The 72089-nt window shown below is 47.0% G+C and overlaps 1 protein-coding gene across 1 annotated transcript; it reads left to right on the plus strand.

Annotated features, from left to right (window-relative positions):
* Nucleotides 1-23166: 23166 nt before the first annotated feature.
* HTR5A (5-hydroxytryptamine receptor 5A) lies at nucleotides 23167-39394 on the plus strand. Its single transcript, XM_043872431.1, has 2 exons — nucleotides 23167-24589; nucleotides 37789-39394. The coding sequence occupies exons 1-2, from the start codon at nucleotides 23846-23848 to the stop codon at nucleotides 38119-38121; spliced, it is 1077 nt and encodes a 358-aa protein (XP_043728366.1). The 5' UTR covers nucleotides 23167-23845; the 3' UTR covers nucleotides 38122-39394.
* Nucleotides 39395-72089: the final 32695 nt, after the last annotated feature.

Below are 72089 nucleotides of genomic sequence, written 5' to 3' on the forward strand. Positions count from 1 at the left end.
CGTGGATGGACGTGACAGTTTCCCACCATGGAGAGAGTCGGGCTTCTTTGAAAATGTACCCTTAGTTTCACCTCGGATTGTTCACCAACTAATTAATGAAGATCCTAGACTAGGACCTGGTTCTGTATTATAAAACACTGACCAAGATCTTGACAGTCTTCTCTGGCTTGAGCTTCTGAATCCATTCCTCCTATTTAGATGTATTTTCATCTCAGATGTGCTTCCATCTGCAAGATCTTGTGAGTCAGTCTCACTTTTTAATAGAATATACTAAGGATGAGAAAACAGGCCCAGGGAGTTTAAGCGACTTGTTGATGATGAGAATTGCTAGCAGATTTGGGGCTAAATCCATCTTTTAATATTATATTTACTCGAATTCATTCTTTTAAAAAACAGAAGATCTAATTTCACATAAAATAGAAGTAGAAAAAAACTAAGTGGTATGGAAGATATAACTTGATAGAAGTTGAAAAGAGCCCACTGATTTATATTTTTGCAGCTAATACATATTCAATCCTCTCTTGGAATTGATTGAAGATGAAGAGATGATTGTTAGCTCTAAGTTCAGAATTTCCCTCTTTTAATGTCTTGTGTCAGTTTTAATTTTCTGATTTAATTAGTTTCCTAATTAGAAGGGGTTAAATTAATTAACCTCATTATTTACTATATATTTAATGATTTCTCCTCTATAGGGAGTTACTTCATTTTCAATAATTGGAAAGCTATGGCAAGAGGGAATACTGCCAAGTTCTACACTTATTGCTTTATGATCAGCGGCAGGACAGGCCAGATTGGAGGGAATTTTAGGTGAGATACCAGATACTTGCAAAGGCTACTACTTCCCACTTGTTCTGAAACAGGTGAAAACATGAGCTGGGATTCAATAATTTCTGCCAAATTAGAACTCAACGGATATATCCTTTATGTAAGGTTAAAATATCCTAGAACATAGGATGTTATGAGATAGAGCCCAACCACATGATTTTAGTTCTAAGACAGCCATGAATCACCAACTAGTGCTGAGTATGCGAATGAAAAGGAGAGTCTCTGAAATTACCACCCGGTCTAACGGCATGTTAAAAGATCATCTTCCTCAGGCTTGTCAGTGGGCTGAATGGAAAATGTCTTAGGAAGTCACAGCAGAACCCTAAGCCTAATATCTGCATGACTGATGAAAATCAAATAGGCCGCATTCTTTCATGTTTACCGATGTATAAATATAAACAATTTGTGGATAACTGTTTTAATGTAGCAATACCCCAAAAAGATGAAATAACTGCTTTTTAGAGAAAATGAGGCTGTATCCACAATACTTCCATGTTGTTCTTTTTCCCACCAAGAAGCACCTCCCAGGACGGGTCTGAGCCACTGGGCACACAGGCTCTGCACCACGCCGCGTCCCCCTGCTGGTCCGCAACACCACTGTTCCCCAGCTCGACTGAGAACCCCATGAGAAGGCTTGGGCGGGGGCACAGTTTTGAACCCAGACCTATCGTAGTAGTAAAGTGATGCGGTCTGGTTCTCAAAAGTTCACTTCCACTGAGCAAGCACGGGCATTTAGGTGCCTTGCAGATGGGCCTGGCTTCCGAAGCAAGCCCCAGCAACATGCAGCCATGGGAGGCCCAAGCTCCGGTCTAGAAGCAGCGTGTTCCGTGCCAACACGAGTAGTAAAGAGTGATGGAGTTCAAAGCAGGGAGCTACCATGGGGACTGGGATGAACACGGAGGGCTTCTCCGAGGAGGTGAGTCTTGAGAGGGCTCTGAAGGATGACAGGAGGAGGGAACGGAAGGAGGGGATCATCGGCCACTTGGAGAAGCAGCCTGAGCAGAGGCCTGGGCCTGGAGGGAACGTGGGGCGGCAGGACCAGGCCAGACCCTAGAGCAGGGGACGTCGCCAGGGAGCCACAACAAAGTAGGCTGAAGACCTTCAGGGAGAAACCATGCAGGAAGACACGATACCACCTGCGTGGCTCACAGCATAGAATCTACTATACATCCTCATCCAAAGATGTGGAGGCTGAAATGGAGGCAGAGGACGCTGTCTCGTTCGTTCCCGTTTGGGAAATAGCTGCTCATGTTCAGTGTGGAGCAGGGCAGCGCTCAGAACCGCACCAGCCAGACAGCGCTTCCTGCCCTTGCCCCAGCTCGCCAGGAGCCTCCACCAGCCTGCCGTCTGTGCCCCCACGACCTCCTGTGACCTCCCCCCAAGGCCCGCTACACACTCCAGAGCCCAGCACCCCAGCCTGCCTCCTCCACCCCGCTGGATACGTGCCTCTTCCCACCAACCGGCTGCTCGAACCCCCTCAAACACATCCACCACTCACCCCCAACCCCGGCTTCGAACAGACTGCACCTCCCAACCTGAAACGGCTCTCCACGTGCACACCTGAGCCAACCACACCTTTCCTGTGTCCGTACACAAATGTCCCCTTTCGTGAAACGTCTCTGAGGCCTTGAGACAGAACTGCTTTGGTCCCTTCTATTGCTGATGGGACAGCAAAAGAAGTCATAAACTGGGGGTTCTCTGGACGGATCAAGGGTGACTAAAGCCAACCAAGTTAGAGAGTTCATCTCCGCTCCACGGCATGGCTGCCCAATACATCTGTTTTCACAGCAGGGAACCTAAAATGTGGGCGCTTGCCTTCCTTCCAATGCTTCTATTTAAAATTCCAAAAGACTTGATTTTAAAATACTTGCCCATCTCACACAGTACCCCCACCCGACTCCCACATAATCCCGCCACTGCCAACTGAAATAGGTCTTACTGCTCTGAAGAAGAATATCCCCAGCTGCTCAGGATGGTGCCCGATGCCAAGTGGATGATGGATAGATACTGAGAGAGTAGATGGGTGTGTTTCAAATAAGCTAACATCACCACTAGGGATTTTCCACCTTGGTTTTAAGGCACCACCAAACACAATCACAGTTGTGCAAAATTGAAACTTCCCTCTTCGACTGGAAGTTGCTCCTCTGTTACTGACGACCTCTGCGCTTGGCTTTACAGATGGGGAGGCAAGTCCAGAGAGGTTAGGTCAGGGTTAGCCAGCTTGTCCTGTGATGGACGAGACAGAAGACGCTGCAGGCACTGTGGTCCAGGACACCCTTCCCGACTCCTTAACCCCGCCACTGCGGCGTGACGGCGGCTGTAGAGAAACACGTGTGCCGGTGAACGGCGCTGGCTCAGCAGCATCCCTTCCACATGGAGCCCGTGCGCGGGTCTCAGCTTGCCGACCGTGGGCTGGGGCATCCAAGGTCACAAGCTCACAGACTCCATCCCGAAGACCAACACCCAACAGGTGTGAACTAACTCACAGGTCCCTGGAGCCCCAGCCGGCACTTCCTCCACTTGGCTGTGCCAACTCTGCGGTCTCCGGAGGGCTGCCTGAGTGCTTGACCATCAGGAAGACAGGGGAATTAGGGCTAATTAATTAGTCCAGACTTTGAAGTCCAGAGAGGAAAGGGCCTCATATTAACTGCAAACGATCATCCTAAGTAATATACGTGTGGCACTTTCATTAAATTTTCTCTCAAATCTTGAAAAATATGTATCTCCTGGCTGCCAACATTTTCATCTTAGGATAATTATGAAGCCTCCCCAAAAAGTCCTTTCTCAGTCTGATCCGCAGCGGGGCACAGTGCCAGCTGCTGAGACTTGATGGAGCTGTTTAATTTGAGACTTATTAGCACAGCACAGGTGAAAATGAATAAGACAGTGAAATATATTCAGAACGTACCCAGTGTAGATGCCTGTTGTGTAGTGACGTTCATGAGGAAAAGAAATTGTGCGAATCTAAGATGAAGATAATTCAGTGTCTATCAGGATAAATTCAGGGATTTTAGGAACACCGTCCAAAGATAATAAAAATCATTTTACTGTGGTAAAGGCAGACATTTCAACATGAGACAACCATTCTTATGAACATTTATTTACAAAAAGAAAATAATCACGGAATAACATGACCAAGAATCTTAAACTTTAAGCTTGTAACACATTTTTGTTGTTGCTCAGTCACTAAGTCGTGTCCGATCCCATGGACTGCAGAAAGCCAGGCTTCCCTGTCCTTCACTATCTCCTGAAGTTTGCTCAAATTTATGTCCACTGAATTAGTGATGCTACCTAACCATCTCATCCTCTGTCATCCCCTTCTCCTCCCGCCTTCAATCTTTCCCAGCATCAGGGTCTTTTCCAATGAGTCAGCTCTTCTCATCAGGTGGCCAAAGTATTGGAGCTTCAGCTTCACCATCAGCCCTCTCAGTGAATATTCAGTGTTGGTTTCCTTTAAGGTTGACTGGTTTGATCTCCTTGCAGTCCAAGGGACTCTCAAAAGTCTTCTCCAACACAATTCAAAAGCATCAATTCTTCGGTGCTCGGCCTTCTTTATGGTCCAATTCTCACATCTCTACTTAACTACTGGAAAAACCATAGCTTTGACGATATGGACCTTTCTTGGCAAAGTAATGTCTTCACTTTTTAATATACTGTCTAGGTTAGTCACAGCTTTCCTTCCAAGGAGCAAGCGTCTTTGAATTTCATGGCTACAGTCACCATCAGCGATGATTTTGGAGCCCAAGAGAATAAAATCTGTCAATGCTTCCACTTTTTCCCCTTCTATTTGCCATCAAGTGATGGGACCAGATGCCATGATCTTAGTTTTTTTGAATGTTGAGTTTCAAACCAGCTTTTCCACTCTCCTCTTTCACTTTCATCAAGCAGCACTTTAGTTCCTCTTCACTTTCTGCCATTGGAGTGTGGTATCATCTGCATATCTGAGGTTGTTGATATAATTTCAGGGCTGTGAATTAAAAGTGTCATTCTTTGTTTACCAATGTTCAATTCCAAGCCAAGTCTGAAGATAATTTTTTAAGATATTAAAACCCAGCTACATAGCAGTTCTAATATTGCACTCTATTTCCTGACTCGGGCTCAAAGTAATTCCTTCCTGTTGTAAACCAGTCATTTTCCTCACTTAAAACACACTATTCCTTAGAAAGACGAAGACAAGGCTTGGGGTGTTAGTGGTCAGGGACGGAAGGCCATAAGATGAATTGAACAGAAAACCAGAGGAGAGAAAACTCCAGAGTGCTCTCACTGGTGTCAGAGTCTCTGCTATTTCAGGTGTCATGGAAGAAAATTCCAAGGGGTGAACATTAGGGATATTGGTGATCCTTCTGCTTCTGTTACTCACCTGCTCATGTAGAACAAAGAATCTGCTGCAAGCCTGTGCAGAGGAAGAAAAATCAGACTATGGAGAGGGAAGAACCACCTCACTGAGCACAGAAGACATTTATATCTACAACCCTTTGCCCAGCCAGCCATTTCAAGGATTAACTGATTTAATAAGAGTCCTGGATAATTCTAATATGTTTCTAAGTGGGAGGATTTATTCAATCTATTTGCCTATGTCTGGCAGCTCTGAGAACTTTCATAAAAGTATATTTTTTTAAAAAAAGCAGAGGGCTTGCAGATAAAAGTTGAGTCCCATGTTCTACTCCTATAGAAAAATTTCAATGTACTGAAGAATATGTGTAAAGTATGATCATAAATGGAAACTTTCCATTTTATCTTGGGCTTTGTGATCGATGCATTTTATCCCACTTATCTACAACATGTTCATTAGAATCCGAGAAAGAGGCTTCATGGATCCTTTCTCTGTGTGTTAGTCACTCAATCGCATCTGACTCTTTGCGACCCCATGGACTGTAGCCCACCAGGCTCCTCTGTCCATAGGATTCTCCAGGCAAGAATACTAGAGTGGGTTGCCATACCTTCCTCCAGGGGGATCTTCCCAACCCAGGGATCAAACCCGGGTCCCCCACATTGCAGGCAGATTCATTACCGTCTGAGCCCCCAGGGAAGCCAGTGAAGGTTCTCCTTCTCTCCCTTCCTCCATCCTTCTGTCCTTGGCTCTGTCTAATCCTCCAATGACACTCTTGGTTCTTTACAGTGGCTTTAAAAAATGACTGCAAAACAATATAAAGCAGCAGGTGGTTGTGGTAGGCGCACATCAATATGACTTTAAAATTTGGTTATCATGACTAGTGAAGTAGGATAAAACTTAATATTGCTATGAGGAGGGCAATGTGTAACATTCTTAATATTTTTAAGTAAATCGGTTCATAACAGTCATGCAGGCTCCATCCTGCGGCAGGTAGTAGTGCTGGGGGCAGGTAACTCACCTGAAACAGACTGCTTTAAACTGGAAGATATGAGCCGCTCCTACTGTTGAAGTTTTTTATTAAAGCACAATATAAAGCATTATACACATATATTACTTTATATATATATAACATTACATTATACATATTACATTACTGCATATACGGTAACGTGCACAAGCCCTGCTCGGAGAACTCAAAGACCCTGACAAGGTGGATACACCTGTGTAACCAGCTGGAGACACAGGACTGCCTGTATTACACTCCACCACAAACCACAGCTCCCTGTCCTGACTTCTGATACCTTAGAGCCACTTTCCTGTTATTAAGTTTGTATAAATGGACTCGCATATCTTGTGTCTTGCCTTTGGCTTAACATTGTAGTCTGTGAGAGCCATTCGGATTCCCGCACGTCACTGCGGGCTCTCCATCCATATTGCGGCACCGCGGTCCCCGGCAAGGGCTCCGCAGTGGTGTATCCACACAACGGTCCTTGGGCATTCGGGCAGTTTCCAGCTTCTCATTACTGTGAACGTGCCACGACGAGCATTTCCATACATGCCATTTGGTGGATAGATGCAGGCGTTATGTTGGATACATATAGCCTGGCCCTGGAATCGCTGGGTTGGAGGAAGGGCGAATGTTCAGTTTAACTGCTGCTGCCAAATTGTTTTCCCAAGTGGGTGCACCGTCTCCTTCCTGCCAGAGGTGGCGCTGTCTTTCATTCTGGCCGTCCTGCAGGGTGAGTGGTAGTGTTGCAATATGATTTTCATTTCTTTGATTAACGAGGTTGAGGACTTTGTTTAATACTTACTGGCCATTTGGCCATTTTCACATAGGAAGTATCTATTTGTTTGTTTTAACGTTTTGCCTTCACCACAAGGCATGTAGGATCTTAGTTTCCGGACCTCCTGCATTCGTAACGTGTTTTAACCACCACTGGACCACCAGGGAAGTCCCAATGTCTGCTGAATTTTTACTCATGTTTTAAAACTCCCCCCTCCTATAGCTTCTGAGCACAGGGACGAGGCCCGTCCTCCCTTGTTCCTAACCTGCTATGGTCCTGGGAGTCCCGTCCATGGTCGCTGCAGTCCCAGGCTCTCCAGCTTCTGCAGAATCCTTACTACGACCAACAGATTCTCTCCCAACGCCCCCATCTACCCTGGGACTCTGGGGTTCTCAGCCTAAATTACCTAAAAGGCAAATATACCAGTAGTTGTTTCAGAACTATTATCCCCAATATCATTTTGGTTAAAGTTTTAAAAGTTAGTTTCAGATTTCTCTTTACTGATTTCTGATCAAATATAAGTGTTTTGTTGGGAATTTATACTTCTTATGCAAAGTATTTTCCCCTTTTACAATTAAGTGAAATATAAAACTGGTAAGGAAAGCATAAAGTGTTTGGAATTGAAAATGTTGAGACATCATGTTCTAAATGGTTAGAACCATCTCTTTGATTTACACAGATTTCTTTTTCCAAGTGAAGTACTGAATACATTAAATTCTGAACTATGGAAACCTCAAATGTTTTCTCTGCAAAAAGTGACTTTTAGAATACTAATGTCAGTGGTTTTGTTGGCTTTGGGGAATCTGAACTCAAACACTTCAAAGTCTAATTTCTTAAATATTTTATGCATATTTACACACACTATGTATATATGTGGATATATTCAACACATACACATCATTTACTTAGCTGTACCAATAGATCCTTTCTTGGAATGGCTGAGCTTAACCTTGGGGGAATTCTAGTAAGGCTCATGCATGTAAGATCTTGACCCATTTTCAGTTTCAATTCATTTTCTACTCAGCTGAGCATTAGCCCCTCTAAGAATGTACTCACAGCTCTCTTCCTCCCACAAGAGCTGGAAGGAAAGGGGACCTTTCGGGGTGGAAAACAAGGGGGCATTAGGAGTGCGTGCAGTTCTTGCTCTGAATCAGACGGTGGGAGCCTCCATGGGGCAGGGAGAAAATGGCGCTAGATTAAAAGAGACAAAATTAACATCCGATCACTCAACACAGACCCAGCGGGAGCCAGAAACTCCCGCACCGTCCGTTTACTGAGGAAGGCGGCAGGCATTCGCGCCCAGATGAGGATAAGAGTCACGGACACGAGGCGTCTCGGCAGACAAGGGTGCGAGTCACCTGTCGAGAAACGCTCCACTGGACGAGGCCCAGTGACCCTCCCGCCCACGTGTGGGCCAAGTCCTGGCCGGGCGAACATTTCAGACACCGCCTGGGCCGGCCGTGACACTGACTGTGTGTCTTTTCTTTCTGGTTTTAATCAGATTTTCCAGCCAATTCAAAAGAGCAGGTACTAGTAGCACCTGTATTTGGCCTGTGCAGCAAATGCTTGTTTCTGCTAAAGAAACTGTGCCCATGGTTTTGCCTCAGTTTTCGGTTTTGCAGAACCATCTTCCCGAGCTTGTCAGCATGCAACCAACTGTGGTCCCTGCCAGCAAGCATGGTGTGGAATGGTTGGCGCTAACGAGGTGAACTTAAAGGAACTGGAGGGCTTTGAGTCAGGGAGGGAGGGACCCAAGAGATTATCAAAGAAAATGGTGTTCAATTCTTTTTATAGTTGCTTTTTTTAATACTTTTTTTTTGCCACACCATATGGCATGAGGGATCTTAGTTCCCAGACCAGGGATCAAACCCAAGCCCCTTCAGTAGAAGCTCAGAGTCTTAACCACTGAATTGCCAGGGAAGTCCCCTGAGGTTCAGTTATTTTTAAAACAAGGTCTTACATAGAACTCCAATTTGGCTCTTGGAGAAAACACTCTTATGGCGAAGAATTTCAAGATATAAATAATTTGAATTGGTGGAAACCAAGACAAGATTTGGGATTCCCTGGTAGCTCAGCTGGTAAAGAATCCACCTGCAATGCAGGAGACCCTAATTCTATTCCTGGGTTGGGAAGATCCCCTGGAGAAGGGATAGACTACCCACTCCAGTATTCTTGGGCTTTCCCGGTGGCTCAAACAGTAAAGAATCCACTTGCAATGCAGGAAAACTGGGTTCGATCCCTGGGTTGGGAAGATCCCCTAGAAAAGAGAAAGGCTACCCACTCCAGTACTATGGCCTGGAGAATTCCATGAACAGAGGAGCCTGACAGGCTACAGTACATGGGATCGCAAAAAGCTGGACATGACTAAATAACTTTCACTTTTCAAGACAAGACTTGTGGAAATGTACTCCAGGCGCCAGACTAAGAAAGATAAAATACATGATTGGGTTGGGGTGACTTTGTTGATGCAGACGTCCTCTCCCAGGACTCAGGACTCACAGAGCCACAGTGAATGGCTCCTGGTCCTGGATCCCTCAGCCAGCGTCAGTGAGGTGGAGATACTGGACATTCCCTGTCTTACCCTGACACTGAGATGTTCAACTGAAATAGTATGTGAGCACCAGTGTAAGCCACTATGGAATTAAAATTTTTTTCTAGTAGCTACATTTTTTAGAAAAGTACAAAGAAAGAGGTAAAATTAAATTAATATATCCAAAATACTATTTAACTTCTAGTCAGCATAAAAAATAATTAATGGGATATTTTGCATTCACTTTTCACTGTAAGTCTGTGGTGTGAATTTTACACTTGGTAGCACATCCTAATTAGGGCTAGCCACACTTCAAGTGTTCAACAGCCAGAAATAAAGAGGAAGAATACATCACTTATTCTACCTATGTCAACTGTACTTCAAGGCATTCAATAAATAAATCGTTTATAAAAATTTTTTGTACAAAAATTCCAGCTACCAATTGAAGAAGAAATTACAGAATATCACCACATTGCAACCTACGGTCAGATAAATGGAAAAAAATGATAAGTGAAAAGGTGAAGCGGACCCTTAAAATGGATTAATCTGCTTGATGTCACCTGAACCCTGATTAATCTTATCACAATTTATTATGTGTCTCTTATAACACAATCCAGAAAGTACTCTCACCAAAAACCCCACAAATACATGTAGGCTAAACAATATGCTACTAAACAACCAATGAATCACTGATGATATCAATGAATAAATTAGAAAAATATTTTGGAGATAAATGAAGATAAAAACACAACGATCCAAAATCTATGAGACGCAGCAAAAACAGTCCCAAGAGGGAAGTTTATAGCAATACAAGCCTACCTCTGGAAATGAGAAGAATCTCACACAAACAACCTAACCTTACACCTAAAGGAAGTAGAAAAAGAACAAGCAAAACCCCAAATTATTAATAGTAAAAGGAAACAAATAATAAAGATCAGAGCAGAAATAAATAGAGGCTTAAAAAAAAAACAGAAGAGATCAATAAAACTAAGAGCTGCTTTTTCAAAAGGATATAAAAAAATTGATAAACTCTGAGCCAGCCTCATCAAGAAAAAAGAGAATGATCAAATAGGATTTATCCCAGGAATGCAAGGATGGTTCAATATCAACAAATCAATGGATGTGATACACCACATTAACAAATCTAAGGGTAAAGAGCCTACAATCATCTCAGTAGATGCAGAGAAGGGTTGTGACAAAATTTAACATCCATTTATGAAAAATTCTCAACAAAGTGGGTACAGAGGGAATATACCTCAACATAATAAAGGTGATATACAACCAGTCCACAGCTAACATCACTCTCAACAGTGAAAAGATGAAAGCTTAGATGTTAGATGTTAGAAAGCTTAGATGTTCCTCTAAGATTAGGAACAAGTGAATGCCCACTCTTTCCACTTTTATCCAACATAGTATTGGTAGTCTTAGTTACAGCAATCAGACAGGAAAAAGAAGTAAAAGGAGCTCAAACTGGAAAGAAAGAAGTAAAATTGTCACTATTTGTAGATGACATGATGCATTAAAAACCCTCAGTATGCCACCAAAAAACTATCGGAGCTCATCAATGAATTCAGTAAAGTTCAGAATACAAAATCAATATTCAGAAATCTGTTGCACTTTTATACACAACAATGAACTATCAGAAAGAGAAATTAAGAAAACAACTCCATTTATGATTGCATCAAAAAGAACAAAATACCTAGGAGTAAAATCTAACTAAGAATGTAAAAGGCCTGCACTCAGTAAAATAGCAGACACTGATGAAAGAAACTGAAGATGACACAGAGGAAAAGATACAGCTAGTTCATGGATGGGAAGAATTAATATTGTTAAAATGAGCATACCACCTAAGACAATCTACAGACTCTATACAATCTCTATCAAAAGATCAGTGAGAGTTTTCAAAGAACTAGAACAAATAATTTTAAAGTTTGTAAGGAAGCACAAAAGATGCTGAATAGCCAAAACAACCTTAAGAAAGAAGAAAAATGCTGGAGGTATCACGCTCTCTGATTTCAAATCTAGAGTAATTGAAACAGTATGGTACTGACTCAAAAACAGAATCATAGGCCAATGAAACAGAATAGAGGGCCCAAAATGAACCTACATTTATGTGGGCAATTAACCTGTGACCAAAGAAGCAAGAATATAGGAGGAAAAGACAGTCTCTTCAATAAATGGTGGTGGGAAAACCGGGCAGCAACGTGCAAAAGAACCAAACCGGACTACTTCTCACACCATGAACAAGAACAAATTCAAAATGGATTAAAGACTGAAACGTAAGACTCGTAAAACTTCTAGAAGAAAACATAGGCCACATGTTCTTTTTTTAATTTATTTGGCTGTGTGGGGTCTTAGTTGCGGCACACAAGATTTTTGGTCTTCACTATGGCATGCACATTGTTTAGTTGCAGCATGTGGGATCTAGTTCCCTGGCCAGGAACTGAACCCGGGCTGCCTGCATTGGGAGTGCAGAGTCTTAGTCACTGGACCACAAAGGAAGTCCCAGGCAGTATGCCCTTTGACATTGATCTTAGTAAATTTTTTCGGATATGTCTCTTCAGGCAAGGGAAACAAGAGCAAAAATAACAAATAGTTCTACATCAAACTGAAAGGCTTCTGTACACTGAAGGAAACTATGGGCAAAACAAAAAGGCTGCTTGCTGAATGGGAGAAGCTATTTGTAAATAACATGCCCAATTCAGGTTAATACACAAAGAATATACTTGTATATATCATACTCATACAACTCAGCATCAAAAAATAAACAACACGGTTTAAAAAAATGGGCAGAGGGCCTGAATACACAGTTTTCAAAGAAGACAAACGGACTGCCAAACAAGCACATGAAAAGGTAAACATCACGCACCATCAGAGAAAGGCAATTCAAAACCACAGCACGACAGTGCTTCACACAAGCCAGAATAGGTGTCATCGGAAAGCCAACAGATAACAAGTGTTACTGAGGATGTGGAGAAAAGCGACCCCTCATGCTGATGGGAAGGTGAATTAGTGCAGCCACTGTGGGAAACAGTGTGGAGGAGCCTTAAAAAGGTAACAGTGGAACTACCATATGGTCCAGCAACTCCACTCCTGGGTATTTATTTGAAGAAAATGAAAATACTAATTCAAAAAGATATATGCACTCCAACATTCATTGCAGCTTTCTTTATAATAGCCAGGATGTGGACATACCCATTGATAGACAAATGGATAAAGAAGATGTGCTGTATAAATATACATATTTACATGGTGATAGATGGTAACTTGACTTATTATGGTAGTCACTCTGAAATGTATGAAAACCCTGAGTCTCTATGTTGTACACCAGGAACTAACGTAGTGTTGTAGGTCAATAATACTTCAATAACAAACTCATAGAAAAAGAGATTAGGGAATTCCCTAGCAGTCCAATGGATAGAACTAGACACCTTCACTTCTGTGGGCCTGGGATTCAATCCCTGGTTGGGGAACTAAGATCTCACACACCTCATGGTGCAGCAAAGAGAAAAAAAGAAAGAAGGAAAGAAAAAGAGATCATATTTGCAGTTATGAGAGGTGGGTGTAGGGGAAAGGGAACTGGACGAAAGAGGTCAAAAGGTATAAACTTTCATTACAAAGTATGTACATACTAGGAATGTAATGTACAATGTGATAAATGCAACTAGCACTGCTGTGTGTTACGTATCAAAGTCCTTAAGGGTGTAAAGCCTAAGAGTTCTCATCACCAGGAAAGAAGTTTTTTCTTTTTCTTCTCTTTGGTACCCATATGAGATGATGGATGCTCACTAAACTTATTGAGGACACCATTCCATGACATATGTTAAGTCAAATCATTATGCTATACATTTTTTTTCATTTATTTTTATTAGTTGGAGGCTAATTACTTTACAATATTGAAGTGGGTTTTGTCATACATTGACATGAATCAGCCATGGAGTTACATGTATTCCCCATCCCGATCTCCCCTCCCACCTCCCTCTCCACCCGATTCCTCTGGGTCTTCCCAGTGCACCAGGCCCGAGCACTTGTCTCATGCATCCAACCTGGGCTGGTGATCTGTTTCACTATAGATAATATACATGTTTCGATGCTGTTCTCTCGAAACATCCCACCCTCGCCTTCTCCCACAGAGTCCAAAAGTCTGTTCTGTACATCTGTGTCTCTTTTTCTGTTTTGCATATAGGGTTATCATTACCATCTTTCTAAATTCCATATATATGTGTTAGTATGCTGTAATGTTCTTTATCTTTCTGGCTTACTTCACTCTGTATAATGGGCTCCAGTTTCAGCCATCTCATTAGAACTGACTCAAATGAATTCTTTTTAATGGCTGAGTAATATTCCATGGTGTATATGTACCACAGCTTCCTTATCCATTCATCTGCTGATGGGCATCTAGGTTGCTTCCATGTCCTGGCTATTATAAACAGTGCTGCGATGAACATTGGGGTGCACATGTCTCTTTCAGATCTGGTTTCCTCAGTGTGTATGCCCAGAAGTGGTATTGCTGGGTCATATGGCATTTCTATTTCCAGTTTTTTAAGGAATCTCCACACTGTTCTCCATAGTGGCTGTACTAGTTTGCATTCCCACCAACAGTGTAAGAGGGTTCCCTTTTCTCCACACCCTCTCCAGCATTTATTGCTTGTAGACTTTTGGATAGCAGCCATCCTGACTGGTGTGTAATGGTACCTCATTGTGGTTTTGATTTGCATTTCTCTGCTAATGAGTGATGTTGAGCATCTTTTCATGTGTTTGTTAGCCATCTGTATGTCTTCTTTGGAGAAATGTCTGTTTAGTTCTTTGGCCCATTTTTTGATTGGGTCATTTATTTTTCTGGAATTGAGCTTCAGGAGTTGCTTGTATATTTTTGAGATTAATCCTTTGTCTGTTGCTTCGTTTGCTATTATTTTCTCCCAATCTGAGGGCTGTCTTTTTACCTTGCTTACAGTTTCCTTTGTAGTGCAAAAGCTTTTAAGTTTCATTAGGTCCCATGTGTTTATTTTTGCTTTTATTTCCAATATTCTGGGAGGTGGGTCATAGAGGAGCCTGCTGTGATTCATGTCAGAGAGTGTTTTGCCTGTATTCTCCTCTAGGAGTTTTATAGTTTCTGGTCTTACATTTAGATCTTTAATCCATTTTGAGTTTGTTTTTGTGTATGGTGTTAGAAAGTGTTCTAGTTTCATTCTTTTACAAGTGGTTGACCAGTTTTCCCAGCACCACTTGTTAAAGAGGTTGTCTTTTTTCCATTGTATATCCTTGCCTCCTTTGTCGAAGATAAGGTGTCCATAGGTTCATGGATTTATCTCTGGGCTTTCTATTCTGTTCCATTGATCTATATTTCTGTCTTTGTGCCAATACCACACTGTCTTGAGGACTGTGGCTTTGTAGTAGAGTCTGAAGTCAGGCAGGTTGATTCCTCCAGTTCCATTCTTCTTTCTCAAGATTACTTTGGCTATTTGAGGTTTTTTGTATTTCCATACAAATTGTGAAATTATTTGTTCTAGTTCTGTGAAAAATACCATTGGTAGCTTGATGGGGATTGCATTGAATCTATAGATTGCTTTGGGTAGTATAGCCATTTTGACAATATTGATTCTTCCAATCCATGAACACGGTATGTTTCTCCATCTGTTTGTGTCCTCTTTGATTTCTGTCATCAGTGTTTTATAGTTTTCTATGTATAGGTCTTTTGTTTCTTTAGGTAGATATACTCCTAAGTATTTTATTCTTTTTGTTTATGCTATACATTTTAAACCTGTTAACTACATGTCAGTGAAACTGGAGGGAAAAAGAGTAGTTAAGTTTGATCAGTGGACTAGTAGCCAGGACATCCCAAGGGAGCTTGCTAGAAATGCTAATGTTTAGGTCTACCCCCAGACCTACTCCATCAGAAACTGCATTTTTTAAACTGCTCATTTACTTTTGGCTGTGCTGGGTCTCCGTTGCTGCATGGGCCTTTCTCTAGTTGTGGTGTGTGGGCTTCTGCTTGTGGAGGCTTTTCCTGTTGGCGAGCTCAGGCTCTAGGGTGTGTGGGCTTCGGTAGGTGCAGCTTGAGGGCTCATTAGCTGTGGCTCCCAGGCTCTAGAGCACAGGCTCAATAGTTCCGGCACAGCACACGTGCTTAGCTGCTCTGTGGCACGTGGGATCTTCTGAATCAGCCACTGAACCCGCATCTCCTGTGTTGGCAGGCGGATTCTTTACCACCGAGCCACCAAGGAAGGCCAGAAATTGTGTTTTCGAAAGATCCCTAGGTGATTTGCCTAAACTTTAAATTTTGAGATGCACCGATGTATAGAACAAATGATAAAGCCTTTTCAATAAATGTGTCGTAAGAATTTTAAAAAGGTGACAGGTTTAAAGAGATATAGGTTTAAAAGATTTCAGACATATACACCAAATATAAAGTATGGACCCTGTTTGGATTCTGATTCCAACAACTTTAAAAAGTTTCCAAATTTGAACACACCTGGAGATTTGATACTAAGGAACTGGTGTTAATCTTTTTATGTGTGATAATGCACGTGATTATATTGTTTAACATGGTCTTTGTCATAGAGATAGATGCTCATGTAATTACGGATGTAATAATATGATGAGGTTTGCTTCAAAACAACTCGGGAGAGAACGCACCCCGGGTAGAGCAGGACGGGCCGTGAGCTGTGCGCTGAAGTAGATGAGGGTAAGTGGGAGGTTGTCATTCTAAATACTTCAGTCCGTTTTATGTATGCTTGAAATTTTCCATAATAGAATACGTTTTCAGAAGTACACTGTTAAAAGAAGCACAGACATCCTTGAGAAGTTCTGTGAGAGAGAAGATGAAAGGAAAATGGCATATTGAAATAAACTCCCCTGCTTCGAACTGAAAAATCAGGATCCCAGAATGGAAACACTTGTCAGGGACATGGTTGACAACATTTGTCTAACAGACCTTGAGGACAGAAAGCTCATCAAAGTTTCCTGACCCATGGGATCCCACGTGGTAGCTACCCAAGCATGGGGTCCCTAGAAATAACCACAAGGGCAACCCACTAAGGGGCTACTTTCTTCAGACAAAAGTCCAGGTCTGGTAGGCAGAGATCTGGCTCCAGCTGCCGTGGTGATGCTGCAGACTCCCTGACCCAGTTCCCAGACCTAGGTATGATCACAGACCAGCTCCTGCTGACCGAGGAGCAGGCTGGGCCCCTTTGGGGAATCTCTGCAGCGTGGCCATGCATGCATTCTATAAACTATCTTCAGGCTTTTTCAGAGGGACCTGTGACTTTACAGGAAGTGCTGGTCCTGGCTGGGTCCAGCTCTGATCTCAGCTGTGGACAGGTGGACAAAGCCTGCACACAAGGACGCTGACGGCACGGTCCTTTGGGCTCCCACTCTCCTGTCCGGGGGGGCTTTTTCTCTTTTTTTTTCAAACTTTAAACTTTTTATTTTGTATTGGGGTATAACTGATGAACAGTGTTGTTCTGGTAGCTTTTAGGCAAAACATCGAATGGACTCAGCCACACACACACAGGTCTCCATGCTTCCTCAAACCCCCTCCCATCCAGGCTGCCACTCTTGGATGGAGCTCCGAGTGCTGGACAATACTGTCCTGGGGCTTTTTTACTACTGGGGGACTGAGCTGTCCTGCACACAAAAGCCGGCCCAGAAGGAGTGAGGTGGTGAAGCGGACGGCCCCGGGACAATTCCAAAAACTCACTGAGAAGTCCTGAGAAGTCCGTGGAGGAATGTTTGACTCCTCCTAAGGTGAGCCCAGCTTTAAGGGCACGCCTCTTCTCCAGGCGAGTGGAAGCTGGATGTCTGGGGTGTCAGCTCTGTAAGGAGCTCTGCACCGCTCTCCCTCCCTCCTGTCCCCCTCCCTGCCCCTCCACTCCTGCCCTCTGAGGTTGACTCCCCCCAGATCACGTGTACCCAGGTCTCCATCTCAGCTTTGATGGGGAGCAACTCGGATAAGAAACCATATCCTCGTTGATGTGAATCTCTCAGGCATCTGCGTTCCATTGTGGTCCCCCAGCCAGAGGGTTACAGAGGCCAGATGAGAGAATCTCAGCCCCAGTGAATGGGGTGGTGGGGTGTCTAATGAGTATGCAGACAGTTCCTGAGTGCTCAGTCAGAACAGAGAAACCTACAGGCTGCAGAATATGCACATCGACTCCCTGACCCAGGAAGTAAAACCAGGATGAGAAGCAAGGGAGAAGCCAAGGTCTGTGCAACTGCCCCCCGCCCATGTCAGGGAGGGAGGTGAGGGCAATTCAGAGACAGGCTTGAGAAGGGCCAGTCTGTGAGCTCTGGGCTTCAGGGATTCTCAAGAAGCCATGTCCTTTTCTTCTCTCCTTTTTTGGCCGCGTTCTTCATCACCTGTGATCTTAGTTCCCTGCCCAGGGATCGAAGCCACACCCCTTGCATTGGGAGTGCAGAGTCTTAACCACTGGACCACCAGGGAAGTCCCCCAACATCCTTTTACGTGCAAAGGAGGCATAGATTTCCCCCAGCAGTGCACTCAGCCATTCTTCAAAAAGCCAGACGGCTCCAGTAACTGAAAACAGACTTGACCTCACCAAATGCCATGGTCACTGCTGCTTGCCCTACTGCCAAGCAGAGAAAATGCCAGCTTCCTGAAATATGCCTGGTCAACCAGGGAAGCAGGAAACCGCCTGTTACAGGCCCGGAGACAGGATGCCACCTGTTCCTCCCTCTTCCCGAGTGGCACTGTTTTCTTTCACTTTCATTCAGACACTTGAGGGAAAAAACAGGGGGCTGGGGGTGGCAAACTAGGAATATCTGTGGTCTCTGCACCTGTTCCAGGAGTAAAATATACTTGCTCATTTACAGGAGATGAAGTTGCTCACCCGATTAGAGACCTCCCAAGGTGGCAATTTAACTTTACCAACGTAACGGTAATTTGAGCATTCATGCTCAGTCCCCCCAGAACATAAGAAATTTCAAGGCTGAAGCACGTAAGAATTGTCCCCTTCTTCTAGCATACACTAGTTCAAAAGCCTCATCACCGTCACTAGTTCATTAGTTTCAGGCTAGTGAGTAACTTCAGCTGGCAGAATAAACAATAGTAAGTACCAAGGTTTTTCTTCTCCAGAAAACTGGCTCTCCAGGGCGTCTGTTTGCACTGGCCAAGCCCTGTGATACTGGTTAACAGCGTTGTTGCTGTTCACTCGCTCAGTCGTGTCCGACTCTCTGCGACCCCATGGACGGCAGCACGCCAGGCCTCCCTGTCCATCGCCAACTCCTGGAGCTTGCTCAAACTCATGTCCATCGAGTCAGTGATGCCATCCAACCATCTCATCCTCTGTCGTCCCCTTCTCCTCCTGCCCTCAGTCTTTCCCAGCATCAGGGTCTTTTCCAACGAGTCAGCTCTTCGCATCAGGTGGCCAAAGTATTGGAACTTCAGCTTCAGCATCAGTCCTTCCAATGAACACCCAGGAATGATCTCCTTTAGGATGGACTGGTTGGATCTCCTTGCAGTCCAAGGGACTCTCAAGAGTCTTCTCCAACACCACAGGTCAAATTGTCAATTCTTCGGTGCTCAGCTTTCTTTATGGTCCAACTCTCACATCCATACATGACTACTGGAAAAACCATAGCTTTGACTAGACGGGCCTTTGTTAGTAATGTCTCTGCTTCCCTAGGACACCTGCCAGTGAGCCCTGTAGAGTTCCCCTCTATTTGTGAGAGTATAGCAGTGAGGAAGGCCCGTGAGGAATGCTGTGGTTTCACACGGTCGCTCTGCACATGCGCTGGGCAGGTCTCTCCCCCCCCCACACACCACCCTCCACCATCCATCCAACCCTCGATGAGATGCCAACACCATGAGAAAAGCCAGCGATATCTTTCTGTTATTGTGAAAACAGTTTGGACCTTCCAGACCCACTGAAAGGGATTAGGAGCCACACTTTGAAAACCACCGATCTAGATGACCCAGAACCCTTTGGGCCATTTGAAGGCAGTGAGAAGGAAAGCTAACCTCGTTCTGGTGCAGGAATCTCATCCTGGTTGCCGTTGGCTGTTCCAAGGGAGTCGGAGCCACTCTGATTCTCCAGAGTGATAGGGATGGAGCTGGATCAGTGGCTGCCCGCCAGGTACTGAAGGCTGTGCTCACCCTCGCTAGCCGAGAAGCGATCCAGCAGTCCTGCACAACCAGCTCGGGTCTGATCCCTGTCCCCCGCCAGGACCCCACTAGGGCTGCCGGGACTCCCCTCAGCTGTGTGCCGCTGTTTCTGCTGTCTGCTGTCTTGGCTGCAAGGTCGGAGGAGAAGTTTTGGAGACTTTCTCTTGGCCTTCCTTATTACAACAGCTTCTACCCGCCCAGGTCAAGGAAGCAGTGTGGGGGTCTGCCCACTGCCATTAAGTATATTCCAATCATGCACTTGGGAACTGGAGAAATAACCATTGAGGGAATTCCTAATAGAAATTTCTGAGGTATGAACACAGGGGGGTATCATTTAATGTCTGGTATATAATACAGATTTTCTGTAAGAAGGATTATCTGTTAATGAATTGTTGATTTCACAAAATTGTGGTGGTTAGGGTGAGTAGGTAAAAATCTTACCAACCAGATCCTTGCAAGTGGAGCAGAATTAGGTTCTATTCTGCATTTCCAATTTTTTCTTACTCTCAAACTTTCAGTTGAGAATCAGCTCCTACTTGAATGAAACAGATGCATACTTTCCCACTAAGAAAATAGGAAAATGTAAAATGAGCAGTCTTCTATATGCTTCTTTGGCTTAATCACAAACTATAAGTAACTTCAATAGACAACTGAGCCTGCAATCTAATTATTGCTAGAATGGCCACAAATTACGTTTTATAAAGACATGTTTTGGTAGCTGTCCTACAATCGGTTAATGTGTCTATAAAACCACCACGCAGCCTATCACTCTAGTTACCTGGTTGCATCTTTTCAGCAAGTGGCTTTTGTTGATGGTGTATTCATTTGCCAGAGGGCCGTATCATAACAGCACACAGCAACTTAAGAAACAGAAGTTTACTTTATGTCTTACAGTTCTGCAGGCTGGAAGCCTGAAAGCAAGGCGTCATCGGGTGTGGCTTCTCCTGAGGCCTCTCCCTGGGCTTTAGATGGCCACCTCTTTGCTGGGTCTTTGCTCTCTTTCCTTGGTGCACCAACATCCCTGGTGTTGGTGGGTGTCCAGTTTCCTCTTCCTATAAGAATACAGGTCAGATTCAATGAGGGCCCACTCTAATAGCCTCACTCTAACTTAATCTTATCTCTCAAGACCCTATTTCCAAATACAGTCACATTCTGAGGTACTAGAGATCAGAACTTCAAAACGAGGGTTTAGGAGAGAGGGGATATAGACTACAGGTGGTAAACAGAAAATCCTATTCCTCAAAACTGGCATTTCTGAAGTGCTTTATGGCAGATGAGAACTTTACACCTGTTTGCATTTTTTCAAGCTAAACCTGTGGCCATGCTTTAAGATTAAAAAGTGGAAATGTTCTGATCTTTCCTTTGTGTCTGTGTAAGAAAATAAAACAGGACTTCTCAACAGAAATTGGCTCTTCTGGAAATATTCCATTGGATCTCCTCTTTCTTAGAGCATTCTCATCAATTCTCAGGTTTATGATGCTCCCATTTGCACAAAATATCCTCAGTTATTCCTGGCTTGGCCCCTTATTGGACAGCTGCTCAATTAACAATCAGTATAGACAGGTGTGCCAGACAGTGCTTGGGGTGGGATATCATTTCAAGCCCATGATGTCTTCCAAGGGCTTCCCAGGTAGCACTAACGCTAAAGAACCTGCCTGTAAACACAGGGGATATGGGTCAGGAAGATCCCCTGGAGGAGGGCATGGCAACCCACTCCAGCATTTCTTACCTCGAGACTCACACGGGCAGAGGAGACTGCTGGGCTACAGTCCACAGGTCACAAAGAGTCAGACAGGACTACAGTGACTGAGCACATACATTGTCTTCCATGTCTGTTCTGGCAGATGTCATTATCCAGGCCTTCCTTAACCATCAGTACGGCTCAGCCATTCCACCCTGAAACTCCACCCTCAGCCATGGGCCGCTGAAACAGAAGACAGAACTGTTCAGAGCACTTTTTTTTTTTCCCCAAAGAAGGAGACTGTCCACATTTCATTCTAATTAGCTCTGTGACTCCAAAAACGTGACATTCTCTGAACAACCACGTCTGCCCTTTGACTAGAGCCACATGGATTAGCATGCACAAGGCAGCCACCATCAGCTGTTTTTAGGAGATATTTGGGAAAGCAGCTCTGCAAGTAACCTTTATTTAATGAACAATGTTCTCATCAACATTCCCTAGCTGCGTCCTCTCCTCTGAGCTCAGGGGGAGGGGGGGTTCTCCCTTCTCAGAGCAGTCTCCTGGGTCTTGTTTCACTCCCTTAGAAGTAGAATCTGGTATGTGTGTGGTCAGTCACTTCAGTCGTGTCTGACTCTCTGAGACCTTCTGTCCATGGAATTCTCCAGGTGAGAATCCTGGAGTGGGTTTCCATTTCCTCCTCCAGGGCATCTTCCCCACCCAGGGATCAAACCTGCATCTCTTATGTCTCCTGCATTAGCAGGCATGTTCCTTACCAGTAGTGCCACTTGGGAAGCCCATGTTTTTCTCATTTTCATATAGCTAAAAAGTTTCCAACCAAATTTGTGGACAACCACTTGTGAATGAATAGGATTCAATGACACCCATTGTATGCACTTTAAAAAAAAAAAAAGCTTAATACCATCTTACTTTTCTGTCATCTCACTTTCCTTATTTTAAGTTATTTTATCTTGCTATATCATGTGTCTATCTGTGAGTGCTTTAAATCATGACTTCCAGGTAGGAACTTCGATATTTTCTCAGTTACTGTGGGTTTGTGTGAGTGGCTATGTGAGTGTGTCGGGGGAAAGAGTTAAATATGCCCTCCTCCTTTTTGTGAGTGAGATGGGGCTTTTATAACAACTTTTATCCTTTTTTTTCTTCCCTTCACAAGAAGCAAATGTGGTAGAGCTCACTGGAGACCGTGCAACTTCTCTATGACTTGGAGAAAATGGTCTAAACATTCTAGCTGCAATACCTCAGCACCTCGAGGACAGCAGGCAACTGCTATCCTGCCCTTCTTCCTTAAAGGAGGACAGCCCTCCTCCTTCTTCCTTAAAGGAGGACACACCTCCTAAGGTGTGTAAGAAGCCTGCAATCAGGTACTGAAATCTTTCAGAGCAGAAAAGCCAGTGAAATCACACTAGACCCTTAACTTGGAAAGTGAAGTCGCTCAGTTGTGTCCGACTTTGCGAGGCCATGGACTGCAGCCCGCCAGGCTCCCCCGTCCATGGGATTTTCCAGGCAAGAGTACTGGAGCGGGTTGCCATTTCCTTCTCCAGGGGATCTTCCCCACCCAGGGATTGAACCCGGGTCTCCCGCATTGCAGGCAGGCGCTTTACCATCTGAACCACCAGGGAAGCTTTTTACTCGGAAGCTTAACTTGGAAGACAGGTTATTAAACTTAAGACCCGTGGAAAGCGAAGAACCCTCTCAAGGTATCGAGACCACCCCTAGAAAGGCCATGGGTGTGGAGTGCTTAGGGGAATGTTTCAAGGAAAGTTCTTTGGTAAATTCGTTCCACGAGGGGCGCTCATTTCGGGAAGAAGCGGCAGCACCATGGACAGCAGCAAGCTCCGCGCGCGCGGGCCGGGGCGGGGACAGCCGGCAGCACCCGGGACAGCGCCAGCGCGGCGCGCTCGGGGCCGAGAGGCGGCCTCATCAGCTGATGCTTTACGTAGGCTGGCTCCCCAGTTTGATAAGGCGGGTCCGGGTGGGCACGCCAGCACTCGCTCTGCGGGGCCGCGGCCCCACACGGGGCGGGAAGGGGCCGGCGCCGAGCAGAAGGCAGGTCCCTGCCGGGCTTCGCTCAGCGCGGAGTTGGCGCTGCAGCCCGCGGCCGCTGCGGGGAGAGAGGGGCGGGCGAGGAGGCCACGCGGCGAGAACTACTGCGCTGACGCACCCAGCCCTCTCGGCGGCCACACGCCCCGGGGCCGCGCAGCTTGTCTCCGACACTTGGGGGACGCTCGACTCTAGGCAAACAGACTGCTGTGTCTCCGCCGAGGCGAAGCGCCTGACCGTGCGACCCTTAGGCGGGCCCTGGCTGAGAGACGCAGCCCCCAGCCTCTGAAGACTTCAGATCTGCCGCCGGCTTGCAGCCCAGCGCCCGCCCCTCCACCACACCGTCTCCCACGGATGCAGGAGATCGGCCCGCTTCGTAGGCGCTCCCCAGAAACCCTGCGGCTGGCCAGAGGGGACAAGCCTCCGGACTGGCTTCCGGCACGGTGGCCACCGTGCGCCCTCCTGGGCGCCCCTTTCCTACACACCACGGAGCCGGCCTCCTGACCCAGAGATGGACCCGCCCGCGAACCTCACCTCCTTCACCCTCTCCACCCCCGCCCCTGGGGAGACCAACCGCAGCAGCTTCGACGCAGCAGACCCGCGCCCCAGCCTGCCCTTGCTCTCCGTCTTCGGTGTGCTTGTCCTGACCTTGCTGGGCTTCCTGGTGGCGGCCACGTTCGCCTGGAACCTGCTGGTGCTGGCGACCATCCTCCGCGTCCGCACGTTCCACCGCGTTCCGCACAACCTGGTGGCGTCCATGGCCATCTCGGACGTGCTGGTAGCTGCTCTGGTCATGCCGCTCAGCCTGGTGCACGAGCTGTCCGGGCGCCGCTGGCAGCTGGGCCGGCGGCTGTGCCAGCTGTGGATCGCGTGCGACGTGCTCTGCTGCACGGCCAGCATCTGGAACGTGACGGCCATCGCGCTGGACCGCTACTGGTCCATCACCCGTCACCTGGAATACACGCTCCGCGCCCGCAGGCGCGTCTCCAACGTCATGATCGCGCTCACCTGGGCGCTCTCCGCCGTCATCTCCTTGGCCCCGCTGCTCTTCGGCTGGGGGGAGACCTACTCGGAGGGCAGCGAGGAGTGCCAGGTGAGCCGCGAGCCCTCCTACGCCGTGTTTTCCACCGTGGGCGCCTTCTACCTGCCGCTGTGCGTGGTGCTCTTCGTGTACTGGAAGGTCTACAAGGCCGCCAAGTTCCGCGTGGGCCCCCGGAAGGCCAACAGCGTCTCACCCGTATCGGAAGCCGTGCAGGTGGGTGTTGAAGGGAGCCTTAAAAAACCATTTGGCTTGCATTTGCACAGGCCTCTTCTCTGGCACGCCTTCCCCCACGTTTGTGGGAAGTGGACATTTTTAGTATTTTGGGGCGAGGGAGGGGAGGAAGGGAAGAGGGTCAAGTGGGAGAGAGAAAGCATCAGCCCCTCTGCTCTGACTTGCTCTGCTCACAGAGCATGCCATGGCTCATGCATTATTAATTTCCTCATATGTATGAGGGTCTGAACTATAGAATTCTACAGGGTTCCACTAGGTTTGAAAATTCTGTGGATCTATAACCGCCTTTAGAACGTCTGACAAAGCTGGTGTCCAGGGCCGCACCAGATAAATGTGCAGACTCCTGGACTTAAGAGGGGGTGTTTGAGGGGTGGGAAGGGGGGCAGTGATCTGACTTGGCAGGAAGACTTGGCAGGAATATACCAGGCAAAGCACATTAGTATTTCAACCCCATCTATTTTTTCCTTTGCAAATTACAGCAATTAATTTTGCAAAAATGTGGTATCTCGTGGATTACTGTCATTCTCGGCGTCCTCCTCTCCTGATGCAAGATCAGAGATGGTGCTCACACGCCCGTCTCAGAGCCTGCATCTGTGATCTGCTCCCGCGGGCCCTGGTGCTGCTTTCTGGGGCTACCCCCGCCCCAGCCCCACCCCCAGTCAGACCGCACGTGCAGCTGAGGACCACTGGCTTGCCTCCTGGCACAGGGGGAAAGCTGCGGGAGGAAATTAAATCCTAAGGCAGACAACTCCCCAGCTCCGTGCAAGGAGCATTTAAGGTGCAGCACCCGCTCCAGCACCCGGGAGGGCTCAGTCCCCATCTTCTCTCCACCCGCACTCTCTTGCTTTTTGTTTACTCTTCGTAATCTGACCCTATGATGCAAGATTTGGGAACTGCGAGAGTTCAGCCCCTCCCACTCATTGCCAAGGGCGACCCCTTGAACCCAATTCACATGTGTGAGTTAGATCAGAAATCCACGCAGCACCCATGTCCGTTACCGGCTCTGGGACAAGAAAGTCAATCCAGTGAGCACACTGCGTGAGTACTATGGGCTGGCCGCTGGGGTGAGAGGATGATAAAGACATCACCTTTGCCTGTGAAGAGTCCGACGCAGGGAGAGGTATGTGATGTGAGCACTGCGATATGATTGTGTTTTTCGAGAGTCAGCAGCTAATTCCAAGCATAACCAGTCAATCAAGCTTAGAGGAACCAGAGGTGAAGGCAGGGGAGAAGGGGAAGGGCATCGTTCTAGAAGAAAGAAGGAAAAGGGGGTGAGAGGCCCTCTGCCCTTTTATCTACAACAACAGTCTCACCCAAATGACCCTCCCCTGCCCCAGGAAACGTTCAGAATGCCTGGCTATCTGATAACGTTTCTGATTAGCCACACGTGGGACAGGGCGCTATTGCACCTAGCGTGTAGAGACCGGGATGCTGCTGAGTGCCGTATGACACACAGGACAGTCTGAACGACAGAGAATTCCTGACAAATTCATGTCAACAGTGACGACTTTGGGAAACCCTGACCCATGAGATTTCTAAACTGGACAAGGAGTATGGACAAGTAGGAATGCCTCCAAACTGCCTGGAGTGTCCATGTGTGTGCAACCCCGCAGTTCCAGGTCAGCAACAAGGGGGCTGGCAGATGGCCCACCACAGCCCTCCTTACACGGATCCTCTTTTGCCAGGGTGCTCACCCAGGTAAACACAACTTGTGATCAACACCAAGCAACTTTCAAAGGGAAAGGCAACTGTCCTTGTGTCCTAGAGGGCTTGGTACAGAAGGAAAAGGGGCTTTCACTGCTCAGGTCTGGAGACAGCAGAAGCAAAGCAGTGCTTCATGTTCTTTCTCTGCCAGGTAACTTTCAAAAACGGGTCCTGTGGCTTTGCAAGGCCTCTAAGCGATCCAGGGCTCCACCTAAAACATGGAGCTGGCCTTGTTCTCACGTTACTGGAGGGGGTGGATTAAAAGCCGGGCTTCCCGATTTCTTGGTGGTAGCAGGTGCCAAAGTTTCTAAATACAGTTCTACCGCCAACAAGCCCTGTTGCCTAGGGAAACACAACACTTCTTCCCTGCTTCTTTACCTTCTGAGTTTTACTCAGATATGCACTGAAAACCTAACCTCTGTCAGGCACGGAGATGAAAGCAGGAAACACACGAGAGAGAGGCCTTGCCCTTGACACAGTCTGATGAAACCACGACTGAAGACCTGACGTGAAGACAAAGCTGGGTTTACCACCTGTAAGGGCCTGGGGGACTTTCCAGGTTCTGAGCAGCTTGACATCAGCCAGATGAGCAGCCCTGCTGGTCGGGTGTTACTGGAGTGAATCCAGGCCTGGCTGCCTAACTTCCAGAAGTGAGGGGCTGACACGGCAGGGGGGCTTGTAAAACCGAGCCCACTGAGACGAAATGTCCTTGACTGACAGTGCATTGAAGGCTGGTTCTGGGCTGCAGGACACATGGACTCGCCCTCAGTTTGAGGAACATGTGGTTCTCATCCCCCGGCTCTTGGTCCTCACTCTGGAGAGACCATCAGGACTGCCCAGATTCTCAGCTCTGATGCTGGTTCTCGAAGTTTCATCCATGGAGAGCTGATGTTCAGAGTGCATCGATCAACGTGCTCGGTCACTTGTCAGGACAGCACTGGGCAGAAGCAGTCAAAGCTCTGGATAACGGACACTAAACCACGATGAACCAACTAGCTGAAAAACGCTGGGTGGTTTCAGTTAGCAATGGGGATTTACTGCGTGTGGTAACATGAGGTTTAAAGGCTTAATGTAAAAAGAAGCTCCTGAAGATGTGTTGACTAGTTTAATTGATGTGAGTAATGTCTCTGAGGCATGGAGGCAAAGCCTTGATCACTGAATTGGGGGGTGGGCTTCAACAGGCAATAGTTCTTAGACAGGTGCCATGTGGTTGGACTAACCCACCTGGAGCAAGGCCCAGCACGTTCACATTGGGACAAAATGCAAATTCATGACAAACTAGGGAGAATCCATCTGAACTCTCATGCATTCTGCTCCAATCAATCTGTCTGTGGTGTCTTTTGTCCACAAGAACTCTAGGATCACTGCTATTTCTCTAGTGATGTCTTGAATCACACACAGTGTAGATACTCTCACAAACAGACCGGTTACAATCTGATAATGTTGAAGGACAGCAGTACGTTTTACCTGGAAGCAGATTCTACTTACTAAACGTGTAGTTGTGTTACCGAAATGAAAGCATTCTCATAATGATCCTGAAATACCAGCTACAAGTTGGCACACGGGATCATTCAGGATTCTCACTGAATCCTCCCATTAACTTAGGTTTTTTCCCTCGAGCCTTTTCAATAGCCACACCATAAACAAGAAAGCTGTACTGCCGTACACCCACAATTAGAGGCAACTCCCCCTACAAGTGTGGAAGGACAGGAAGCTGCTGGGTGGTAATATCTCCCTTGGGGTGACTTCACTGGGCAGATTTTAGACGGTTGTCATGTTGGTTTTTAGCCAAACGGGATATTGCTGCTTTCAAGGTTACTTCTGCTGTCTACATTTACTGCGGGCCTTATCTAGGCACCCAAATCTTTGAAAACAGAGGTGCTTCTTAATGTTTTATCTAGAGAGCCATATCTTGCATTGATTATCTGCTTCCTTTTTTAGATTGATTTTTAACTGAGGATAATTGCTTTACAGTCTAGGGTTTGTTTCTACCATGCATCAACATGAATCAGCCATAGGTTTACACACATCCCCTCCCTCCTGAACCTCTCTCCTACCTCCCACTCCCTCCAACCCCTTATTATCTACTTTCTAAGGGTATCGGGAAATGTCTAGCCCCATACTGGGTATTTTCTAGATTGGAAATTTCACATTTAAATTTATTTTTTTCTTATTAAGTTCTCTAATTCAGGTTTGAGCCCATTTAGAACAAGACTATACGTCAGCTGTTGGGTTTATATCAGAATGCTACTTTAAAATTTTCTATACAGTTTACAATTTTGAAAGCTCATTCAATCTTCTCTTTAAAAATGGCTTCTGAAATTGCTTTAGTTTACATTTAAAATTTTCACAGCCAGGCTATCTAGCTCTTCTCTCTTCTATCCTTCTAGTTTTAAATATTTTTCCTCATCTAAGGGAAAGTTTAATTAATTTCACTAGGTGCTGCTGATCTGCAGTCTAGGACAATAAGGATTTTGTTTGGTACTCTTTAAAAATTCTAAATTCTGTAACAGTTTTTTGCCCTTCTCCCCGAAGTCTAGGGGCTTCCCTGGTGGCTCAGCTGGTAAACAATCCACCAGTGATGTGCAAGACCTGGGTTCGATCCCTGGGTTGGGAAGATCCCTTGGAAAAGAGAACGGCTACTCACTCCAGTACTCTTGCCTGGAGAAGTCCATGGACAGAGGGGCCTGGCAGGCTACAGTCCATGGGATCACAAAGAGTCACACACGACTGAGTGGCTTTCACTTTAGAAAAATTCTCACTTATAGCCTGTATCTCAGCTCTCTATCAAGGTTTTAACTGACATTCCGTAAGTTTGACTTCTTGCCTGGCAATTTTACAATGTGATTTTGTTTTACCGAGGAAACCCCCGAGGAAAAGATAGTTCATTTAGGAGGTTAGGTAAAGCTGAGTAGAAATATGGGGGGTGTAGATGTGTAAGGTGGGGAGGTTTTCAGTTCAGTTCAGTTCAGTCGCTCAGTTGTGTCCAACTCTTTGTGACCCCATGGACTGCAGCACACCAGGCTTTCATTCCATCAGCAACTTCTGGAGCTTGCTCAAACTCATGTCCATTGAGTCAGTGATGCCACCCAACCATCTCATCCTCTGATGTCCCCTTCTCCTCCTACCTTCAATCTTTCCCAGCATCAGGGTCTTTCCCAGTGACTCACTTCTTCACATCAGGTGGCCAAAGTATTGGAGTTTCAGCTTCAGCATCAGTCCTTACAATAGATATTCAGGGTTGATTTCCTTTAGGATAGACTGGTTTGATCTCTTTGCAGTCCAAGGGACTCTCAAGAGTTTTCTCTAACACCACGGTTCAAAAGCATCTATAATTTGGCGCTCAGCTTTCTTTATAGTCCAGCTCTCACATCCATACATGACTACTGGAAAAACCATAGCTTTGACTAGATGGACTTTTGTCAACAAAGTAATGTCTCTCCTTTTTAATATGCTGTCTGGGTTGGTCATAGCTTTTATTCCAAGGAGCAAGTGTCTTTTAATTTCATGGCTGCAATCACCATCTGCAGTTGATTTTGGAGCCCAAAAAAATAAAGTCTGCCACTGTTTCCATTGTTTCCTCATCTATTCACCATGAAATGATGGGACCAGATGCTATGGTCTTTGTGTTTTGAATGCTGAGTTTTAAGACAGCTTTTTCCCTTTCCTCTTTCACCTTCGTCAAGAGGCTCTTTAGTTCCTCTTCGTTTTCTGTCATAAGGGTGGTGTCATTTGCATATCTGAGGTTGTGATATTTCTCCTAGCAATCTTGATTCCAGCTTGTGCTTCATCCAGCCTGGCATTTCACATGATGTACTCTGCATGCAAGTTAAATAAGCAAGGCGACAATATACAACCTTAACATACTCCTTTCTCAATTTGAAATCAGTCCGTTGTTCCATGTCCGGTTCTAACTTTTGCTTCTTGACCTTCATATAGATTTCTCAGGAGGCAGGTAAAGTGGTCTGGTATTTCCATCTCTTGAAGAATTTTCCATGGTTTATTTTGGTGATGGACAGGGAGGCCTAGCATGCTGCAGTCCATGGGGTTGCAGAGAGTCAGATATGACTGAGCGACTGAACTGAACTGAACTGAATTTTGATCCACACAGTCAAAGGCTTTGGCATAGTCAATTAAGCAGAAGTAGATGTTTTCCTGGAATTCTCTTGCTTTTTCTATGATCCAATGGATGTTGGCAACTTGATCTCTGGTTCCTCTGCCTTTTCTAAAACCAGCTTGAACATCTGGAAGTTCACGGTTCACATACTGTTGAAGCCTCACTTGGAGAATTTTGAGCATTACTTTGCTAGCAGGTGAAGTGAGTGCAATTGTGTGGCAGTTTGAATATTCTTTGGCACTGCCTTTCTTAGGGACTGGAATGAAAACTGACCTTTTCCAGTCCTGTGGCCACTGCTGAATTTTCCAAGTTTGCTGGCATATTGAGTGCAGCACTTTCACAGCATTATCTTTTAGGATTTGATATAGCTCAGCTGGAATTCCACCACCTCCACTAGCTTTGTTCGTAGTGATGCTTCCTAAGGCCCACTTGACTTTGCATTCCAGGATGTCTGGCTCTAGGTGAGTGATCACACTATCATGGTTATCTGGGTCATGAAGATCTTTTTTGTACAGTTCTTCTGTGTATTCTTGCCACCTTTTCTTAATCTCTTCTGCTTCTGTTAGGTCCATACTGTTTCTTTTATTGTGCCCATCTTTGCATGAAATATTCCCTTGGTATCTCTAATTTTCTTGAAGAGATCTCTAGTCTTTCCCATTCTACTGTTTTTCTCTATTCCTTTGCACTGATCACTTAGGAAGGCTTTCTTATCTCTTCTTGCTTTTCTTTGAAACTCTGCATTCAGATGGATATATGTATATATTTCCTTTTCTCCTTTGCCTTTAGCTTCTCTTCTTAGTTATTTGTAAGGCCTCGTCAGACAACCATTTTGCTTTTTTGCATTTCTTCTTCTTAAGGATGGTTTTGATCACTGCCTCCTGTACAGAGTCGGACACAGCTGAGCGACTGAACTGACTGTTCATGGGCTTCTCAAGGCAAGAATACCGAAGTGGTTTGCTGTTCCCTTCTCCAGTGGACCACATTTTGTCAGACCTGTCCACCATGACCCCTTTGTCTTCTGTGGCCCTACACAGCATGGCTCATAGTTTCTTGAGTTAGACAAGCTGTGATCCATGTGATCAGTTTTGTTAGTTCTCTGAGATTGTGGTTTTCATTCTGTCTGCCCTCTGATGGAGATGGGTAAGAGGCTTGTGGAAGCTTCCTGGTGGGAGGGACTGGCTGTGGGAGAAATCTGGGTCTTGCTTTGATGGGTGGGGCCATGCTCAGCAAATCTTTGACCCTTTTCTGTTTTGGGGTGGGGCTGTGCTCCCTCCTTGTAGTTTGGCCTGAGGCCAAACTATGGTAAGGATGATGGCATCTCCCTCAAAAGAACTGATGCCAGGACTGTTGTCTTCAGTGCCCCTCACCCCGCGGCAGGCCACTGTCGACCCATGCCTGCACCAGACTCCCAAACGCTCACCGGCAAGTCTAGCTCAGTCTCTTGTGGGGTTACAGCGCCTTTCCCCTGGGTTCTGGTGTGCACAAGGTTTTGTCTGTGCCCTCCAAGTGCCTGTTCCTGTGGAAGTTCTGTAGCAATCACACTGGACTTCACAGTCAAATTCCCTGGGTTCTCAGTCCCTTTGCCGGATTCCCAGGTTGGGAAATCTGTTGTGGGCCCTAGAACTTTTGCAACAGTGCAAGGATTTCTTTGGTATAATTGTTCTCCAGTTTGTGGGTTGTCCGCTCTGTGGCGGGACTAATGGTGACCTCCTCCAAGAGGACTCATGCCACACGCTGTACCTCCCACGTCTGCTGCAGCCGGAGCCCCCGTCCCCGTGGCAGGCCTCTGCTGACCCAGCCTCTGCAGGAGACACTCAAACACTCAGAGGCGGGCCTGGCTCAGTCTCTGTGGGGTCCCTGGGTCCTGGTGCACACAAGGTTTTGTTTGAGCTCTCCGAGCATCTCTGGTGGGTATGGGGTTTGAGTCTAAAAGCGATTTTGCCCCTCCTACCCATCTTGTTGGGGCTTCTCCTTTGCCCTTGGATGCGGGGTATCTTTTTTTGGTGGGATCCAATAGTCTCCTGTCAAGGGGAGGTTTTTGAAAAGTTACAAAATCTTTGAGACCAACTCAGAGTTAGACTTTGAGTCCTTAGCAGAACAACTAAAAAGCTGACTCTCAATAGCTTAGTGTTTGTCTTATTTTTCTAAAGCTGATCTTAAATATGTTAATTTATTGATTTTGACTTTCAGAGATTATTAAGTGAAAAACTTTTTTCATACTTATCAAGAAAAGAGTGAGAGTTAGTATTATAGTGCAATTTAAAATAGAAGTTCACAAAGAAGAAGGCTGAGACTCGAAGACAAATCATGACTCACAAGAAAAAGGCCACCAGGGTTGGCCAACAGTCTGGGCTTGTGAATGGTTTCTCAGATCCTTGACCAGAGGCCAAGAAGGGGCCATATGATCACCAACCCAATCATCAATGAGCTGGAATGCCAACTAGACAAGGTGACATTTATTCCATAAACTGACAAGATAGGGGATGCCCTCACTTAAGGTTTGTGAAACACTTGAAGCAAAGTTTGATCAATTGCTTTTTCGCAAATTGGTCAATAAGTCTAATAGTCCGCAGATTATTAGCCTTCAGGTCTGGCTTGGAAAAGATTAGAAGTTTATAAAACCAGTGCCTTATAGAACAATCCTTTTTCATAGTCAACAGAAAAAAAAAAAGGTATTCCAGGACGAAAAACAAACCAAAAACATCTATGAAAATAAGACTTTGGGTGTTTAGACAAACAACAGTCAAAACAAAGAAAACAGCAATAACTAGGTTATGGCATAACATTTTTGCTAAATGGTATACCTCCAGCAAGAGACCTAACAGCTTTATAAGACGATGTAAGTCGACTTCCAAAAGGTGCACCTTTCTAACAAGGGTCCAGTTATTTGATATGAAGACCTAAGCTGAATGATGTATGCGCGTGTTTAGTTACTTGGTCATGTTTCTTTGTGACCCCTGGACTGTAGCCCACCAGGCTATGGGATTCTCCAGGCAAGAATACTGGAGTGGGTTGCCATTCCCTTCTCCACGGGATCTTCTTGACCCAAGAATCGAACCCGCATCACCTGTGTCTCCTGCATCACAGGCAGATTCTTTACACTCTCAGCCATCAGGGAAACCCATTCAAAGACATGCTTCGTTGCAAATCCTCAGATAACAAAACACAGAGAGTGAGAAGAGCCCAGTGGAGCGGGCTGGCACTCAGCTCATTGAGACTGATGGGTGTCTGCAGATCCAAAGGCAGCTGGAGTCTGGGGCTCCGTGAATGCACCTGTAGTCCAACTATCCTGTTGAGGGTCCTCAAAACAATCTCCATGGGCCCTCTAGGACTTGCTGAGGATGATACAACCACCACATAGCACCTGAAATAGAAATATTGCCTGCTACAGTGAGAGAAAGCTACACCTGTCTGGCACCATCTCCCCAGGAAGAGCAGGATGCCTGTCATCGGTGGGGACAGCGTTGAACTCGGGGACAGGAGGGCGTGGAGAGGAGCAGACATTTCCCGCCCCCCCGGGGGCAACTCTGTGAGACCACTGTTGGCTCACTGCTGCTCAGGGACGCATGCCTTGGGGTACACCTTGCCCTAACTGGCTGACATTCAGAAATGAGGGCTGACCCCAACCAGCTGGTCTGCAGGTGCTGGACTGTCCTGGACTCACTCACGGGGTTTAAACAAGTGGCAAGGCTCTGTGTCACCACAACCACAGGACAGATGGTCTTTTCCTAAGCTTGTGGAAATGTTCTTATTCTGCCTCTTGTAAAGCCCTCCCTAAATGGGTAGAATCATTCCTAGATTAAACATCCTGACTCACTGGTACATCCTGCATGTGACAATGGTCTGGTCTCACCTGCAATCACCTGAAGCCACACTTCCCAGGTGAGAGCCTTCATCCCTTAATTTCAATACCCACTATTGATTATAATCTATTGATTATCTGTGATATTAATAGGGAGGTGAAGCAGAATAGTTTGAGGAAATAAAAGAACATGCTAGATTTATGATTAACTAGTGAAGAGTTATTTAACTAGGCTTCCCAGGTGGTTCAGTGGTAAAGAATTCGCCTGCAATGCAGGAGATGTGGGTTTGATCCCTGGGTCAGAAAGATCCCCTGGAGAAGGAAATGACAACCTACTTTATTATCTGAGCCTGGGAAACCCCATGGACAGAGGAGCCTGGTGGACTACAGCCCATGGGGTTATAATAGAGTTGGACACAACTTAGCGACTAAACAACAAGTTCAGTTCAGTTCAGTTGCTCAGTCGTGTCCAACTCTTTGTGACCCTGTGGACTGCAGCACGCCAGGCTTCCCTGTCCATCACCAACTCCTGGAGTTTACTCAAACTCATGTCCATCGAGTTAGTGATGCCATCCAAACATCTCATCCTCTGTCATCCCCTTCTCCTCCTGCCTTCAATCTTTCCCAGCATCAGGGTCTTTTCCAATGAGTCAGTTCTTCCCATCAGGTGGCCAAAGTATTGGAGTTTCAGCCTCAGCATCAATCCTTCCAGTGAATATTCAGGACTGATTTCCTTTAGGATTGACTCATTTAGATAGCAACAAGTTATCTAACACATAACCATCTTCATTTTTTTAAAGTTTCACTTTAAAAAAAACTTTTAATTCTGTATTGGGGTATAGTCGATTAGCAATGTTGTGATAGTTCAGGTGAACCATGAGGGACTCAGTCATGCGTGTATACATGTATCCATTCTCCCCCAAACTCTCCCCGCCCCCACACACCCCCAGGCTGCCACACAACGTGGAGCAGAGTCCCATGTGCTGTATGGTAGGTCACTGGTGAACACATAACCGTTTTGGAAGAATGGAAAGTCTAACTCAGAGGCACAGGTTCCCCAAATAATTCATTTGTTTGGCGATACAAGGACAACTGTTCACTTAGAAAAGTTTTTCCGTGGGAGTCTTAAATTGTGAGGCTTCTGCTTTAGAAATGATACAACACTACAAAGATAAATGGGAAAAGTGAAGCTTGGCTTGAATGCTTTCACTTATTTTTACCCCATTACCTGTCTTTTTGTGAATCTACTAACCGTCATGCTGAGTAACTGACAGAGTAATCAATAGAGTCTATACAGCAGACGTGATTAAGTACTTTATTGCGATCATTGACAAGCAGAGCTAAGGAGTCCTTTAGTCAGAAAGCCACAGGGTAAGCAACCAAGTCAACCATCTGCTAACATCGGGGGCTGAAACTCCCCAACAACAAAGCCCCTCCTCCAGCGGAGCCATTCTAGACCAAGGACACTCTCGCCAGGTGAGCTGGAGTTGAATGACTCCCAAAATGATCAACATCTCTCATCAAAGTCGTAGAGAGTGTGCTATTCTGAGAAACAAGGAGTTCTCTAATCTATAGAAGTTCCCAGCTCAAAGAAAACCGTAAAAACAATGTATTTAGGGGAAAAAAAGTTTAACTTGAATTCAAATTAGAATTCTAAGAGGTGGGAGAAGACCCCATGGAGTATGAATTGTTAAAAGTGAATTTAGATCCCCTGCTGGAAAGGGGCCCCGTGAATGTGCTCCCCACCTGCTGTGCTAAGAACTCAGGGAAAGGGACCATGGACAGACCACCTGTGGGTCTCACTGACAAGAGAAATCCTCCTGAAGATAAGCTTAGGAATAAAACCTGGGAAACCTTTAAGAGACACCTACACATCAGTTCTTACACAGTGGGGAATTCTCACAACTACAGTGAGCACACACTGTGTGTGTGGAAACAGTCCAAATTCAAAAGAATCTCGGTTCAGTATATGGGAAGAATCTAGGGTTTCGTAGTTGTTGTTCAGTTGCTCAGTCGTGTCTCTTTGCAACCCCATGGACCGCAGCACTCCAGGCTTCCCTGTCCTTCACCATCTCCCAGAGTTTGCTCAACTCATGTCCATCGAGTCGGTGATGCCGCCCAACCATCTCGCCCTCTGTCGTCCCCTTCTCCTCCTGCCCTCAGTCTTTCCCAGCATCAGGGTCTTTTCTAATAAGTCAGCTCTTCGCATCAGGTGGCCAAAGCAGTCAGGATTTCCTAGTACAACTGCCAAACACCTGCGCAAGCAGGCCCATGTGTAGGGCATTTATTTCTCTACTAGGACCATGACCTGAAGGGACGGGTTTCCATAGGACTGTCTATGACATTTGGGCTTCCTTCCCTAATGCTCCCCTCTATAGAAACACTCATATCCTACACCTGAATGTATGGCACACACCTGGATAACAAACAGCCCTGTGATCCCTCATCTCTCAGACGAACAGAGGTACAGGACTGGGTCTGAATGTCCCAGCAGAGTCTCAGTCATTAGCAGAGAAGGTGGCCCCTCTGAATGGAAGCTGTCCCATTATGCAGTAGAAAACTCCCACAGATAAAAAGTGCAGCACTGGGGGTGTATCTAACCCCTCACGGAGGCAGTCTCACTGTGGGGCTCACAGCACCTCACAACTGGAATCTGAGTGTCTGAAGGGCTAGGACGGTCTTCTGGAGTTGACCTGAAGTGGCCCTGACCACCACGGGGCAGGCAGGCAGTGAGTGGGGACGGGTTGGGGTGGAGAGGTTCCCTAGAGGGGCCTGGAGTGCTAAGTTATGAATAGCTCCTCTTGACTTCACTTTGTAGATGCAGCCATGAACTGGTTACATGGCTTAGAGACAGACCTTGGGACCTAGCCCACTGCCTAGAAGGTTGTGCAGTACTGGGGCGTGAGCGGGTACCTCTCCTGGTCAAGTGTCCTGGGATCAGAGAGCTGGAGTTGCAGGGTTTGATGTCAGGGTAGTCTCTCCACTAGTGAATGATGGATCGACCCAGGAACTGCCCCACATTGTGACGGGGTCAACTAATTTGCTCATTTAGCACATCAGCCCATTGTCATTTCCTCCTGTTTCAGGGGCCTTGTCATCAGACACACCTTATTCCAGTTCCCCAAAGATCTGGAGAAAAAAAAATTAAAAAGCTGGAATGGAGGCAAGAGCCTCTTTTCCCAGGAATTCCGCCTCCTTAGAGAAGAGTCCTGAAGCTGGAGAAACAGCCTTCCAGGGGACTTGGGAGGGCCCAGGTGGAGGGAATCTGAGTTTAGCATCTCTTGTTTTCCATAAAAGTCGGGGCAGGGGGTAAACCAGAAGGAGATCAACAAGATGTAAGATGCCAGAATGTGAGCAAACATCCAGCTCTGTCGGCCCCCCGGGGTGGGGGTGGGGGGCCCCCACAGGGTCCCTGCACTGGACATTTAAGAACTTTCTCTGGAAGCGCACGTGCGGGAAACCGGCCCACCTGTGTCTCGGGTCAGCCCGCCCAGGCCCGCGGGCGTGAGGGGGGGAGGGGGGGGGCGGCTCCTCCTGACGCCTGTTTGCCTTCTGCAGGTGAAGGGCGCGGCCCAGCGGCCTGAGCTGGTCCTCGCGGCGCGCCGCGCCACGGCCGCCTTCCAGGCCGGCGGGGACGCGTGGCCCGAGCAGAAGGAGCAGCGCGCCGCCCTCATGGTGGGCATCCTCATCGGGGTGTTCGTGCTCTGCTGGATCCCGTTCTTCACCGCCGAGCTGCTCAGCCCGCTGTGCGCCTGCGACGTCCCCGCCGCCTGGAAGAGCGTCTTCCTGTGGCTCGGCTACTCCAACTCCTTCTTCAACCCCCTCATCTACACGGCCTTCAACAAGAACTACAACAGCGCCTTCAAAAACCTCTTCTCCAGGCACCGCTGAGCGCGAGGCTGGCAAGGCAGGGGGCACTCGCCCATCTCCCCATCCCCACCGGCGGCGACCTGCCAGAGACAGCCCTTCGAGGTCCCCAGGGAGGCCCCCAGAGCCGACTGGCTCACTGCCGCACTCCTGGCAGGAAGGCGAGTCTCCCCGGGCGGTTCCGGGACCTCCTTTCATCCCGTGTATCTTCTTGTCCTCACTCCGTACGGAACAGCCACGGACTTGGCCCACCAAGTGCACTTTCCTCTCCAAAGTCCACTGCAGCATGGTTTAGCGTCCTCATCCCATAAGAGTCAAGCCAGCCAGAGGGGAGGGAGGAAACAGATCAGTCCAGGCAGGATGAGAACAGACAGGAAACGATGAGTAAGGAGTCACAACTGGGACTTCTAGGGGGAAGGAAACCATAACTTCAAGTTTCCTGGAATAGTCCCCACTTCCAGGGCTCCATTCCATGGTTCCAGAAAGTTCACCCTAGTACTTACTATGTCCCACTATTTGCCCTGGAAACATTCTCTCTGAGCATATCAAAGGACACAGCCACATCTGCAAGACCAGTCAATATGGCCCCACACACATGCACACCGAACCTACCGAGGAGGCAAGTGTTCCCACTGGCCAGTTTATTCTAAAATGCATCCCAAGAGCTTGGAACTGGAACTAAAAGTCAAATCAAATACCACCTTCCGTTTTCAAACAACTGTCCACAACACTGAGATATCTGCTAGCTCCGTGGAATCTATCAAACTTGCTTATTTGCCATGGGTTCCATTTGTATAGAATTTATTCAAATGTTGCCAAACAAAGATTTCTAGCCTCAGATCATGAGATTAGAATAACACAACTGTCACAAAGTTGTTGACTTCTTAAATACAGTTTCATCACTAAGGGCTATGAAGGCTTATTCATCAAACAGGGGCACTTTAAGGTGATGGTTGATTGATCTGTTAGCTGCTGCTATTCACTGGTATGTAGATACCCGCTGTGAGACCGATACTGGCAACGATGAAAGCAGAAAAGTGGTAACACTTTAATGAACACGTCAATGTAACTGGTGAGGCAAGACAATTAAGTGATGATGTGGTGTTTATGTGATCATACAAAACTTTAAAAAGGTCTTGGACAATAAAACTGCCTGTGGTTTGCTATGTCCCTGATTCTCTGAATGCATGCATTTAAAAATTATGTATTATGTCTTTGAATTATTATAATACAGATATATTGTTATATGTATTATTTTGTACATACTGAATTATATTAATTAACATATTAAAAATAGGAAATCTATGTCCATTTGTTTTAATGCTTGCTCCTTGGAAGGAAAGCTATGATCAACCTAGACAGCATATTAAAAAGCAGACAATACTTTGCCAACAAAGGGATGTATAGTCAAAGCTATGGTTTCTCCAGTAGTCATGTATGGATGTGAGAGTTGGACCATAAAGAAAGCTGAGCACTTAAGAATTGATGCTTTTGAACTGTGGTGTTGGGGAAGACTCTTGAAAGCCCCTTGGACTACAAGGAGATCCAACCAGTCCTGAAATCAGTCCTGAATATTCATTGGAAGGACTGATACTGAAGCTGAAACTCCAATACTTTGGCCACCTGATGTGAAGAACTGGCTCACTGGAAAAGACCCCGATGCTGGTAAAGATTGAAGGTGAAAGGAGAAGGGGATGACAGAGGATGAGATGGCTGGATGGCATCACCGACTCAATGGACATGAGTTTGAGTAAGCTCTGGGAGTGGGTGATGGACAGGGAGGCTTGGCGTGCTGCAGTCCATGGGGTCGCAAAGAGTCAGACACGACTGAGTGACTGAACTGAAGTCCACTTGTGGCCTTGGTTCGAAGTTTGGTCTTGCACTCACTGCAAAGATGGCTCTGATGCCTCAGTCAGCACCAAGTCCCAAGGCAGCAGTAGACAGGAGGACTCGATGCATGGCCCAGACTGAATTTATTTAGAAGTCAGGAGGGCACTTCCTGTAGGGGAGACCTGGGTGTCGCATCTCCCACCGCGTGGTGATGATATCCACATCACCCCCTGTGCACACCTCGCCCCCAGCGATCAGGGCCACTCTGCAGGGACCCCGCCTGGGACTCCGGGCCTGAGGTCCCTGGCAGGGGAGAAGCAGCAAGGGGTGTTGAGATGTCAGTCTTGTGGGATGGGCAGAGAGCATCTGGAGTCCCGACTCAGAAGATACATGAGCCTTGACGCTCAGGGAGGCTCAGGCTGGGAACAGGAGCCGAGCAGTGCCTATTTACATACATGGAAAGGAAAAGCCATTTAAAAGAAGACCCTCTACCGTTGTACCCTATGGTCGGAAAGGAGCAAGAAGTGATGATTATAATTAAGTTCTGTCTGACCACAGGGCCCATCCCAGCTTTTCCTTAAAGCCCAGGCTGGATGAGATGTGAAGGGGAGGATTGGGGGGTGGGGCGGGGGGGGGAGGCTCCCATCCCAGGGCAGGTGGCTTTTATTTCTCAGATGACTCTGTGATGCTGCAGAGCAGAGATGCTCAAGTGACCAGCTTTCAAGCTGATTTAGCAACAGGACCCTTTCATCAAGTGCATGCATTCTCCGGGAGACCCCTACCAGAAGAAACTAGATGCTGTGTGGTTCAGGCAGTTTTGTTCTTTCTCCCTTCGCTGGATGACAAGGAGCTACACAGTGGGCTGGTTCAGTTACTGCCTCACTAACACTGCATTTGCTCCCTGGTCTGTGCGGCTGAAATCCCAATGGAGACTTCTCTGAGGTGATGGAGTTCTAAAAATCACATATTTCCTCTCTCCAGATATACAATAAAGTAGGTTTGGGATATGAACACCTTGGGAAGAGAAGAACTAGCCTGAACTAGTATCTTCTCCCTGGTGAAAACCAACTACTTAAATAATACACATATTTCATTCACCACTTCCTAGCTATGCTTCTGTGCTTTAATTGAAGTGTTAAGTTACAAAAAAAAAAAAAAAAATCACTATTTCCTTCCTTGGTCCCTGGAACATTCTGAGGCAGCTTATAAGAAATCCAGACAATAAAATAATTGTTCTAATAAAAGCTTTAAGCTCTTCAGAAGACTTAGCAGAATGCCAACGGAGAGAAATTGGTTTTCTGGAAGTATAAAGAGAGTTCACCGTCAATTACTTTTCTCCATACATTCCAGGAAGCCTGATAACTCAGCCCCAGCCCACCAAGCACAAAGAGAACAAAGTTAGAGCATAAAGCAAACCCAATACACAGCCCAAACCCCTCTGACCTTGTTATTTTGTGGGTGCTGCCCTTTACATTGCTAACAACATGGACATGTTGGCACCCAGACTGAGCCCACACTGGTGTGAATGCCTCTGAGACATTCATTTTGGTCTTAATGAACTCTAATTCTATATTCCTTGTGACAACGGACGCCAGTCTCTAGCCCTGGTGTAGCTAAACGAGCTAACCTCCTCCTCCTCGGAAGCCGCCAGAGCCAGAGCTCTCCTGTGTTCTGAGGGTCCTCCTGCAGCTCCATGAGCAATGATCAATAGACAGTAAGTCATGTTTATGCCCAAAGCACTGGACCTTAGATAACTGTCTCCAAAAATGGAAGGTGCCCTTGCTAGCTGAAACCCTAATGAGAGAATTCAGTTTACAGATCTACGGTTTGAACAAACAGCTTACCAGCGGCCCTGTTCACAGAGCTTGCAGAAATAATGGGACTCAGTCACAGAATCTTCGCTTTAGAAATGATGGGTTTGTTGTTTTCAACTAGTCACATCTGCACATGGGTCTTTGAAACAAGGTAAAATGACTTTTCAAAGAGTGAAGGAAAAAACCAATCTCTGATATTTCAACAACAAACTGAAAACCAGTTTCTATAGTGGTCACTGGAGCCAGTTCCAAGAAAAGACAAAATCAAACTTCACCCAGCTAAACCTTTCCCTCTATTTCATCTATTATCTATAACTTCTAGTCTATGAAAATTTTGTTTTTGAAATTTTCTCCTAAGGGGCAAACCCATTATGGACTGAATGTCTCCCAAATGCACATAAATTCAAACACTGAAGCCCTGACCCCAGCTTGATGGTACTGGGAGAGTGGAGGTGATTAGGTTTAGATGAGGTCAAGAGGGTGAGGCCCCATGATGGGATTAGTGCCCTCATCAGAAGGCCCACACCATTAGTGCCCACACCAGAGAGCTTGCTCTCTCTTTTTCCATGCACACAAAGAAGAGACCATGTGAACACAGGGGAAGGTGACCATCTGCAGGCCAGGAAGAGAGCTCTTACCAGACACCCAATTGGCTAGAACCTTGACCTTGGACTTCGGCTCCCCCCAGCCTCCAGGCCTGTGAGAAACACACTTCTGTTTTATGAGCCACTCAGTCTATGGTATTTGCTCTGGTAGTCTGGGATAATTCAACCAGTTTCACTTGCTCAAAATGAAAATTCAGGAGGAACTGGTACACTTTTTAAAGAATATATTCACGTGCCTTGTTCTCAGTCATTTCTAGGCAAACAGACTTCTTCCTGGCCATGACAGGTATCCAATCCACCAGGATTGAAAGTTAAAGCTGTTAAAGAAGGACTGGGTAGATCCACCCAGCTGTGTATAGGCGTTCTGAGAGGACGACAGCAGCCTTGAAAACTCTGAGAGGAACAGATTTTCTAGGTATTAGAATTAGGTTTGTGTAGAGAGTTTATGTCAGTCAGGGTTCTCCAGAGAAATGAAATCCACAGAAGGGTGTACACATGTGTAGGGACAGAGAGAGGAAGAGGAGGAAAGAGGGAGAGGAAGGGGGAGAAAGGGTGTTTAAGGAGTTGCTCGGGCGATTGTGGAGGCTGGGAAGTCTAGAATCTGGAATCTACAGCATCAGCTGGCAGGCTGGAGACCCAGGAAACAGCTGATGTTGCAGCTGGGATCCAAGGGCCTTCTGACCTCAAGGCATCTCAGTCTTTCCCTCCTACGCCCTTAAACTGACTGCATGAAGTCTGCCTACATTATGGAGGGTAATCTGCTTTATGCCAAGTCTACTGATTCAAATGTTAGTCTCATCTTAAAAATACCTTCACAATAGCCAGGACATGAAAACAAACTAGATGTCCATCAATGGATAAATGGATGAAGAAGATGTGGTACATACATATAATGGACTATTATGTGGCCATAAAAAAGAATGCAATAATGCCATTTGGAGTGACACAGATGGGCCCAGATTGTCATACTGAGGGAAGTCAGTCAGACAAAGACAAATATCATATGATAGTGCATATATGTAGAACCTGAAAAAAATAGTAGAAATGAACTTATTTACAACACAGAAATAGAGTCACAGATGTAGAAAACAAACTTATGGCTACCAAGCAGGGTAGGCAGAAGGGATAAGTTGGGAGATTGGGATTGACATGTACACACTACTGTACATAAAGCAGATAATAACCGACTTATAACACAGGGGACTCTATTCAATACTCTAATAATCTATATGGGAAAAGAATCTAAAAAAGAGCGGTATGCATATATGTATAATTGATTCTGTTCGCTGTATACCAGAAACTAATACAACACTGCACATCAACTATACTCAAATAAAAATCAATTTTAAAAGAACCTTCAGAAACACCTAGAATAATATTTAGCCAAATATCAGGGAACAGATGGTGTATGAAATTCATGAGCCCAGAGGCTAACTCTCCTGTCTACAGCTGCTAAGCTATGAGACTTGGTGCCCACAGAGGAGAGATGCATTATTATGGCTTCTCTTCCATAACAATGTTAGTGACATATCAGTGCTGGAACAATAGTAAGCTCTCAAATGGTTTTTGAATGAAAGTAGGAAGTGTAAACCCTGCCTTTCCCACTGGAGGAATTATGAAGAGTGGACTTGGACGTAATGCAGTGAGGTGAAGCACCACAGCCCTCATTTCTCAGCTCTTTCTGAGATGCTTTAGAAAGATTCAGCTAACATGTGGGAGACTGAAGAAGCAGTGTCCTTGGTATCTTTGCACTGGAGCATCAGGTATGAGCTCAGCCTTAGGTCCAACATGGAGACAAAGGGATAGAGACTTGGTGCCCACAGAGAACAGATGAATATTATGAATTCTCTTCCACAATGATGCTAGTGATGAGTGAGAGTTGTGGCTGGATGGGTGGGACAGCCTGTTGTGCTGTTTTGAGACAACACACAGGTGTCCAGAAAGATGATGAACTGATAGAGGTCACAGGTGAGGATTGTAAACTAAGAGGTAAATGGCTGAGATGGCAGGCCAAGGGGTTAGCACCAGCTTTCAGCACATAATCTCGAGAGGAAAGATGGGACCATCTCAAGTCAGAGGTCAATGGTCCAGGAAGAAAGCCTGACTAGCTATTTCAGAACCAAGACAACTGTGGATCCAGAGGATACATCCTAGACTGTGAGCTCATCCCTCACCAGGAATGCCTTCTTTCGGGGGAGTAGGGGGTGAGAGGAACATGTGCTGAGACAATGGGCATGTCTCTCAAGAGGCTGAGTCACCCAAACAAGTACTCAATATACTGCGGAGACAACGTAAGTTTAAGTGGACTGCACACTGCAAAACATGCAAACGACTAGATGGCTCCCCAATCCGTGCAGCATCTTGCTCCTCCCTATTCCTCTAAGTCCAAACCATCCCAACGATGCTTCCAAACAGTGACTCCAAGCTTGCTGTCCACGACCCTGAGCTTCTGCAGACCTTCTGAAAGATGGTACAGAGAATAATCTCAGAACAACACTGGACTTAAAACTGAACTGTCCTCATTCTAAATCAAGTGCTGGTAACCTTTCTCTATAAAGAGCCAGAAAGTACATGTTTCAGGCTCTGCAGATCATAGTTAATAACTATTAACTCTGCCACTGTGGCACCAGAGCAGTCATACACAACACGGAGGTCAGTAAGAGTGGCCGTGTCCTAACAAAACTTTACTTATAGACATTGAACTCTGGATTTCATATAGTTTTCATGTGTCATTAAGTATTATTTTTGTATTTTTCCAACCATGCTAAAAAAAACAAGAATTTAACCAGTGTATTACACAAGTTCAGTTCAGCTGTCACTCAGTTGTGTCCAACTCTTTGCGACCCCATGAATCGCAGCACACCAGGCCTTCCTGTCCATCACCAACTCCTGGAGTTTACTCAAACTCATGTCCATCGAGTCGGTGATGCCATCCAGCCATCTCATCCTCTGTCGTCCCCTTCTCCTCCTGCCCCCAATCCCTCCCAGCATCAGGGTCTTTTCCAATGAGTCAACTCTTCACATGAGGTGGCCAAAGTACTGGAGTTTCAGCTACAGCATCAGTCCTTCCAATGAACACCCAGGACTGATCTCCTTTAGGATGGACTGATTGGATCTCCTTGCAGTCCAAGGGACTCTCAAGAGTCTTCTCCAACACCACAGTTCAGAAGCATAAATTTTTCGGCGCTCAGCTTTCTTCACAGTCCAACTCTCACATCCATACATGATCACTGGAAAAACCATAGCCTTGACCAGACGGACCTTTGTTGGCAAAGTAATGTCTCTGCTTTTTAATATGCTATCTAGGTTGGTCATAACTTTCCTTCCAACGAGTAAGCGTCTTTTAATTTCATGGCTGCAGTCACCATCTGCAGTGATTTTGGAGCCCAAAAAAATAAAGTCTAACACTGTTTCCACTGTCTCCCCATCTATTTCCCATGACACACAGGTGGCAAATTTGGCCCACAGGTTAACTTTCTAAACTGTTAATCTTTAAAGTCTTTAAATGTCTTGCTTCTTGAAGAACAGTTATCTCAACTGTTCCCTTGTAACCTTTGAATAAAAGCTTGCATTTTGCCCTTAACTTTCATGAAAAGTTACACTACTCTTCCTTCCTATCTATGCTGCTGTTGGGAGTCTGATGCCAAAGTAATTTTATTTATTCTCCTTTTGGCCAGGAGGCCTACGGTTCTTTTCATCTTCAACATTTCTTTTACTAGGTTATATTTCAATTTTCCCAGCTATACAGTAGTAGGACCTTTCAATGTGTATATTCAGTTCATCTTTTTTTTTTTTTCCAGAAAAACTTCCTTGAATTAAATTCTAAATAATGTCTTCTGTTGTTTTATTTTTCTGAGGAACTCAACTTATTTGTATGTTGGATGCTCTCTGCTAGTATTCTGTACCATGAACTCTCTGATCATTTTTTTCTCCTTGGCATTTCTTATGTTTCTCCATTATGTTCCTTATTGTGCTTTTGGTTACATATCACTTCCATTGTTTATTTCTGTAATTTAGTATTCACTTTTGAATTAACTTTGCCTTTTTCTTCTGTAGCTTTTCTGTGTTTGATCAGTGCTCACTTCATGCCTTAATATTTTTTGTTGAGTTTTTGACTCATTGTGACCTTATCTTCTCATTTAATTATATATAATTACATTATATATAATGACATTAGATTGTCATGGTTTTGCATTAGCTAAGTGTCTTACACCAGAGAAACATCTGAATAGAAAACTGAGCTGAGAATATAAGTAGCTCAAAAAAGGTACATATCACCAATACTATGTTATATCCTAAAAATAGTAAACATATTGTTAAATACTATTCAATATGCTAACCGTCTCTGTCCATGGAATTCTTCAGGCAAGAATACCGGAATGGGTAGCCATGCCCTCCTCCAGGGGATCTTCCTGACCCAGGGATCAAACCCAGGTCTCTCGAGTTGCAGGCAGACTCTTCACCATCTGAGCCACCAGAGAAACTCCAATAAAAGAACCAGGAAGTTGAAAAAACTGTAACATCTTGGCATAAATGAGCCAGGCTGTGCTGGGACGGTTATGAGTACCCTCATTCCCAGCTGGTGAGGGTGGAAAAATTGCCTCAGTATTTTTGAAGGTCCATTTGGTTTTATTTAACAAATGCTTGAATATTCTATTTAACAAATGCTTGAATATTTAACAAATGCTTGCAAATGTGTATATTCTACTTGTTCCTTCCACTGCCGCATTGGAGATGAGTTCCCAGGAAGCTATGAAAAGCTTTCTATTCAGAAAAGAAGACATTTCTGAGGTGGTGGTGCTTGTGCTTGAGTACCTGCTCTTAAGTCCAGCTGAGAATCTGACCCAGAAGTACTAACATCCTCAGGAAACTATTTCTTGGTTTCCCTGTTCATTTGTCTGCATACTGCTAGAAGATGAAGATGAATTTTGCCTAGGAAGAGGGGATCTTTCTTTGGTTGAGTCTTTGGGAAAGAATGGAAGGGGTGGGCAAGACTTGCTCAGATGCCTATTTTATGAGCAAGCCTCTAAAATGTCAAAATAAGTCAGGGTTTGTCTCCATCAGGAGTCCCATGTCTGAAGGCACACAGCCAGCACACTCTAGAAGCAGTGGTATGATCTAATTTTTAAGAGAATTACATTGGTGAATTGGAGCTGTGAGGCCTCTCTCACATCCTCATGTCCTCTGCCTGCCTCTTGTCTGCAGAAAAGATTTAGTCGAGAAATAAACTTAAGCAGAGAAATGGGAAAATACAGAAACAAAGGAAAATCAGCCTAACAAGACCAACTAATAGTCATTAAACATTTAGTCATTAAACACCTTTAGTTCCTCCTCAAGGCAATACATAATATTCTGAGCTGTATCTTGTAAGCTATTTTGTAGAAACTGAAACCCCTCCAAGTGGAAGAAGCTAACTACATGATGACCAGACTATAGCCATGACATAAGCTGCCACAGTCCTGAGAAATGGACTCAAAGAATGGGAACAAACCAACCCTAAACTGAAGATTAACTGTACTTAAAACAATCAAGATGACATTGATCAAACCACTATGATCAATTTCAAGATGACTATCAGAGCTGCCTGTGCTGTTTCCATATGTAGACCTATCCCTCCACTTGTGCACCCCTAAAACTCCCCTTTAAATAAAAGTTTTTGCCCTTGGGACTCCACCTTCCAATGCAGGGGACATAGGTTTGATCCCTGGTCCTGGAACTAAGATCCCACACGCCACAGGGCACTGAGTCTGTGCAAACTGGAGCCCGAGTGCAAGAACGAGAGAGAAGCCCAAAGATCCGGGTGCTGCAACTAAGACCTGACACAGACAAATAAGTAAATAAATAAATACACACACACACACACATGCGCGCGCGCGTGCACATTTTAAACAGCTTTTGCCCACTGATTGTAGTGGGGAGCTGGTCTTTGGACACAAGTCTGCCTTCTCCCCCAGTTGCCAGCCTCTGAAATAAAGCAACCTTTCCTTTCTACCAGCACTTGCCTCTCAAGCATGGGCTTCTGATTGACAAGCAGCTGGACCTGAGTTCAGTAACACTGGAGGGAAGCAGTGTCCTCAGAAAGCCTTGGTGAGCCCAGGCTGGAGTGGGCCGTGGGAGGTCAGCCTCCGCTGGGGGCAGCAGGTGGACACACAGCAGCAGCAGGAAGCAGCAGGGCAGGCCGGCCGGTGCAGTCCACGCTCAGAGGCCTTTCCTGGCCTGCGTGACCCTGTTCTGTTCACGTCTGTTACTGAAAGCTCTGACACTCTTTGTTGTAAGTCGTTGAGAAGACAATCTGGAAAGCCATCAGCACCAGAAAAACGTATTACAACATCAAAATCCAGTGTTTGTGGGTTAGGATCCAAAGTGCTCACATCCTCAATTCAAAAAAATCCCATCACAGAGGCTGAGCTCCCCAGAGTGATCATGTGACTAATTTCCCGACCACTTCTTTGAGCAGGACACCAACCTACAGGGAGTTGGCCTGGGCATGGTTTTCCTGTGGTCCCTTCTTACGGCTTCTGTGTCTCACAGTGGGGGGAAACTAAAATTTAGGTATAGTGATCAAGACACTATCACCTGCTAGTCCACATTCACTGGAGTGAAGCGGGACAAGGTTACATCTGTGGACACAGACGTTTCCCTAAAGTCCTCACAAGACATGGCAACATTTTAACAGTAGGAAAAAGGAGAAGCAACATGACTATCAATCAGCAGGGAATCTGACAAAACCTCACAGAAAAATATATACAATGGAAGGCCATGGAGCCACTATACTGTGTCTGTATAAATTACAGGAAGTGAGGACAATATATTTCTACTGAATGATATTTATAAGAACAGTATATTAACACTACTTTTGTTTTTAAGTACAATTTATATATGTAAGATTGTACATCCTAGAAAGTAACAGAGCAAGACATAAAGGATATTTTCCTCCACGTGTTAGGATTACCGGTGACTTTTTATCTTAACTTTTAAAATATCTTCTAACACTCTGGCAGTGATTATAATTCACAATAAAAAACAAAGGTGTAATTTTGAGTTTTTCAGCTAGAGACAGAGCTCATTTCTAGGAGAGAGAAAGCTTCCTTAGTATTCAAAATAGAGTAATTTAGCAACAGAATTTGGCCCCATAGTAGCAAAATAAGCCAAATGTTCCTCTTAGAAGTCTGGCTGGAAAAGCACAGCTCTTTTCCTGATGATTGCCCCCCGTGATTTATTAAAGTAATAAAGGCTTGTTGTATAAAATTCCAACAAAGTGTGTTTTATTATCTGTCACAGGGTGATCCAAGCAAGGCGTGTGGCTCCCCATCTGTCTGCTTCAGGCGCTGGGACTTCCAGGGAGGGGAGGAGCGAGCCTTTCTGTTCCTGCTCCTCGCCTGGGCAGCCTTGCTGATGGGTAGACAGTGCTGTGCGGGATGAATTATTCATGGAAGAAGCTGTGCGACCATAAATATTCAAGGGGATACATCTGGTTTCTCTGATGCCCTGTGTAGGGCAGAAACAGTACATTTGTACGGAGTGAAACAACTTGTCAACCCACAACTCTTCCTGCCTGGGCCCAAGATCTACAGCAGAAAAGCAGCTTCTGACACTTCACATGAAGTCCAGCTGAGACACGTGGGCATGTGTCCATGTGCAGGCTTTCATCCGGGTAAGATGCTGCTAACAAACACATTCAGCTGTGTTCCCCTTAGCAGATTCAACATTGTTCTTGGCATTTTGGACGGGAAGGGGAACCACCCCACATTTTTCCTCAGTGAAATATGGCCTCTAAGACATCAGTTGAAGCCTCAGAAGTAGAAAAAGGAGAAAAGTATCCCCAAGCAGTTTGCAGTTAGGGGAGAGCATCTGGGTGCTGCGTGGGGGACGGGGGTCCCAGGAGGACACAGACAGGATGACTTCCTCCTAGTCTTCCACCTCGGGAAGAGAATGAAAACCGTCCCAACATCAACGTGCCCAGTCTCCAGGCACACCTACTCTTTCACACTCATCCACAGGAGGGGTAGGGGCTTCCCAGGTCTGAAAGCAAGCAAGCTTGGGGAGATGAGCCATGCCCCTCACTGCACCTGCTTCAGGAAAGTCCTCTGCTGCCCACCCTCCGAGTAACACTTGGCAGTATTGTGCACCAGCCATACGACCCTCCACCATAATCCTTGTGGATGGGGATAGGTAGGTAGGTTTATTTGCTCAGTCGTGTCCAACTCTTGCGACCCCCTGGACTGTAGCCCGCCAGGCTCCTCTGTCCATGGGATTCTCCAGGCAAGAATGCTGGAGTGGGTTGCCATTTCCTTCTCCAAGGGATCTTTCCGACCCAGGGATCGAACCTGGGTCTCCTGCACTGCAAACAGACTCTTTACCGACTACGCCACGAGGGAAACCCAAGAAGCCCTTTTCAAGGTGTTTCATAAAACCCTAATTCCAAAGAATGTTAACGGCTACTATGTGAACATATGTGCTCAGTATCTACAGCCAAATAAGTTTTAAGAAATAGTGAGTAAAATGGTATTTTTCAGTTTCTGGAAAAGACCTATGGAAGCCTGCACTCTGAATCACTAAGATTCCATCAGGGAATTCTGCCATAGGGAATTTGCGGGGTGCCTGGAGACAGGTTTCTATTGTTGATAAAAATGGGGGCTGGTGGGGGGAAGGGGTGCTCTACTGACATCTAGTGGGTAGAGTCCAGGGATGCTGGTAACATGTGCAGGACTGCCCCCCACCCTTCCCAACAAGGAATTAACTGCTTTCCTGTGGCAGCCAGGCCCACTGCAAGCCCAAATGTGTTCTAAGACAAAAGGTTAGAGTAGGACTGGAGGCTGTTATTTAAGCTGCCATATTCACTTTCTGGCAAGAAGACCCTCCAGGGCCCACTGCTTGTCACGGGGCTACGAGCCAACAAAGGCTTTTACATTTGTAAATGTTCACACTTTACAGGATTCTGTAAGTACCAACCCAATACCCTCCGTTTTGCTTCTTTATCCATGAAGGCTTTAATATTTACTATCTGGCCCGTTAGCAAAAGTTTGCCAACCTTACTCTGGAGGGCTGTTTCAGAGATTATTACACAAAAGTGTCACAAGCTGGTTACAGGCTGACAGGGCAATTAAACTGTAACCTTGGGGTTATCTCATCTACCAGAGGGAAAGCAAAGTTAGGACAGAGACTCCTTCACCTGAACACAGACAGTGGTCACGTGGGCTGCAGGCGATCAGCAAATGGACAAGGTTCCCAGGCGCGTGCCCACTAGAGTGTAAAAAGGCGATCATCTGTGAGCTGTTTTAACTCCAGTGCTCGGAACAGCGTCTGTCCAGCATTCAACAGACGCTCAACACACATGTTAACTGAATGGCAGCCGGACTTCGATTCCCCTCAGCAACACCCTGCAGAACTTTATCGTGTAAGGAAGCATGTGTAGAAATAAAACATACAAAGACATACAGCACTTAAGGTCAACCCACAAACTTGAGCTTGCTCAAATTATCACTTTTATTACAGTTCAAACCCTCTTTGCTCTAGGTGGGTGGCTCCCTTCGACTGCCAAGCTACAGCGCGACTCTAGAATCTCAGCCAGGCCATTAGAAGGGGAAGGAGCCTGTCGGGGTGGCCGCAGCCAGGGTCCCCGTGGTGATCAGTGAGACAGCATGCCCTGGGGGCGCAGCAGCCCTTCCCTTCCATTGACACGCTGGAACACGGACAGCCACATTTCTTCCCACCTAGATCTGCAGGTCTCAGCCACAACTGCAAGTACTTATAGCCTGGAGAACTTAAAAAAAAAAATACTGATGCCTGATCCTGTTCCTCTGAGTTCAACTGGTCTTGAGAGTGAACCTGTTTTTGAGGTGAAATTCACATAACACAAAATTAGCTAAAGCAAACAACTCAGCAACACCCGGTGTTAAGAATCAACCTCACATAATTTCAAAACATTTTCATCTCCCCAAAATAAACCCTGTGCCCATGAAGTGATGAACTGCCATTTTCCCTCCCCAGAGCAACCAACCTGCTTTCTGCTTCTATGGATTTACTTGTTCTGCACATTCCTTATAAGTGGAATTACACAATATGTGACTTCGACTCTTTTGCCTAGCTTCTTTCACTTTTGGCATGTTTTTGAGGTTCATCCCTGTTGGACCATGTATCCATACTTCATTCTTCGTATGGCTGAATAATATTCCAACATCTGTAGACACAATTTGTTCATCCATTTTTCTGCTAACAGCCATCTGGGCTGTTTCCATCTTTTGGCCATGGTGAATAGTGTTGCTTTGAACATCCAGTAATGAGTATTTGTTGGAGTCCCCACTTCCAGTTCTTTGGGGTATACACATGGCAGTGGAACTGCTGAATCATGCGGTAATCTCGTTTAACTTTCTGAGAAACAGCTACACCGTTTCTGTAAGGATGGACTAGTTTACAGGCTCGGCAGCCATGTAAGAGTTCCTGTTTCTCCACATCCTTACCAGTACTTGCTTTCTGTTTTGTTTCTTGTTATTTTATTCTCGCCAACCCAGTAGGCGCAAAGTGGTACCTCACACCCCACTGTGGTTTTGACTGACGATTCTCTAGTGACTTGGGGCGTGGAGCATCCTTTCAGGTGCTTATTGGCCATCTGCACATCTTCTTTGGAGAAATGTCTGTTCAACTCCTTTGCGAACTTAAAATGGGGTTGTCTTTTTATCTTGAGATATAAGAGTTGTTTATAAATTCTATACACTTCACCCTTTTCAGACATATGATCTGCAAATATTTCCTCCCAATCTGCTGGTTGTCTTTTCACTTCCTTGATGATGTCCTTTGCTACACAAGTTTTTAATGTTAATGAAGTCCAATTTATCTATTTTTGCTTCCATCATTTGTTCTTCTGTGTCATATCTAAGAATTCGTCGAGAAATTTGTCATAAAGATATAACCCAGTTTTTTCTGATTTTCATAATTTCAGCTTATATTTAAGTTTTTGACCCATTTTTAGTTGAGTTTTTTTATATCACATGAGGTACCATTGAGCTTATTTTTGCATATAGACATGCCATTGTCCCAATAGCTTATATACTCGTTCTTATAAAGCTCCTCCCAGGAGGTTCTCACATGCAGCCAGATGAACGCATCACTGACCACTAACAGGTCTGCTGCGTGTCCCCACTCGTGAGGTTTAGCAGGAACCGGACAGGTAAATTCCTTCCATTTCTACCCCATACACTTGTAGTCTCCTGCAACCCCATCATGGAAAAATTTTTCTAGTCTTGGGGTGGGACAGTTTCCTGATAAAGTTCTGGCAAAGACAACCTGTTCACGCCCAATGCCTGTGGAATCAGGCCTCTGGAAACAAGCGTGTAAGACTCAGGGGCGATGTCTGCTTTCAGCACACACACATTTTTCCCTTGAGGCAATGAGCATGGGTTTGGCTGGGGCTCCTGCAGGTTCTGAGGCTGTCATTCACCGAACGACTTCTTCATTAGACCCGAGGCATGGCTACTGACCTGGGCCACCGTCTGGCATCACTTGCTGTGGTCTCTGGTCACAGTATGTGAGTTGCGCCAGCCAGATGGGTTTCCTCCAATTCCCTACAGAAAAGTTCGCTGCACAGGCTCCAAGTCCCCAGCCTGAATTTGCGAAGAACTGATTCATAAGACAATGACACGACATTAACATTTTACAGTTCCAAAATACATTACAGTTCCCCTGCACGCTCTCATTTCAAAATTATGAGACAGGCATGGCAGGCGCTGGCTCCACCCTGCAGAAAGGAAACGGGGTGGTGAGCATGGGAGATCTGGGCTGGGCTCCTGTTCTGTGACCGCAGAGAAGCAGAGAAATAGCTGGGAAATAGCTCTGGAGCCAGAGGAGCCACTGATCTAAGCAGCGGCTAGATGTGGAGGAAGGTGAGCACCTGGCATAAGGCTGAGTGGGAGCACACCTCCACATCCAGGAAGCTGCACCAGCGAAACCAGTGTGGGGGAGGGGACAGATGGGCAGCACCTGGTACCTCGGGTTATCTTTGACTGTGACCTGATCATGGAGTGATCACCTTATTTCCGCGTGCATACAGAGACTCAGTCTAGAAGGCTCTGCTTGTTTGTAGCTGTGAGATTCCATACTGACCGCCTTGTCCTCTAATCATGCATGACCTGATGCCCAACTCAAGTATCACCCCGTCCAGTCTGCTCGTGTTTATACTACCACAGTAACCAGAGCTCTGGATTCATGGTATAAATTCTTAATCCAGTGCCACGTTTAGTGAGGGACTGTCAACTGTATTTATAATCATTCAGTCCTCGGCCTGCCTTCTCTCTGGGCTCAGTCTGTGAAACCAGTCTATTTTTGCTTTCTCCTAAAGAATAAAGGGCTTCTCTCACCACTGGAAGGGAAGCTGACAGTATCAGTTATTCCTGTGGCCATTCAGGACTCAGTGACATTTCTGGGAGCTGCTGCTCACTCCTGAGGGAGCAATTAAAATTCCAGAGGGGCATCCTCCTGATACTGGCAAAACTGATACAGGCCAGCTCCCTTTCTCTTAAGAAAAGGCACCATCCTCCATCACAGTGAGGGCCAGGACACACATGCCCCGGGACCTGCTCTGGTGACTCACTTCAACAGACGTCATTGACAATTCTCCAACTTCATGTGTGTGTACTCTGTGGAAACGCTACCGACTCTGGGGCAAGGCTGTTTTCTGCTGAACCTCTGTGGGGACTGCCTTTAAGTTTCCTTGTCCCCCTGCCCAACCCTGCCTCCCTCACTCCCCTGCACCCAAGGGCACATCCCAGGGACTGCCCTGCACCCTCGCTTCCATCGCAGTGTCTGTCCCCAGAGAACTTCAGCTACAGCACAAGGGACTCCCCTTGTCCTCTGCTGTCCTCTACTGAGTCTTAGGCCTTTCTCTGAACCAACCTGTGCTCCATCACAGCACGGGGGAGAGAAAGCACCCAGGCCAGCTCTTCAGGACTAACCAACATCAGTCTCCACTGGCAGGTTCCGGAGCAGACGCCTCTTCCCACCTTTCAGGACAGTTCTGAACCTGGTCCCCTGTTCTCAGGGTTCAGAGGAGAGATGTTTTATCTGGGTCCAACGACGATGTGAGGCTGAATATTAGCCCTGCCAGGAAAACAGGGGAGAGAAGCGTGGTTCTCGTTTCAGCATCTGTGCGGTTTGCACACACCTGCCCAGGTCCCAGGCGCCCAGGCTCCGGCAGACAGCAGCGCCTGCTTGGGCTTTGTTTGCTCTTTGTGCGATGGCTGATGCAAACTCCCCAAGCACAGTTCAGAAGCCACCTGTTTCTCTGCATCACTGTTTTTTTTTTTTCCATTTTCTGCCCTTTCCTCTGTTCAGGAGCATCTGCTCTCTGAAAATACCATCTAGCTGGCTTCTATGGAGCCCACTGATGCATCTGGCATTGTAGCAACGTCTGAACATTAGAGATACAGATATAAACACATTTCTTAATTAAACCTTTGTCCTGAAGTGAGTTTTGTGGGCCTCAAGAGGGAGGGGTAATGCCTCTTAAACAATTCTTATGACAATCTACTTGTCCAGAAAGAGAGGTGACACAAAACATGAATGGTGATTTACACATGAGAAGTGGACAGGGATACATCTCAATATAATCAAGCTGACATACCTAGGGTTTCACACTCTTAGCAGGTATAAATATCCTTTACATATACACAATGGAAATGGTCAATTTATACTGACATGTACCTTTCCCCCCTCTCTTTCTTTTTTTTTTTTAATTTTTTTTTTAATTTTTTTTTTTTTTAATTAGTTGGAGGCCCCCTCTCTTTCTTAATATATTGTGGTATTCTTTCCACACCAGCATATGAGGAATTCCATCGTGTATGTGTGTGAGCACATGCACACATGCGTGCGGGGGGGGGGGGGGGGGGCTCTGTACTACATGTCATTCATTCTACCGGTGGGTATTTATACAATTGTGCAAGTTGCTCAGTCCTGTCCAATTCTTTGTGACCCCATGGACTACACAGTCCATGGAATTCTCCAGACCAGAATACTGGAGTGGGCTGCCATTCCCTTCTCCAGAGGATTTTCCCAACCCAGGGATCGAACCCAGGTCTCCCACATTGCAGGCAGATTCTTTACAGCCTGTGCCACCAGCGAAGCCCATTTATACAATGAGTCATCTACAATTCCTACAAGAATTATTTGGTCAAGGAGTATGGGTAGTTTTAATAAGCATTACTAGCTTGACCTCCACAGCTCTATCTACTTACAGACTGCAGGTGGGCACCTCTTCCCCTACTTCAGCCAATGTTACCAAACATTCAAATCTGTGCCAATATCAGAGTGTAAAAAATAGAATTGGAAAATAGTTCTATTTGCATTTGTTGTCTTGAGAATATTTTCCAATTTTATGCGTCTTCTTCATTTCCTCATTCTCTCACTTTCCTGTTGAGACGTGAGTCTTTATAGCAACTTGTGGACACTCTTCATATACTACAAAAATCAACCCCTTTTCTGGGATGTTATTAGCCAAGTGTTCTTCCCACTTGATCTTTTGACTGTATACAAAGACACAAATTTATGTATGGCAAAACCACCATAAGCAGTCAGATTAGTTTCATGGCTTCTGGGTTTTACGTTCTTAGGACTTGCAGCTTCAGACCAGGAAAGAACTCTCCCATTGATTCTCCTGGTACCTAACGATTCTATTATTTTTGCCCCCAGGTTTCTAACCCATGTGGAATTTATCCTGGGGTCAATTGTTTGACAGCTGTTGATCCATTTTCCCGCTGTGGTTGTTTTCAATTCTTTGACCCCCCTCCCTTCAAAGGGTGAGGCTAATTTCTTTCACCTTGAGTGAAGGTCAGACTTAGAGAGACTCACTTTTAAGTAAGAGAACGTGGCAGAAGTGAAGGTTTATGGCCTCTGAGACCAGGTCATGGAGGAGACTGCAGCTTCCACATGTTCTCTCTTGGGTCACTGCTCTGGGGACACCAGCTGCCACACTGTAGGGACACTCAAGCAGCCCCATGGAGAGGTCACACGAGGAGGAACTGAGGCCTCAGTTGATGGCCAGCAATCAACACATACACGTGGACAAGCACCATGGGGACAGATGCCCCAGCCCCAGCCTTCAGCTGAAGCCCTGGCCAAGAGCTGCACGGAGCCGCAGAGGAGACACTAAGCCAGAACCACTCAGCTGAGTCACCGGCGAACTCTTGACCCGCAGAAACCACACAAGATACTTACTGCTTGTGTGCTGTGGTGTTTTAAGACACAAACTTCGGGGATGAGCTGCTCTGCAGCAACAGAGAGCTAACACATATAACACACCATTTATTGAACAATCTACTCTCCCCACTAATTTGAGATGGCACTTTTTCTATACTAAGTTTCTATATGAATGTGGGTCTAGTCTGGATTTTCCCTTATGTTCTACTGATCTATTTCATTGGTCTAATTTAACCATACAAGGCTTTAAGTTTGGTATAGGACAATTCTTGCCAACCATCTTTCATTAATCTCAAAATTATGATTACTGTAATTACTTTAACTTTATATATTAAGTTAGGGAGAAATTACATTTGATGACATTGTGTAATCCAGTTTCCCCAGGGAACATTCTGAGATGAAGATCTGAATGTGGAAAAAAATTTAGGGTGTGTTCCTGGGATCAGCATCTTTGAGAGAGGGACAGACTCCTCTCAGATTAACAGACAGAACAGACTGGACAAAGGGAGCTGAACTGCGGCAGAGACCTCAGCCATCCCACAGCGAGCTCTGAAGCTGGGATGGCCCTTCAGAGACACGCTCTAATGAGGCAAGCGGGGCTCAGCCCTTGTACCCGAGATCAGCCACTCACTGGCGAGGAGAGCTGTCCTCAGGGAGAGCATTACTCTCAGGCGAGGCCAAGGGCAACTTCTGAGGACAACACTCCTAGCAGCTCAGGAAGCGCGTGCCTTAGTCCTGACGGTGAGATCTGGACTGGATGCACACAGACGTTGGGTCTTCCTACCCAGGACCACGGCACAACTTTCAGTTTGCTGAAGTGTCTTTTGTATCCCTCAGGAATATTTAAAGACACTCCTTGTATGGATTTTGTCAATTCTTTAAGCTTATTTCTCATTAAGTTTTGTGCTGTCAATGTAAATAGGATCATTTCTTCCAATCATTTATTGTCTTTGAAATGTGAAAGCTATTGATTGTTGCATTATAATTTTGTACCCTGATGCCTTACTAACTTCTCTTACTGTTTGGTTTTAGGTTTGGATTCTTGTCTTGGATTTTTCAGTTATATAACCTACAAATAATAACCAATTTTACACTGGTTCTGGCGTTGAAGTTGACCCATTTTGTCAGGTTAAAGAAACATCCTTGATGACTTCTTAGAAAATATATCCAGAACTGTGCTTTACTGCTTTTTCAGCCTTACCCTAAATCTTCTCAAAGATGCCCATAATTGATTTTTTTTAAACTCAGGACTTCTTCTGATTAACTGCACCAGCGATCATCTCAAAACAATACAATGCAGGAGATGAAGGGGGCCTGACAAATAGGTTCTCATCCTGGTCCTGCCACTGTGGTACAGGGTCTTTCTGGTGAAGGGAAGGAGACATGGCCTCGGTCATCTCTGCAGAGGTGGCGGGTAACTCCTGGTTCAGAGACAGGTCCCAACTGCGTGAAAAGGGTGCAGATGCTGGAGATGTCCACCAACCCAGCCAACTATCATTGATCCCTTCTTCAATCCTTGATTAGTGAGAAAGGCCAGAACATACTTTTCAAGGTATGAAGTGCTTCCACCAGGAAGCAAAAGATGATCACTAACACTATAGAAGTTCAAGGCTGCAGCTTTCACAGACCTGCTGTGACCACATGGTATTTGAACAGCACCTACTGTTGAACATGAACGGTGTTTTTTATCCACAGAGTTTAGTCAATGTCTCCCTTAGGACAGACATAAACAGAAGCCTGTTATCAAGTGATATCTACCTAGAAAGTCAGTGTGCTCACCATGCCCTCTGGAGAAGAGCCCTAGGTCAGCAGCGTGTTCACTCACTGGTTTGTGCTATGAGGGAATTCCACTGGGTCAGCAGCGTGTTCACTCACTGGTTTGCACTGATGCAGAAATTCCCTATGACACTGGGTGCTTCCACTTTGGGGCTATTGGGAATGGTGCCTCCACGAACATGAATGTACAAGTGTCTCACTGATATCCTGGTTTTGAATCTTTTGGATGAATGCCCAGAAGTGGAATTGCTGTATCACATGGCAGTTGCATTTTTAACTTCTTGTGGAATCTCCATACTGTTTTTCATAGTAGTGGCGCCATTTTACATTCCCACCAACAGTGTCTAAGGGTTTCAATTTCTCCACATCCTTGCTGACACTTGTCTTTTTCTCTTTTGATAACAAGTATCCTGACAGGTATGAGGTAGTATCTCATTATGGCTCTGATTCGGACTTCTCTAACGCCTAGTGACATCCTGCCCTTTTCCATATTACCAGCTGGCCTTTTTCATGTCTTCTTTGGAGAAATGTCTACTCAAGTCTTCTCCTTTTTAAAATGAGGCTGTCAGTTTCTCTAGCGTTGAGCTGTAGGAGTTTGTTTCATGATTTGGAAAGTGACCCCTTAACAGACATATGATGCGCAGGTATTTTCTCCCACTCAGCAGGCTGTATTTTCACTGTTGACTGTTTCCTTTACCCTTCGGTGGAAGACAGTCTTCAGTGTCCCTAGTTCTCTTTAAAAGCAACTACAATATTCACCCCCTTCCTGCCCTGCTTGTAGGTGTGGGGAGAAGTGAGATAAGCTGCCACCCTCAACACACAAGGTCAGGGGCACCCGATCACAATCACAGCCTTCTATGACGACGCAAATGCTGCAGGGTGATTTTGCTTCTGTGAATGCTCAAGTCCAGGTGGCAGGCAGCACCTTTTTTAGAACTGACATTCTCACATGTCTAACTCAACAGAACTGCTATCACTGCTCACTTTTGAGAGGTAACTGTTAAGTTAGCACTGGACTCACGCACACAGATGAGATTTAACACAGCACGTTTGCACTGGGAACCATGAGGGACTTCCAGCAGAGCATTCTGTCTCATCTGTGTTGTGCCCTGTCTGAGTGGAGTGACTGTAATTTACTGTCCAAACCAAGACACTTTTAAGACAAAGGAAGCAAGAACCATGCTGGAACAGCATCTGAAAACAAGGGTGGTGAAGCCTCGGTCTTCAGAGTGAACTCCAGTGTATCTTACAGAATAGTGTGAGGAATTAATTTTCACTGGGAAAGTGAAAACCAAAGACTGTCATCAACGGCCTCCTCCTTCCCTGTGCTCCCCAAGAACGGTGTGCTGGGTGGGGGTGCTGTGCCCCAGGTCGGGTGTCGGTGGCAGAAGAGGAGCACTGCTCCTGCTGGTGACCTTTGCATGGGGCAAGCATGAGAAGGTGGCTCTGTCCACGGGAAGCACATCAAGATGCCAGCCAGCAGGTGCTGGGGGTGCCTGCCCTAGAGGTAGAGGCTTGGGGCACCCCAAGGCCTGGGATCAGGGTCCATGAAAGTTGCATGCCCAGGCCTGGAGCATGGCCCAGTGCCTGATCCAGGGCAGCTCTTCCTGCTGGGGGAGTGAGACAAGCCCCCACTTTGGGGAGGGGGTCCCCACATGACCCAGAACAAGCTCTTGGGCCTGCTCTCAGAGGACTCTCTTCATTTCAGAACAAGTTTACAGTCAGAAATGCAAGAGAGAAGGTGAAGGGGAGCAAAGAGAAACAGACGGAAGGGGTGGGGAGGTGTTCCAGAACTGGTCAGGACTCAGTCGGTGTTCCTGTTGCCCCTTCAGCAATGAACAGTGGGTCCCTAGGAGTTCCCAAGAGGTCTAGTGGTTAGGACTCGGGCTTTCACAGATGTGGCCTGGGTTTGTGGCCTGGGTTCAAGGCCTGGTTGGGGAACAAAAATCCTGCAAGCCTCACAGCGAAGCCAACAAAATAAAACAGTGAAACCGGTCATATCAGGCAGGAAGACACTTATGGGAGGGGCCTAGAGAGGGTGCAGAATTGAGAGCAATTCTAGAGAACCAGGTGGGGAGGGCGAATCCCCCCTGGCGCAGCGGGTAAATAGGTTTCCCAGGCCTCCATGCTGCAGGGTACACGTCAACAACTGCACTCTGTTCTCACCATGCTCCTGCTGCAAACTGCACAAGCCTCCTGTTGGCCTACTTGGGCCACGCGCCCGCCACTGGTTAAAATGATTTTGACAGCAGCCCTGCCTGATCGAAGCCAAGGAGAGAAGAAACAAAGGAACACCTCGTTTCAACGGAAAAGTCCTGCTAAGTGGCAAAAAAAGAGAAAAGGTCGTAAAGCAATCCGAGCTTTAGGAGCTCCGCCTCAATGGGTGGAAGGAATCCGGCCTCCCTCTAGCAAGTGCAGGGGAAGCTGCAGCGGACAGAGACGCGGGCGAGCACTGGAGGAAGCTGAGGGACCGGAATGGTGGGGACCGGGGCAGGGAGGGCCGCCCCGAGCGCGGAATCAGTCTTGGGCTCCCGTGGAGCAGTGGCTCTGGATTCCTCTCCCACCTCCACCCTCTCCTTAGGGCTACCCCTCCTCCTGCTTCCCTGAGGTTCACAGGGCCGGGCCTTTCCTCCTCCCGCGGCGCCATGGCCAAGCCAGCACGCGAGTGTCCCACCACACACACGTGCACACACACACACACACACACAGACGTGCCAGTACGCGAGCGTCCCACCACACACATACACACACACACACATGCCAGCACATGAGCGTCCCACCACACACACATACCAGCACGTGAGCATCCCCACCACACACACACACGCCAGCACTTGAGTGTCCCCACCACACACACACACCCATGAGTGTCCAGGCGAGCATCCCCACCACACACACACACACACACACAGCAGTACGTGAGCATCCCCACCACACACACACATGCCAGCACGCGAGCGTCCCTACCACACACACACACCAGCATGCGAGCGTCCCCACCCCACCACACACACACACACACACGCCAGCATGTGAGCATCCCACCCCCCACACACACACCCGTGAGTGTCCAGGTGAGCATCCCCACCACACAAACACACCAATGAATGCCCAGGCAAGTGTCCACCCCCACACACACCCTTAGTGTCCAGGCGAGCGTGCCCACACACACACACCCATGAGTGTTCAGGCGAGCTTCCCCCACCCCCCGACACACACACCCGTGAGTGTCGAGTGCCCCCCCCACCCACACACACTTGAGTGTGCAGGTGAGCGTCCCCCCTATACACACACACCTCTGAATGTCCAGGTAAGTGTCCACACCCACATCAACACACACACCCGTGAGTGTCCAGGCGAGTGTCCTCCCCGCCCCCCCAACACACTCACGCACGCCTGCTCCCGCGCCTCCTCTCCGGTCCCCACAGCGTGGCCCTCCCCTACAACACTGCCTCACCAGGGCCTCAGCTTCCGTCTCTCTGCACTCGCAGCTCCGTCCACACGCGGCAGGCCGGCCCCCTACCTAGTGGGGCCTTGGCGTTCCCAGGGGGCACAGCACAGACGTGACCAACCCTTCTGTCCCACACGCTGCGAGCCCCCTTCTGAGACCGAGGTTTGACCGAGTAAGGAAGCCTGGAGAATAAGCCGCCTGGGGAACGGCAGGGGCCAGGATGTTTTCGAGAGGAACAAGCAGGGTGGCGGGAGGCTGAGGAACCGCGAAATGTGACTGGAAAGAAGGAATCGACGAACCCAGGGAATCATCGTTCTCCGCTGGCGCCCCCAAACTCCAGGTTCTTAGCAGGCGGTCTTCGGAAATGGCGGCACCCCGGCTTTCCGGGGGAACTTCCGGCCGTGACGTCAGGAGGCAGGGCTGCGCATGCCCAGTGAGAGGGTCGGGGGAGGGTGGGGGGGGTCCCAACCTGTCTCAACCAATGAGAACTCCTAGTGCACTCAGCTGACCCTAGGATGCTGAGAAACGGCGGGAACAGACATCCGCCTGTTTGGACTTCTTAAGGCTTGGAGGGCAGGCACGTGTTTGTAAAGATAATTAAAGCGAGCTTGGTGGGTGAAGGCGGGTTACAGCTCAGTATTGATGAAGCAAGTCCCGGGTCCACAGGGTAAGTGGGCTGCCCTCGGTGTCAAGGTGAATCTCCAGATTTGCCAAGCGCCGGGTGACTCCGGCCAGAGCGCCGTTTCCTTTCGCTCGTCAGGTCTTCACAGCCTTTCTGCTCGTCCCTGTGATTCCCCTTCCGGTACTTGTCAGCCTTAGTTCTCCTTGAGGGCTCAGTGCAGACATAATCCTCCCAGGTGGGCTTTTGGCTCACACACGTGCACTCGCTCACAAACGTGTATAGGCTCGTGCCTCTTCACACACGTGTACACGCTCACACCTGTTCACCCGTGCACACTCACACATGTTCACACACTCACACCTCTTCACACAGTGCACACGCTCACACTTGTTCACACACGTGTATGCTTATGCCTAGTCACACACGCACATACTCACACCCATGCACACACATAGACATGCTCACACCTGTTCACACACGTCCACTCGCTCACACACACTCACAAACGTGTGCAGGCTTGCACCTGTTCACGCATGTGCACATGCTTGCACCTGCTCACGTATGTGTACACATTCACACATGCGCGCTTCCCTTGTGCAGAGCTGTGCGCTAGTGTTGCAGTTGCTCTTTACCCGTCTGGGTCCCCACCTGGAGGCATAGCAGTGTTTCACTCATCTTCATGCTGGATGCCTAACCCACAGCCTGATACAAAGGGCTCAGTCAATGTTAATTTAAAAAACTCTGACTGTACTATGGCTGGGTGCAGGGCCATCTCAGAAGCATGCCCTCTCTGGGGGTCTAATGTCCCAGGAAAGGAGCAGATAAGTTGAAAGTTAACTGGAAACGTAAAAGGCTTGGCCCACGTAGTGTCCATCCTTGTACGGAGGTCTGTCTCAGCTATGGCAGTAAGGCCCTGCATGTCCCAAGGAGGGAGGGATAGACGGGGGGAACTGAGGGGAGGCTTTACTGCAGGGACCGGGAACCTCCTGCCCCATGCTCAGCCTCCGGAAAGCTCTTATATGTGACTGCCGTTCAGCCCTTAAGTCTGCTCAGTTCTGCTAATCAGTTAGTGCAGGACGGAAGGGCACACACGGTCAGGCCGAGGCCAGAGCACACAGTGTCCACCGAGGAACACTCGGCACCTAAAGTCAGCAGTGATGCGAGGCCGCGGCGATGCTGTGCTGGCCGCAGGGACAGCGGTGGGGGAGATTGAACACACCAGCAACGGTGTTCAGACAGCTGCGGAGCAGCTGACGCTGTAGGAACCCCCGACGCCTGGACTCCTTGTGGGGTTTCCCACTGTCTGTCCACTGGGACTGCCCTGGGCTGCAGAGCAAGCCCCTCTCGTCTCCTTTCTTGCAGTTCCCCAGTCTTCATGGGTCTTTCACACTCGTCTAGTTATCTTGGCACAGTCCACGTCCTGTTAATTCGCTCAGACAGGGATGATGATCAAGTGAGGAGCCCGGTGTGGTGGGATGACCGCAGCCTTGCAGACGGCCTTTCTGCCGCCTGGGGAGCAGCTCGTCCTCCCAGCACCGCCTCTCTTGGGGTGGTGCTCTGTGGACTCGTCCCCACCTACCCAAGTCCATCCTCCGCCCTCTGCTCCCCATACCATGCAGACACCAGGAGGCTGACCGTACCCGACAGCGCGTGAGTGGATGGTAATCCGGCTGCTTCCCCTGTGCATTGCTGTGGGCTGCTGTCAGTGGGCAGCAGTGTCGGCACCTGGGCAGGGCGGGGCCGGGTCAGCCTCAGTCCTGGGGGTTTCGGACACCACTCCATCCCCTTGGAGGCCTGTAGGTGGAACCACTTCTTGCTGTCGCCCATCCTGGGGGAATTTCACCCTCACCTTTGGCTCTCGTTTTTGTGGAGTGCATGAGTTACGTTTTCTTCTGTGCTGTTGCTCTAGGTGGGACCTCAGGGACACGGGCATCACTGCTTTTCCACCCAAGATGGTCTTGGGAGAACACAATCACGGTGCCTTCCACCCACATGACTCAGGCTGGTACCGCCAACCCCTCATTGTGTAACTGGCTCTGGGTGGCAAGCGACCCCACCAGGGCCAGCAGAGCCTTCCCTGCAGTCTGGGTGTGCTCCTCGCAGGAAGAGGAACTGTCTCCTGGTGGGAGTCCACTGGCTCTGCCGGTGGTCGACTTCAAGTCTGCCTAAGAACGAAGCTGTGACAAGGAGGGCCCAGAGACGACGAGACGCATCTGTGACATCGTGTAAGCGTGTGTCCCCACACCTGCCGGACGCCAGCCCCACCGTCACCACCACCTGGAGCCGGACTCACGGCTCTCCTGTTCCAGGCCTCGCTGTTCATTGGGATTTCTACCCCCTGATTCAGCGGCTGCAGCACAGTCCTGCGAGGATTCATCCTCCCTGGCCCCAAGCCTTTGTGACCCGGCTCTCCAGGGTGTGTGTTTCAGGGAGAGAAATAGACGTGAAAGGATCAACATTGTCTTCCTAAAGCAGGAGGAGCCCAGCAGGGCTCTTGCTCCTCCCAGGGCAGCTACTGTGGGGTTTTTATTTTTGCCATGTTCCAACCAGAAGAATTTTCACCAGGATGTTAAACAGCTCCTGGCCGGGGAGCTGTCTCACCTCTCTCCCCTCCCCTCCCGCTGATCCAGACTGAGCTAGACGTGTCCATCCTCACCTGCCTTCCCCAAATCAGAAGTGACTGCGCCGCTGCCGTGATGTTCATTGTCTTGGGCAGTGACAGATGATGTTGCAGTTTCAGAGAAAATTAAGTCATCAACTCCCAGGCAGCCCTGACATCATCAAAACATGTCCAGGCTGGAGAGCCACGGGCCCTCGACTGACTGTTGGAAATAATGGGCCAAAGGCAGGCAATTATGTGTTGACATCGGGCTCGGCCGCCGTGAAGGGGTGCGGAGTTGTAATTCCTGCCCGTGGGTCATATCAAGATTTGGAACCAGAGCCCAATTTGAAATAACAGAAACTCAAAAGAATTGATTAGACGGGGTGTCATTTGGGGTGCCTCTCTCTGAACTGCCCACAAATCCCTGCAGGTTATAATCTAATGCACAATAATTACACCCACTTGCAGGCGGCCGCAGGGTGGACGATGGGCGGGTGACGGACGCTTGCAGCCCCGTCTGGACTGCCCCTCCCGCCCATGAGACCTCTCCTTCCCCTGTGCTTTCAGCTCTGGGGCACCGCGTGCGGCAGCCGCTGGCACAGGTAGAGGCCCTCGTAATTAAGGCAGGTGATTATAAGCAGAGGTGCCCACTGGACTCCCCTAGAGGCATGTCACGGAGGAGACAGCAGAGGTCTGGCTCCTGGGCATCGGTCCCAGAATCCCGGGCAGGCCCAGGTGAAACAGACAAGGCTGAGGGCAAAGCCTGGCCCTTGGGGCCCAGCAGGGCTCGGGCTGGCTTCAGCCCAGAAGGAGGGAGGGCAGAGGTCAGGAAGAGCCAGCCTGGCTTGCCAGAGCCAGGGCAGACCTTAACCTGAACACCCTTTCGGGGGTTGGGGGGAGGCGCAGGGATTGAGCACATTTCCCTTGTGTGCGCGCATGCACACGCTCAGTCCTGTCTGACTCTTTGCAAACCCAAGGACTGTAGCCCACCAGGCTCCTCTATCCATTTGGAGTCTCCAGGCAAGGATACTGGAGTGGGTAGCCATGCCCTCCTCCAGGGGATCTTTCCAACCCAGGGATTGAACCCAGGTCTCCTGCATTGGCAGGTAGATTCTTTCCCACTATGCCACCTTCAGCAGAAAGATTTTGTGAAATTCACCCACACTGTGTTGCATGTCAGGACTTCACCCATTTGCATTCCTGTGTGGTAGTCCATTGCATGGATGTACCACAATTTATTTACCCATGTAATGCCTGTAATGTCTGCTGCTGTTACAGACATTCATTTATTTCTGCTTGGGCTTATGGGGGATGCTGCTGCTGTGACATTTTTATTTGTGTCTTTTGGTGCATAAGAGTGAGCTTCCCTGTTGGGTATATACTTGGGCGTGAAACTTCTGGGAGAGAGGATATGTGTGTATATCCTGCCAGACAATTTTCTGAAGTGATTGTACCAGTTCACACCCACTAATGTGCGTACATGCCTGCTAAGTCGCTTCAGTCATGTACGACTCTTTGTGATCCTATGGACTGTAGCCCTCCAGGCTCCTCTGTTTATGGGATTCTCCAGGCAAAGATACTGGAGTGGGTTGCCATGCATGCATATTCTAAAGTCTTCATGTTGGTGCTAATGCTTGTCCTGTCTTTTTTCATTTTGTCATCCTTTTGGGTGGGAATTTAATTGTTGTGGTTTTCATTTGTTCTTCTTTGATGACTAACAAAGTTGAGCACTTTTTCATGTATGTTGGCCATTCACCCTCTTTTGTAAAGTTCCTATTTTTCTAATATTTATTGGTTTGGCTGTCATTTCCTTCTTGATTTATGAATTGCTAAAAAATATATTTTCAGTATCAGTTCTTTTCGCATTACATATATCTCCCTCACTTTGTGGCTTGCCTTTTTATTCTCTCTTAATAGTATCTTTTTATGACTATTATAGAAGTTTCTAGTTTTAATATAGTTCAATTTGTCATCTTTCTTCTTTATGATTAGTACTTTGTGGGTCTTGTTTAAGAAAAATGTGCCTGTTTCAAAAGCCTGAAGGTATCCTCCTAGGTTTTCTTCTGAAAACCCTGTTTTTTTTTCATATTTTGATCCACATCACTCCTGGAATTGATTTCTCTGAGTGAGTCTTTGTAACATAGGTATCAAGATGCATTTTGCTTTGTATTTGGATATTTATCAATATTTAACTAGCATCTTTTATTGGAAAGACTATCCTTTTGGTTAGCATCACTGACTCAGTGGAAATGAATTTGAGCAAACTCCAGGAGATAGTGGAGAAGAGAGGAGACTGGCGTGCTGCCATCGATGGGATCACAAACAGCCAGACACGACTTTACAGAACAACAACAACAATCCTTTCACCACTGTGCAGTGGGGTCTCTTGGGCTCACAGAGGTGACCACATATACACGTGCCAATGGCAGACACTTCACCCAGCAAGAGGTGGAGGCTGTGTCCCTGTTTCCCTCCCCTTGACTCCGAGCAGGCCTTGTGACCCATCCTGACCAGAGAATATGGTGGGCCCAGCTGTGCCAGTTGTGGGTTCAGCCCCGAGACACCTGGCACATCTACCCTGATGCCAGGGGAGGCCAGCTGCTGTGTAAAGAGTCTGACTGCTGAGACCACCATGCTGGAAGAGCGCTCAGGCGAGCCACTCGGAGACCACCGCGAGGGAATGGATGCCCATGGCCAAGGGCAAGAGCTCAGGCCTGGACAGATGGCCGTAGTCAGTTCCAGCCAGTTCCATGGAGTCTGGGTCACTCCGGCTGAGCCCCAGTCATTGTGGGGCTCTGGCTGAGATTCCTGGCCAGTGACCGCTGGGGACATCTGCCGCACAGTGACGGACCTCTGAAATAGCTCTGTGTCCTGGTCTGTGGGCCTAGTTCCATCCTGTGTCAGCATCTTAGCTACTGCCATTCTGCATCAGGTCCTGGAATCTGGTTACACAGGTCCTCCAGCGTTCTTCTTCAAGACTGCCTTGGCCATTTCTGGTCTTCCACATTTTACAAAATATTTTAGAATTAGTTTGTCAATGTTAAGAAACCCACTGCTAGGGTTTTATTGACACTTCATTGAATTTCAATCCAGATTGGGAGCTATTTGTAATACTGAGTCTTCCATTCTCTGAACATGGAGTAGGTCTCTAGTCATTAGGTCTTATTTCATTTCAGTGATGGACAGTTTTCAGAGCAGATAGTTAGATTTATTCACAGGTATTTGAAGTTTTTGATGCATGTGTGTGTGTGTTTTACATTTATTCATTACTTTTTGCTAGTATATAAAAATAAATTTTTGTACATTAGCCTTGTATTTAGTGACCTTGAAAAGTTTACTTATGATTCTAATAGACTATAGATTCTTTTGAATCCTCTGCATATAAAATCATGTTATTTGTAAATAATAATATTGTATTTCTTGTATTCTATTTGTATGCTTTTTGTTACCCCTTCTTGCCTTACTGCACTGGCAAGAACCTCTAGCACAATGTTAATAGGAATGGTGATGGTGAGCGGTGACTATCTTTACCTAGTCTCTGATTTCTGACGGAAAGCTCTCATACTTTTTCATAAGTATTTTGTAGGTATTCTTTATCAGATTAAGGACATTCTCTTTTTTTTCTAATTATAAGAGGTTTTATTTTTAATCATGAAAGGATATTGAATTGGACATTTTGCCATGTTCAAACAGCTTTTGATTAGGGTAAGGTTATACAAGAGAGATATAAGCCAGTAATTATAATTAAAGGTGGGTGTTAGGGACCAACAGGAAAGTTGAGGATCAGGAAAGCCCAACAGGCTGGGACTAACAGGATGTCCCATGATTTCAACAGTTGTGTTTCATTTATTCATCCATTCAAAAAGTGTCTACTGGCTGCTAGTTACTAGGATGGGTTTCCCTGGTGGCTCAATGGTAAAGAACCCACCTGCCAACGCAGGAGACACAGGAGACATGGGTTCGACCCCTGGGTTGGGAAGATCCCCTGGAGGAGGGCATGGTAACCCACTCCAGTGTTCTTGCCTGGAGAATCCCATGGACAGAGGAGCCTGGTGGACTACAGTCTATGGGGTCACAAAAGAGTCAGACATGACTTAGCAACTAAACAACAACAAAACAAGTTACTGGGATACATTAGTACGTGGTGAGGAATTGACACTTGCCAGAAAAGAGGTCACTGGATTCCCTGGTGGCTCAGTCAGGTCGTTGCCCTTGGTGCCTGGGATGTAGTCTCAGAGCCCTTAGTCCTGCCTGCTAGGAGCGCCTGTTTGCCTGGGACCTTGGTCACACTGAACAGTCTGACAATGTCCTTTAGAATGGGGGTTTGGCCAAGTAGTGGTAGTAGACACCCATGGAGACTGGCTACTGAAACTAGCCATGAGGTCAATAAAGTAATCCACGAGGCTCAGTCAGTAAAGAATCCATCTGCCAGTGCAGGAGACCTGGGTTCGATCCCTGGGTCAGGAAGATCCCCTGGAGAAGGGAATGGCAACCCACTCCAGTCTTCTTGCCTGGAAAATTCTGTGGACAGAGGGGACCTTGCCAGGCTACAGTCCATGGGGTCATAGGAGCCGGACACGACTTACTGACTACAGCACCACCGTGTGATGGAGCCCCGTGAAAGCTCTGAAGGCTGCGCGTAGCTGGCTTCCCTGGTGCCCGTGTTCCATGAGGTCTGCTGCCCGCTGATGCTGTGAGGGTCACCCTGTCCTGGGCACACGGAGAGGACGGCGGATGCTCTGCGTTTGGGCCTCTCCCGGACTTTTCCTTGGTTGATTTTATCTGCAGCTTCTCCCCGTAACACATGGTAACTGTGGGTGTAACAGCTTTTATGAGTTCTCTGAGTCCTTCTAGTGAGTTATTACATTTGCGGGTGATTTGGAGAACCTCAAAATTTATGACTGATGTCAGAAGTGAGGTGTCTTCTGTGGGTTGTTCTAACTGATCAGTTGGCTAACTCTTCACCAACAGTGACAGTATGAGAGTTTCTGCCCTCAGCAGCAGGCGGTCTGGTGGGGACGCTTATCGATCAGGGTCACACTCCCCAAACTGTGTCCAGATGAGGGCCAAGAAATAAGATTCGAAGGTCTGGTAAATTGCCACATCCCTCGTCTTCCACTTGGAGAATCACACCAATGGTTTCAAACCAAATCCTCTGAAAAATAGGTGTTAGAGAAGTTGGTTGATATTTGTAGCTAGCTTTCCCAAATGTGTCTTTCTCTAACTGTTCTTTCTTTATCTTTCTCAATCTGATACCTGGTAATTTATTGGGGAACAATGTGCTTTGGAAAATGCTGTCCCAGGAGATGATGACAGGTAGTGTGTGCTGGGAGCTTCCCAGGTGGCTCAGCGGTAAAGCATCTGCCTGCAAATGTGGGAGACGCAGTTCCATCCCTGGGTTGGGAAGACCCCTGGAGGAGGGTATGGCAAGCCACGCCCGTATTCTTGCCTGGAGAGTCCCATGGACAGAGGAGCCTGACGGGCTGCAGCCCATGGGGCCGCACAGAGTTGGACACGACTGAAGCGAGCAAGCAGCAGCTGGAGCAATGTGTATCGGAGCGCTTCCCATGTGCGCGTGCCTTGCAGACGTGACCTCATTCAATCTTTACTACAGCCCTGAAAGCAAGTTGCATCCCTGTTTGACAAATAAGGAAATCAAGCTGCAGCAAGAATAAGTATTTCCTACAGAACCACAGTTTGAAAGGTGGGGCTCAGGTCAGCCTGACCCTGGAGCCCTCTCCTGCACCCAGAAGGGCGGCCGGCTCTCCAGGTGTCCTCGGGGTGGGGAGGAGGGGGAGTTTGTAGGTAGAGGGTCCATGGCTTTATGCAGACATCCTAAATCTTCCTTCCCAAGAATCTTGTAGGATGGAACGCTGCAGCCATCAGGGTGTGAGGTGCCCTTCCGCAAACGGACATTTTAGGATTGGGGGCAGTACTTGTCCCACTGATAGGATGCTTCCTTTTCAGGGACACTTCTAAAGAGGAGCCATAACTTTTACTCCCTTCCTTCTCCCCGAAGGCTGACTGAAATGGTCAGCCTGTGCGTCGTCCAGGGCTGAGCAGTGTGGACCAGGCCCCGGGCGTGGGATGATGCGGAGGTCAGGGT

This window comes from Cervus elaphus, chromosome 18, assembly GCF_910594005.1.
Source record: "Cervus elaphus chromosome 18, mCerEla1.1, whole genome shotgun sequence".
In the NCBI taxonomy this organism is placed as follows: Eukaryota; Metazoa; Chordata; class Mammalia; order Artiodactyla; family Cervidae; genus Cervus; species Cervus elaphus.

What these genes read in the sequence shown, in the direction of transcription:
- HTR5A (XM_043872431.1), top strand. Translation starts at nt 23,846, where the DNA reads ATGGACCCGCCCGCGAACCTCACCTCCTTCACCCTCTCCACCCCCGCC. An exon ending in CCGTATCGGAAGCCGTGCAG is followed by an intron (nt 24,590 to 37,788) that starts GTGGGTGTTGAA and finishes TGCCTTCTGCAG; the next exon opens with GTGAAGGGCGCGGCCCAGCG.